Raw genomic sequence first — 72089 nt, 5'->3', positions numbered from 1 at the left:
GATATCCTTTTGCAAAAGATTCGTAAGAGGCCTAGAAATTTTAGAAATGTCTTTAATAAATCTGCTATAGAAACCAGCATGACCTGAGAAACTACGAATACCTTTTATATCTTTAGGATATGGCATTTTCTCAATTGCATCAACCTTAGCTTGGACCACTTCAATACCTCTTTCAGAAATTTTATGACCCAAGACAATGCCTTCATTAACCGTAAAGTGGCACTTCTCCCAATTCAAGTCAAGATTTGTTTGTTCACATCTCTGCAATACTCGATCAAGATTGCTTAAACAATCATCAAAAGACTTCCCATAAATAGAGAAGTCATCCATTAAAACCTCAACAATCTTTTCACAAAAGTCAAAGAATATAGCAGGCATACATCTTTGAAAGGTAGCAGGTGCATTACGTAAACCAAAAGGCATACGTCTATAAGCATAAGTTCCAAAGGAACAAGTAAAAGTGGTCTTTTCTTGATCAGATTGAGAAACAGGTATTTGTGAAAAAATAGAATATCCATCAAGGAAGCAAAAATGTGTGTTTTTAGATAATCTTTCAAGCATTTGATCAACAAAAGGTAGAGGGTAATGATCTTTTCTAGTCGCTTTATTTAATTTTCTTAAACCAATTACCATTCTAAAACCTGTAACAATTCTTTGTGGAATAAGTTCATTCTTATCATTAGGAACAATAGTTATACCTCCTTTCTTAGGGGGACAATGAACAGGACTTACCCATCTACTACCAGCTATGGGATAGATTATACCTGCTTCCAGAAGCTTTAATATTTCCGTTATTACCACTTCTTTCATTTTTGGATTTAACCGACGTTGGTGGTCAACAACGGGTTTAGCATCAGGTTCCATATTAATTTTGTGCTGACATAGAGTGGGACTAATGCCCTTTAAATCATCAAGAGTATATCCAATAGCAGCCCGGTGCTTCCTTAGAACTTTCAATAATATTTCTTATTCATGTTCTGAAAGGTTAGCACTAATAATAACATGATATATTTTATTTTCTTCAAGATAAGCATATTTCAAAGTGTCTGGCAATTGTTTTATTTCAAACACAGGATCACCTTTAGGTGGAGGAGGACCTCCTAGAGTTTCAATAGGCAAATTGTATTTAAGTAGAGGACGTTTTTCAAAGAAGATCTTATCTATTTCATTTCTTTCATGCATATGAAAGTCATTTTCATGGTCTAGCAAATATTGTTCTAAAGGACCAGTAGGTGGTACAGGAATAGAAGCAAGACCAATTAATTCATCCTTACTGGGCAATTCTTTTTCATGAAGCTTTCTACTAAACTTGGAAAAATTAAACTCATGAGACTCATCACCAAAACTAACACCGACAGTTTGTTTCTTGCAATCTATCTTAGCATTAACAGTGTTCAAGAAAGGTCTACCAAAGATAATGGGACAAAATTCATCTTGTGGGGAACCAAGAACAAGAAAATCAGTAGGGCATTTTATTTTCCCACACAAGACTTCAACATCTCTAATAATCCCAATCGGTGATATAGTGTCTCTATTAGCAAGATTAATAGTAACATCTATGTCTTCTCACTACTGTAGGATGGTGCTAACGCGACACTAGGATCAGAGACCCTCCGACAAAACTGTGTGCGATGCAATAATCGCAAATGGTGGTGTAAAAAAACCATCAAAAAGGTGCAAAACGTTTGCAATGGAGGATGCATCAAACACGGTTCAGATTTTAGTTGCGTGTGCGACGTGGGGCATACTGTTAAGTTCAATTAACTGTTTGCGATGAGGAGGAACAAAAGAATCGGGCAGCCAGATGGAGGTGTGTGCGATATACAGCATACGATTCACTCGGATGAACTGTTTGTGATTAGGCAACACAAAAGAAACGGTCAGCCAGATCAAGGTGTGTGCGATATACGGCATGCGGTTCACTCAGATGAACTTTTTGTGTTGAGACAAGAGAACAGAAAGGGTTCAATATAACAAGATGTGTGTGATACGCGGCAAACATGTGTCTTTAATCAGAAATGTGTGCGAAGACCGATAATAACACAGACGGTTGCTGCTAATAAGACGTGGGTGTTGTGCGATGGGATTGCATACAGAACAACAACATATATATATATATATACACACACTTATAAGGACATGGTTGCATAACCAAATTAAACATCCACTTACATAAGTGGCTACTACAACCATGGCATTTGCACACACCAAAGTAAACTATTACATGCATAATTACATAGGTGGCTACTACACACATGACATTTCCACACACCAATAAAGTAAACTATATATTACATGCATGATTAACTAGCATAAACGATCATCTGATCCTCATGTACTTCTTGTGACGCTTGCTCTGCTTGTGGCTCCATCCGGGCTCGTCGATTTGGGTAACGAGGCACTTCCTCATGTCAACGATCCGCCTGTGCATCTCGTAGCATGTGTACACGCTCTTGGCCACGAACCTGACGTGAGGTTCATCCAGTTGCTGCATCCAGACCCTATGCCAGGATAGGGGACTTGTTCTCTGGGCATCCTGCTTCATCTTTTCGTAGTAGGGGTCGATGATGGCCGAGGCGAGTTCGACACGGGAGTCCTTCTTCGTGCTGCCCATGACCCTGTAGTGGTCACGGATTTCGACAAGGTTCTTGCAGGCCAAGCCCATAACACTGAGCGCTTTTACATCGTCGATGGTTTCCACCATGGCGAACTTGTAGTCGGTGCTGTTGACAAACCTGTTGAAACGGTCGCAAGGCTCTATGGCCATGCAGTAGTGGTAGATGAGGACATGATGGCGCACGCACAACTAGCCGACGGCAACCTTCTGATCTATGCCGGGACGATTGGCGGTGTACTGGAGGTCGATGCTGACCACCTAGTACTTGTATCGAGCAAGCAACTGCTCAACGCTGTTGATGTAGTCGTCCACCACGGCCGGGTCGATGGTGTACACCACCGAGAGATCCGTCTCCCTCGCGTGGGTCTCCACTCTATGCTCGCCGAACTCCATTGGAGCGCCGCTAGACATCCCCTCTGTATGTGTCGTCGTGTGTGTGCTTGTTGTGTTGTGGGGCGCGATCGAAAGGTTGAAGAGACTAAGGTTATAATGGCCGCGGGAATTAAAGGGGAAGCCGGACGGCAAGGAATATCGGCAGACCCTTATGGCAGTTCTAATTTGCAGCGCGTAACTCCATCGTGCCGCATGTAACTGCATCGCGTGGCAACGCGCGCGGTGCAACCGCATGCATATGGGCCCCTCGACGTGATCGTGCGCATGCCCAACCGCTGGCAGAGCACGCGCGGAGGGACGTCAGCAGAGCGCTCCGCGATCGCCTCAACGGCGAGCAAGCATATATATACTAGTAGAATGCCTGTGCATTGCCACGGGCCTTTTTTTGTATGAAACTTGGTGAATTTTTGGCCCCTTCCAACGACATCGTCTCAACACCTTTGTCGATGAATTCTTTTTGAACGTCGACATAATCCATTTCAATCTGTGTCCCTAACTCGAACCACCTAATCAGATTTTCCCTTAATCTCGAAGTCTGCTCAAATTTGCCCCTGCGCCGTTAGTGCACCTTATAAAAATGCCCTTCTGTGTCGTTACCGTCTGGTCAAAGGGCTTTGACCGTCTACGACGTGTTTATTGGACATTTTGCCCCTTCCTCCATGTTTCACTTACAGGTGGGACCCACTTAGAAAAATATAAAGGAAAAACTCTTGCTATCACCCCCTCTCCCTCTCACTTATACATGGGCCCCTCGCGGCCTCTCTCTCACCTCCCACCTCTCTCCCTCACGGACTCTGTCTCTCAACTCCGGCGAGCGCCGGCTGCCCAGGGACCACGCATTGTCGCGTCTAGCTCTCCACGCGTCACAGCCCTCCCTCCATCCCGCCTCCCTCTCCCCCTCCCTCAATCACTCACGACCTCTCTCTCTCACCTCCGCGGAGCGCCACCGTCGTCGATCCCTTCGTTTCCGCGCGGCTAACGGCAACCCCAAGCACCTCCACCTCGCCAGGAAGCTCTTATGGGATGCCCTCGTCCTAAAAGCCTACTAATTTGATGAAAGTTGACCGGTACCGAGCGCCACAATGCATCTTCCCCGCCTCCGACCTCAGACCATCGCGTTCGATTCGATGTTGTTGAAGCACGTCAGACGACTCCTTACGCTGCCCAAAGATCCTGATGTACTCGTTAGACGTGAGTGTCCTCCATAGCAAGCCCCGTGACCTCTGGCCGTCTTCCGTACGTCTCACCAATGAATACACACACACACACACACACACACCTTTTATATTATCATGCCGAACAAATATATAAAGAACATTTATTTGTATGTATCTCTTCTGACTGCTAAAACTCGGCGATATTTAAGTCTAGTCCTTCATAAAGCTTTGTCAATTGACATTTTCAAAGCATCAGCGGAAGCCATCAGTATTTATCTCTGGTCAACAAAAAATGACATATAAACAATATTAAAATAGAAATAAGCTCATATATAATATATATTCATTGGTGATATGCTAAATGCGAGCAGATGACCATTTTTAGTTGGAGAGTGGCATCATGCTTTTTAGTAAAGTGAGTTGTATTCCAATTCTAATAAACTACAAGTTCATCTGTAAATCATTTGTTGGTAATTATTCTCAAGAAATGACTTTTTAGGGTATCTGATATTTTCGCCGTATAAAACTATGTGACATTCTCTCATCGCAAACAACCGCTTTCCCTAAGAAGGTATCGCTCATTTTCTTGTTATTAAACGAAGCAATTCACTCTCTCATTCTCTCACCTCACCCCACAATGCTCATACTGACATCTCATTCCCCCGGCCTGTTGGCATTAAATCACAACACAGTGTCTTATTATACAATCACACTTCGTCTTCTTATACAATAACACACTTTATTCTTCTTCTTCGTCGTCTTCTTCTCTTGCTCCCCATAGTGACCATCACTATCATTCCAGCTCGATACAGCTGTGTTGTACTTCTCTCAAGCTGGTTTTGATGCTCTAGCAACCAAGTCGTCGTTGTTGGTGGTGACATGACCACGTGATAATCCCCAAGTGTAGGGAATCATCATAGCAATTCCCAAAGGTGGAAGTGATAAGTATGGAGTGTCGAACCCACAAGGAGCTAAAGGTAAGATCAATATCCTCTCAAGTCCTATCTGCCACTGATACGACTCTACGTACACCGAACGTTTGCTTCCAACTAGAAACGAGAAATAAAACTACGTTGTGGGTATGAAGAGGATAACTTTGCATGAAATCAGAGAGCTAAAACATAAAAGTAGGTGCTGTTATCATAAAGTTAGAATATATTACTAAATATTATAAATAGCGAGTGTGGAATAATGATGGGCAATCGTTAACAAGACCGGTAATCACTATTGCAATTTCATATGAGGGAGAGGCATAAGCTAACATACTTTCTCTTCTTGGATCATATGCACTTATGATTGGAACTCTACCAAGCATCCGCAACTACTAAAGATCATTAAGGTAAAACCCAACCATAGCATTAAAGCATCAAGTCCCCTTTATCCCATACACAACAACCCCCTTACTCGGGTTTATGCTTCTGTCACTCAAGCAACCCACTATAAGCGAATCATAAACGTATTGCAACACCCTACAGCGGGAATACCTCACGCTTGCGCGACACGGAGGGCACAATAGGACAACACCAAAATAAAACATACAACTCGTACCAATCTAGATCATCAATCAACCCAAAGACAAAGGATATCTACTCAAAACATCATAGGATGGGAACACATCATTGGATCATAATATGTGGCATAAAGCACCATGTTCAAGTAGGGATTACAGCGGGGTGCGGGAGAGTGGACCGCGTAAAGGAGATGAGGATGGTGATTATGATGGTGATGTTGATGAGGACGATCATCGCGACGATGATTCCCCTCCCGATGGCACTCCGGCGCCACCAAGAGAGAGGAGGAGAGGTTCTCCCCCCTGTGCTTCCTCCTCCATGGCCTCCCCCTAGATGGGGAGAGGCTCTTCCTCTGGTCATTGGCCTTCATGGCGATGATGGCCCCTCCGGGATCCTCCTCCATGGCCTCCGGTGATGATGGCCCCCTCCGGCAGGGTGCCAGAGAGGGCCTAGATGGATTTATCGTGCCTACAGAGGCTTGCGGCGACGGAACTTCTGATCTAGGTTAATTTCTAGAGATTTGCGTATTTATAGGAGAGGTTGGTGTCGAGAACAAGTCAGGGGGCCCCACGGGTAGTCCACAAGCCACAGGGGCGCACCCAGGGGGTGGGAGCACCCCCACCCTCGTGGGGCCCATGGGACTCCCCTCCGGTAGATTTTTGTTCTAGTATTTTTTATATTTGCCAGAAAAATTCTCCGTTGATTTTCAGCGCATTCCGAGAACTTTTATTTCTTCACAAAAACAACACCACGGTAGTTCTGCTGAAAACAGCGTCAGTCCGGGTTAGTTCTAATGAAATCATACCAAAATCATATAAAACAATAGTAAACATGGCATGAATACTTCATAAATTATCGATACGTTGGAGATGTATCAGCATCCCCAAGCTTAATTCCTGCTCGTCCTCGAGTAGGTAAATGATAAAAGAAATAATTTATGAAGTGTGAATGCTAGCAAGTTCTTAAGTTTGATCAATGATAGTTTCAAACAAGTTTTATCGCATCATTATATGTCATAATAGTAGCTCATCTCATAAAACTTTTCATGATCAAGTAACAAGCTATTCACATGTTAAAGTATAGATCATAAACTTTCTTGAAAACTAACAAACCGTGCTCTTAGTCATCAAACAATTGCAATTCATCTTATTTTCAGGAAGGGTCTATGTCAGAGCTTTGATTTAGCAAACTCCACATACTCAACTATCATTTAATCTTTCACAATTGCTAACACTCACGTGATATTTATGGGTTCAAAGTTTTAATCAGACACAGAGAAAGATAGGGGCTTATAGTTTCGCCTCCCAACCTTTTACCTCAATGGTAATGTCAACAATAATAACTCATGAAAACCTACATCCAAGTGGATATATGTATCCGGATCGCTCCAACACAAAGTGCTTGCCAAAGGAAAAAAGTGTAAAAAGGAAAGGTGATGATCACCATGACTCTTGTATAAGGGTAGGAGATAAAAGTAAAAGATAGGCCCTTCGCAGAGGGAAGCAGAGGTTGACATGCGGTTTTATGGTTGGATGCACAAAATCTTAATGCAAAAGAACGTCACTTTATATTGCCTCTTGTGATAAATACCTTTATTATGCAGTCCGTCACTTTTATTTCTTCCCTATCACAAGTTCGTATAAAGCTTATTTTCTTCGCACTAATAGATCATACATATTTAGAGAGCAATTTTTATTGCATGCACCGATGACAACTTACTTGAAGGATCATACTCAATCCATAGGTAGGTATGGTGGACTCTCATGGCAAAACTGGTTTAAGGGATGTTTGGAAGCACAAGTAGTATTTCTACTTGGTGCAAAGAATTTGGCTAGCATGAGAGGGAAAGGCAATCTCAACGTGTTGGATGATCCAAGACAATATAACGTTTTGGATATAGGAAAACATAACCCATTAAGTTGTCTTCCTTGTCCAACATCAACTTTTTAGCATGTCATATTTTAATGAGTGCTCAAAATTACAAAAGATGTCCAAGATAGTATATTTATATGTGAAATCTCTCTTCCTTCAACATTATTTCATGAATTGTTCAAGTGACCAATTCTCCGATTGCTAACTTTAAATAAGTTTACTACCTATACTTATTCTGTGTGAAGTCATTACTCCCCATGGTATAAGCATATGAAACATATATAAATTCAGATTTATGATATTCAGTTCATTCAACCATTTACTCATAGGATATACGTGAAGCACGTGAGTAAATGACAAACTACTCCAAAAGATATAAGTGAAGAACACTGAGTAGTCAAATAATTAACTAGCCATGGGAGGATTCTTTTTCATTCAAGATTTCAGATCCAATGATTTTATTCAAACAGCAAGTAAAATTGAAAATACGCTCCAAGCAAAACACATATCATGTTACGAATAAAAATATAGCTCCGAGTAAGGTATACCGATAGTTTTGAAGACGAAAGAGGGGATGCCTTCCGGGGCATCCCCAAGCTTAGGCGCTTGAGTCTTCCTTGAATATTACCTTGGGGTGCCTTGGGCATCCCCAAGCTTAGGGTCTTTCCACTCCTTATTTTCCTCATATCGATATCTTACCCAAGGCTTGAAAACTTCAATCACACAAAACTTAACGGAACTTCGTGAGATAGGTTAGTATGATAAAGAGTAAACCATTCACTTTGGTACTGTCAAAGACAAGGTTCATAATTGTTCTCACACAATTCCTACTATACCATATCATTTCTACAATTTATATTGAGAAATATAATCCATAGAAACTAGAAAACAAGCTAACTATGCAATGAAAACAGAATCTGTCAGAAACTGAACAGTCTGTAATGATCTGAACAGCAACCATACTTCTGCTACTCCAAAAATTATGAAATAAATTGGTGGACGTGAGGAATTTGTCTATTAATCTTTTGAAAAAAGAATCAACTCAAAAGCACTCTTCTGTAAAAAAAATGGCAGCTAATCTCGTGAGTGCGAAGTTTCTGTTTTTTACAGCAAGCTCACATTAACTTTCACCCAAGTCTTCCCAAAGGTCTTACTTGGCACTTTATTGAAACAAAGCTATAAAACATGATTACTACAGTAGCTTAATCATGTAAACACACAAAAACATTAAGGGTAAATATTGGGTTGTCTCCCAACAAGCGCTTTTCTTTAATGCCTTTTAGCTAGGAATGATGATTTCAATGATGCTCACATAAAAGAAAAGAATTGAAACATAAAGAGAACATCATGAAGAATATGACTAGCATATTTGAATCTAACCCACTTCCTATGCCTAGGGATTTTGTGAACACATAATTTATAGTAACAAGAATCAACTAGCATAGGAAGGCAAAACAAGTATAACTTCAAAACTTTAAGCACATAGAGAGGAAACTTGGTATTGTTGAAACTCCTACAAGCATATGTTCCTCCCTCGTAATAATTTTCAGTAGCATCATGAATTAATTCAACTATATAACCATCAGATAAAGCATTATTTTCATGATCTACAAGCATAGAAATTTTTCTACTCTCCACATAAGCAAAATTCTTCTCATTCGGAATAGTGGGGTCACTAATTCCTAAAGTTGACCCTCTTCCAAACCCGCTTTACATGATAGTAATATTCATACTCCAAAAGATATAAGAGCGTTCTACAATTAATATAGTCTAACCAATATCCAAGCTCAAAATATATAAGTGAAGCACACGAAGTGTAACATCCCAAATTTTCAATTTGGAATGTTATACATAGATCATCATTGCATATCATGTTTTGTTGCATTTTGACAAATCCTCGATAAATCCTAAGCAACTCAAGGACCCTCGGAGAGAGTTGGGGATTTTCTCGAATTTACAAATTTGATTTTCAAACGAGGATTATGGTTTTAATTATTTTTCTCTCCGGAAAAATATTTCATTTTAAATAAACGAGAGGAGAAAATATGACTTCTCCAAAACAATTGAAATACTGGAGGAAAAATGTTAAAATCATTATTTGGAATTTATTTGGATTTTATTTGCAATTTTTATTGCATTAAAAATATTGCATATTTTCAAAATATTTATTTTTGATTATAAAAATGTTCACCCTATTCTAAATTTTCTAACTAGACGGGGAATATTTATTTCAGATTTTTCTGATTTTTATTTATTTTTCGACGTATTATTTTCCGCGGAACTTATTTTAAAAAAAAACGCCCGCGCGCCGACTGGGCCAAAGGCCCAGCCGACGGCCCACCCCGCGCCTCTCCTCTTCCCGCACGGGATCGCCGCCGTCGCCATGTCCGCCATGGCCACGAGCCGCCCCGCTCGGCTTGCCCCCTCCCCCATGCCGCCGGACCCCCCCCCCCCTCCTTAAATTTCGCCCCCCCCTCTCTTCCTCACATCGCCGCTGCCGCCCGCACTTACCGCCGCCGCCGCCGGAATCGCGCCCGTCGCCGCCCGTTCGTCGCCGGAGTCGCCGCCCCTCGCCGCCCCTCGCGCCCCCCCCGAGCCCCGCACCCCGCGCCCCTCGCCGCCCGAGCCAGAGCCCCGCCGGAGCCCTCGCCGGAGTAGCCCCGACGAGGTATGCCCGCCGCCCGTTGACTTGCCGGTTTTCGTTTTAAAAAAACCCTAGATTGGTTTTTTCGGTTTTATTATTTTACGAGCGTTCACCGAACCGTTCGTTTTAACGAACGCGTTCGTCGGTTTTTCTCTGTTAACGAACGTCCGTTATTTAACCGTTCGTCCGTTTTTCTTTTTCGTCGGATTTTCTCGTTATTTTCTCAGATTCGATTTCTGATCGAATCTTCGATTCTGTTTAACTTCTCGCTCGTTTATCGGAATCAGGCGATTCAAGCGCCTAGAGTTTCGTCTCGAAATTCTCTTTCCGTTTAACCTACTCAAACAAGTTTTTGCTACAGTAAAATTTGACCTAGATCCAGATTAGCAAACGAAGTTTCTTTCTTTCGCCGTTTGACTTTCGTTGCTTCTTTCGAGTTGATTCTTTTTGCAAACCGGAGTTCTTAAGTTGAACTTTCTGGTTGGATCTTTCATTCGAGTTTTACCTGTGCATTAGATGAGTACTGATTGTATGCTTGTTTGTTTGCGATAGAGTACCCGGAGTGTGCCGCTTGTTACTTCGAATCGCTAGGTTTTGCGGATCATCAGCAAGGCAAGTAACACTTTGATCATATCCCGTTCATACCCAGTTTTTATTGCATTAGATCTGTTTTCCTCAAACACTTGCATGATTAGGATCTAATTAAATTGTGGGTATTGGGAAGTAGTTGAGGTAGAACCTATTACCTGTTTTCTATTCAAACCCTTGGGAGTTACTTCTACGTTGCTTTTATTATTGCCATGCTATGCTCGTAGACGTGGATTGGGTTTGAGTGAAATTCATGACAGATGTGAGATTGTTAATTAATGGTTTACTTAAGGTGGCAACTTAAACTCACATCTGGGTGGATTGAGGTACCTGGGTATTCCAGGATTGCCTGTTTTTCTTTTGGACCGCCACCCAGGTTCAAAGGGATCATGAGATTATTCATGCTAGAAACTTCCGTGTGCAGCCGCAAGCTATTATGGGCTCTAGCATAGTTGACTAAGTTGTGTGAACTCTTACAGTGGTAGACTAGCAGATGTAGGGGAAAGTAGGTGTAACTGTCTACCCATACGTAAGGTGCAAACACTTCTGAAAGACTGTGTCTTGGTCATCCGTTACTCAAACACCATGTAGTGCGAGTAATCCAACGGAGGAGATCAAGTCTTGTGGGGAAAAGTGCACAAACCTCTGCAGAGTGTACAAACTAATCATGGTTAGCCGTGTCCCCGGTTATGGACAACTTGAGTATCTAGTACTTGGATTATCATGTGAATCTCATCACTATGTTACTTCTAATTAATTTTGTTGGGTTATTGATGACATTTTAATTGGGATTGAGATGCTGTCAACCATCTCAATGTTTCACAACCACCATGATAGTTAAATAAAATTTATTCCTTTGAAGTAGGATAAAATTGGCTTTTCGCAAAAACTGTAACCATAGAGCTTTCCACCAGCCATATATGCATGTAGTATAGCATTGTTATTATTCATTATTCTCTATGTGTTACATTGCCAGCATATTCTATGTGCTGACCCGTTTTCGGGCTGCAACGTTTCATGTTGCAGACTTTTCAGACGACGAGTAAGGTGCCTTAGGTCGTGGTCTTATACTCAGTGATGCCGCTGGAGTTGATGGACTCACTTATCTTCCAAGTCTTCCGCTGTTATCGTGTTAGATGGCCTTAAGCCATGTTTATCATACTTAATCTCTTTGGAGATATTCGATGTAATAAGTGTGTGATTGCTACTCTGTTATAAATCCTCCATTTGTACTGTGCGTGTCAGCATTACTGATCCAGGGATGACACTGGTGCACAGCAGCACAGGCCATTTGAGGTCTGGTCGCTACAAAGTTGGTATCAGAGCACACGCTGACTGTAGGACACGACCACTAAGCTTAAGCCCTAGAAAGCTTCTCTCTTCTCATTTCTGACCCCTCTCCACTTTCTACTCTTTTAGGAATGGCGAATGCAAGGAGCAAGTTCATGCAACCAGATGAAGACACGCCGTTTGGTCGACATTTGAAGGAAGTCACCAAGTACTTGAACATAGGAATACCAAGCATCACCGGAACCTACAACGCCACATTACCTGAAGAGGAGAGCTGGAAGATTCAAGTTATCATTCCAGGAAGGACGTTTGGCCAGTTGAACCCATGAGATTGGTTTTCGAAGCACCAACTTGGAGTTTAGGGAAGAGCATGGCCGCACACATCGCCATGGGACGCATCGGAGAAGTCTACCACCAGGAGCTTAAGGATACAATTTATCAGATTTGTGGACGTCGAGACGCGCAATGGGAGATGATCAAGACCAAGAAGGATGGATCAATTGCAGCTTTCATCCAGGAGCAGAACCAACATATTCGACGCCAGGAGAATCAAATGTGCACGGACAAGGAAGAACTGAAGAAGGCATTAACGAAGATCAAGGAACTCCAAGAAGAACTCAAGGCTACACGCGAAGATTACTTGGAGGAAATCAACGCACTAGTAGGGAAGATTGACGACCTGGAGAATAAGATTGGAGCATTCGTGGGAAATCCAGTGCCAAAAGCAGAAGTCGACGAATGCACTTGTCCGGATAACTACATCATCATCGACGACACCGACTCGGAACCAAGTGAAGACGAATGGATTGATGAAGCTGGAGCAGACATCATGGAGTCTTCAACGGATCAGAATTTTTAGTAGACCACCATATCAGTAGTAGTTTTCCCCCATTCAATAGTATAGTTCAAGCACTTTGTAACGCTAGTTAGATCGATTGTTTTGCCTTGTTTGAATTGATTGAGTGATATTGATTGAATTTGTCTCATGAGCATATGGGTAGTGTTTTCTCTCTAGACCTCATTCTATTCTTAACTCTCATCTTTTCTAAACCTATCAGATGCCTCCGAGACGCGACACCGGATTTGTTTTCCCGCCAGAGATCACCCAGTTGATTCAGCAACAGAATGCCCTGATGCAAGTGTTAGTTCAGAACCAAGGCAACAACAACAACAACAACCCACCGCCACCACCACCTGTTGATCACTTAGCCCGTTTCTTAAGGCTAAACCCGCCGGTGTTTTCCAGTAGCACCGAGCCGATTGTAGCAGATGATTGGCTCCGCAAAGTTGGAAGGGAGTTGACCACTGCAGGATGCACAGATGCGGAAAGAGTGCGTTTTGCCGCACATCAGCTTGATGGACCCGCAGCATCATGGTGGGAGAATTATACAGCCACGCACCCTATTGACACTGTCACATGGGACCAGTTTCAGCAAGCTTTCCGTACAGCTCATGTTTCAGCAGGAGCTATGGCTATGAAGAAGCGTGAGTTTCGCAACCTACGCCAAGGAGGACGCACCGTAGGCCAGTATGTGGAGGAATTCAGTAAGTTAGCACGTTATGCACCAGATGACGTTGCTACAGATGCTGCCAAGCAGGAGAAGTTTTTGGAAGGACTGAATGATGAACTGAGCATGCAGTTGATGGTAGCAACTTTCAACAACTACCAGGAGCTGGTAGATAGAGCTCTCATGATTGAAGGGAAGCAACAGCAGATTGAAAACCGTAAGAGGAAGTATGGACAAGGGAAGTATAACTCAGGAGCTCAGCAGAAGCCTCGATTTACCCCGAAGCCGGGAGGACAGTTTCAGCATACCCATGGAGGAGGTAGTTCGCACAACCATAATGGCTCCAAGAATGGTAATGGGAATGGAGGAAGCAACGGACAGAACCGCACCAACCCATCTACCCCAGCCAAGAGGGACCTGAGCCAAGTCACTTGTTTTAAGTGCCAGAAGAATGGACATTATGCCAATGAATGTCCTGAAGCCCAAAATGGAAATGGCAATGGAAGCTCTGGGAAGAAGCCGAACCCGTTCAACAAAGGACATGTGAACCACGTGAGCGTGGAGGAGGTTGAAGCTCAGCCTGATGCAGTAATAGGTAAGTTTTTGGTTAAGTCATTTACTGCAACTGTTCTTTTCGATACTGGTGCATCGCATTCATACATATCAAGGGGATTCGTGAATAAGTTTAAGATGTCCACCAAAGTTCTCAGAAACCCTATGTTAGTAACCTCGCCAGGAGCAGAGTATATGGCCACCCAAGGATGTTTTCAGATACCATTGGCCATTGGTAGGCATGTTTTCCCCTCAGACCTCATTGTTTTGGAATCGCAAGGTTTGGATGTGATTTTGGGAATGGATTGGCTATCGTTGTATGGAGGAAACATCGATTGTGCCAGCAAGACGATTTTGCTTACCACCCCGGAAGGAAAAAGGATCAAGTATGTATCCCGGCATATGCCGAAGAGAACTCAAGTGAATTCCTTATCAGGAGTTGTACAGGAGGAAGTACCAGTGGTGAAGGATTATCCGGATGTATTTCCAGAAGAGTTGCCAGGCATGCCACCGGATAGAGACATTGAGTTCTTGATTGAACTTTTGCCAGGCACAGGGCCAATATCTAAGAGACCGTACAGGATGCCCGCAAAGGATTTGGAGGAAATTAAGAAGCAGATCAAGGAGTTACTGGATAAAGGCTATATTCGCCCAAGTTCGTCACCTTGGGGATCACCAGTACTTCTAGTGGAGAAGAAAGATGGATCACTAAGGATGGTTGTTGATTACCGAGGATTGAATGAAGTGACCATCAAAAACAAGTACCCACTGCCGATGATCAACGATTTGTTTGACCGCCTGCAAGGAGCTAAAGTATTTTCCAAGATCGATCTACGATCAGGATACCATCAGTTAAAGATTCGAGAGCAGGATATACCTAAGACGGCATTTACCACCAGATATGGATTGTATGAGTATACCGTTATGTCATTTGGACTGACTAACGCACCGGCCTATTTCATGAACCTGATGAACAAAGTGTTTATGGAGTTTTTGGATAAGTTCGTCGTGGTGTTCATTGATGATATTTTAATCTTTTCCAAGGATGAAGAAGAGCATGAGGAGCATTTGCGATTGGTACTTGAGAAGCTCAGAGAACATCAGTTATATGCCAAGTTCAGCAAATGTGAGTTTTGGTTGAAGGAAGTTGGATTCCTTGGACATGTTATTTCTGGAGAAGGAATAGCAGTAGACCCTGCCAAGGTTGACACAGTGACAAGTTGGGAATCACCCACGACAGTTGGAGAAATCCGGAGTTTTCTTGGACTTGCAGGATACTACCGGAGATTCATCGAGAATTTCTCAAGGATTGCTAAGCCCATGACTGAGCTATTGAAGAAGGACACCAAATTCAATTGGACTGAGGAATGTGAAGCTAGTTTCCAAGAGTTGAAGAAACGATTGGTTACCTCACCAGTGTTGATTCTGCCAGATCAACGCAAGGATTATGAAGTTTATTGCGACGCTTCTCGTCGAGGACTTGGAGCAGTGCTTATGCAGGAAGGAAGAGTTGTGTCATATGCTTCACGACAACTTAAACCCCATGAGAAGAATTATGCTACGCACGATTTGGAATTAGCAGCCGTGGTGCATGCTTTGAAGACATGGAGACATTTTCTCATCGGAAACCATTGTGAGGTGTACACGGATCACAAGAGTTTGAAGTACATTTTCACGCAGAAGGAGTTAAATCTCAGACAGAGGAGATGGTTGGAGCTCATCAAGGATTATGATATGAGATTGCATTATCACCCTGGAAAGGCTAACGTAGTAGCAGACGCGTTGAGCCGCAAGAGTCATATCAACACCCTCATGACCAGAGAGTTACCTCAGGAGTTAGCCGAGGACCTACGCGAGCTATGTTTGGAGATAGTCCCAAGAGGCTATTTAGCGACATTGGAGATTCAGTCTACCTTGATGGAAAGGATCAGAGAAGCTCAGAAGACAGACAAGGAGATTGAAGAGATAAAGGAGAAGATGAGCAAAGGAAAAGCCAAGGGATTTCGTGAGGATGAGCACGATACCTTATGGTTCGAGGACCGCGTATACGTGCCAAATGATCCGGAGATCAGGAAGTTGATTTTGCAAGAAGCTCATGATTCACCGTACTCGATTCACCCAGGGAATACCAAGATGTATTTGAATTTGAAGAATACTTTCTGGTGGACCGGAATGAAGAAGGATATTGCGGAGTATGTAGCAGTTTGTGATGTGTGTCAGAGAGTGAAGGCAGAGCATCAGAAGCCAGCAGGATTGCTACAGCCATTGCCGATACCCGAATGGAAGTGGGATAAAATAGGCATGGATTTTATCACAGGATTACCCAGGACTCGTTCAGGCTATGACTCAATATGGGTTGTAGTCGACCGATTGACGAAAGTGGCTCATTTCATTCCAGTGAAGACCACTTACACCAGTGCTAAGTTGGCAAAGATATACATGACCAGGATCGTATGTTTGCATGGAGTTCCGAGGACCATTGTATCAGACAGAGGAACCCAATTTACCTCGAAGTTTTGGAAGCAGTTACATGAAACGTTGGGAACCAGGCTGGAATTTAGTACAGCATTTCACCCACAGACAGATGGATAGACCGAGAGAGTCAACCAGATTTTGGAGGACATGTTGAGAGCATGTGCACTAGATTATGGATCTAGTTGGGACGACAATTTGCCATATGCGGAGTTTTCGTATAACAACAGTTATCAAACCAGTTTGAAGATGGCCCCTTTCGAAGCCTTGTACGGAAGGAGGTGTAGAACACCGTTGTTATGGGACGAAGTTGGAGACCGTCAGTTGTTTGGACTAGATTTGATTAAGGAGTCCGAACAGAAAGTGAGGATGATTCGCGATAGGCTCAAGGTAGCCCAGTCCAGGCAGAAGAGTTACGCTGATTCTAAACGAAAGGAGACCGTTCACGAAGTCGGAGACAGAGTGTATCTTCGAGTATCACCACTTCGAGGAGTGAAGCGCTTTGGAGTTAAAGGAAAGTTAGCGCCCCGTTTTATCGGACCATACAGAGTGTTGGAACGTATGGGAGAAGTTGCTTACAAGCTGGAATTGCCCGAAGGATTGTCTGGAGTTCATGATGTATTTCACGTTTCGCAGTTGAAGAAGTGCCACGCAGAGATGGCTGAGATACCACTGAGAGATATTGTGCCACTGGAAGCGATTCAGTTGGAAAGTGATTTGACATATGAGGAGAAACCAGTTAAGATTCTCGAGTATGCTAGCTGAGTTACCCGCAGCAAGGTTATCAAGTTTTGCAAAGTTCAGTGGAGTCACCACACGGAGGATGAAGCCACCTGGGAGCGAGAGGAAGATCTACGGAAAAACCACTCCCACCTGTTTTCTAGCCAACCCGAATCTCGAGGGCGAGATTCATCTTAAGGGGGGTAGGTTTGTAACATCCCAAATTTTCAATTTGGAATGTTATACATAGATCATCATTGCATATCATGTTTTGTTGCATTTTGACAAATCCTCGATCAATCCTAAGCAACTCAAGGACCCTCGGAGAGAGTTGGGGATTTTCTCGAATTTACAAATTTGATTTTCAAACGAGGATTGTGGTTTTAATTATTTTTCTCTCCGGAAAAATATTTCATTTTAAATAAACGAGAGGAGAAAATATGACTTCTCCAAAACAATTGAAATACTGGAGGAAAAATGTTAAAATCATTATTTGGAATTTATTTGGATTTTATTTGCAATTTTTATTGCATTAAAAATATTGCATATTTTCAAAATATTTATTTTTGATTATAAAAATGTTCACCCTATTCTAGATTTTCTAACTAGACGGGGAAAATTTATTTCATATTTTTCTGATTTTTATTTATTTTTCGACGTATTATTTTCCGCGGAACTTATTTAAAAAAAAAACGCCCGCACGCCGCCTGGGCCAAAGGCCCAGCCGACGGCCCGCCTCGCGCCTCTCCTCTTCCCGCACGGGATCGCCGCCGTCGCCGTGTCCGCCATGGCCACGAGCCGCCCCGCTCGGCTTGCCCCCTCCCCCAAGCCACCGGACCCCCCCCTCCTTAAATATCGCCCCCCTCTCTTCCTCACATCGCCGCCGCCGCCCGCACTTACCGCCGCCGCCACCGGAGTCGCGCCCGCCGCCGCCCGTTCGTCGCCGGAGTCGCCGCCCCTCACGCCCCCCCCCAGCCCCGCACCACGCGCCCCTCCCCGCCCTCGCCGGAGCCCCGCCGGAGCCCTCGCCGGAGTAGCCCCGACGAGGTATGCCCGCCGCCCGTTGACTTGCCGGTTTTCTTGTTTAAAAAAACCCTTCGTTTAAAAAAAACCTAGATCGGTTTTTTTCGGTTTTATTATTTTACGAGCGTTCACCGAACCGTTCGTTTTAACGAACGCGTTCGTCGGTTTTTCTCTGTTAACGAACGTCCGTTATTTAACCGTTCGTCCGTTTTTCTTTTTCGTCGGAGTTTTCTCGTTATTATCTCAGATTCGATTTCTGATCGAATCTTCGATTCTGTTTAACTTCTCGCTCGTTTATCGGAATCAGGCGATTCAAGCGCCTAGAGTTTCGTCTCGAAATTCTCTTTCCGTTTAATCTACTCAAACAAGTTTTTGCTACAGTAAAATTTGACCTAGATCCAGATTAGCAAACGAAGTTTCTTTCTTTCGCCGTTTGACTTTCGTTGCTTCTTTCGAGTTGATTCTTTTTGCAAACCGGAGTTCTTAAGTTGAACTTTCTGGTTGGATCTTTCATTCGAGTTTTACCTGTGCATTAGATGAGTACTGATTGTATGCTTGTTTGTTTGCGATAGAGTACCCGGAGTGTGCCGCTTGTTACTTCGAATCGCTAGGTTTTGCGGATCATCAGCAAGGCAAGTAACACTTTGATCATATCCCGTTCATACCCAGTTTTTATTGCATTAGATCTGTTTTCCTCAAACACTTGCATGATTAGGATCTAATTAAATTGTGGGTATTGGGAAGTAGTTGAGGTAGAACCTATTACCTGTTTTCTATTCAAACCCTTGGGAGTTACTTCTACGTTGCTTTTATTATTGCCATGCTATGCTCGTAGACGTGGATTGGGTTTGAGTGAAATTCATGACAGATGTGAGATTGTTAATTAATGGTTTACTTAAGGTGGCAACTTAAACTCACATCTGGGTGGATTGAGGTACCTGGGTATTCCAGGATTGCCTGTTTTTCTTTTGGACCGCCACCCAGGTTCAAAGGGATCATGAGATTATTCATGCTAGAAACTTCCGTGTGCAGCCGCAAGCTATTATGGGCTCTAGCATAGTTGACTAAGTTGTGTGAACTCTTACAGTGGTAGACTAGCAGATGTAGGGGAAAGTAGGTGTAACTGTCTACCCATACGTAAGGTGCAAACACTTCTGAAAGACTGTGTCTTGGTCATCCGTTACTCAAACACCATGTAGTGCGAGTAATCCAACGGAGGAGATCAAGTCTTGTGGGGAAAAGTGCACAAACCTCTGCAGAGTGTACAAACTAATCATGGTTAGCCGTGTCCCCGGTTATGGACAACTTGAGTATCTAGTACTTGGATTATCATGTGAATCTCATCACTATGTTACTACTAATTAATTTTGTTGGGTTATTGATGATTTTTAATTGGGATTGAGATGCTGTCAACCATCTCAATGTTTCACAACCACCATGATAGTTAAATAAAATTTATTCCTTTGAAGTAGGATAAAATTGGCTTTTCGCAAAAACTGTAACCATAGAGCTTTCCACCAGCCATATATGCATGTAGTATAGCATTGTTATTATTCATTGTTCTCTATGTGTTACATTGCCAGCATATTCTATGTGCTAACCCGTTTTCGGGCTGCAACGTTTCATGTTGCAGACTTTTCAGACGACGAGTAAGGTGCTTTAGGTCGTGGTCTTATACTCAGTGATGCCGCTGGAGTTGATGGACTCACTTATCTTCCAAGTCTTCCGCTGTTATCGTGTTAGCTGGCCTTAAGCCATGTTTATCATACTTAATCTCTTTGGAGATATTCGATGTAATAAGTGTGTGATTGCTACTCTGTTATAAATCCTCCATTTGTACTATGCGTGTCAGCATTACTGATCCAGGGATGACACTGGTGCACAGCAGCACAGGCCATTTGAGGTCTGGTCGCTACACGAAGCATTCTATAAAACCATACTCACAAGATTTAAGTGAAGCCAAAGAGCATTCTATAAGGTCATACTCAAAAGATATAAGTGAAGCACATGGATCATTCTATAAATTGATGACGGGATATCTCATACTAGCATGGTTCTTAAAGGAAAAACAAAAACACAAAGGACACAAATCATGTGAACAAAACAAAAACCGAGGTATACCGATATTTGCTGAAGAAGAAAGATGGGATGCCAACCGGGGTATCCCCAAGCTTAGATGCTTGAGTATCCTTGAAATATTTACTTTGGGTGCCTTGGGCATCCCCAAGCTTGAACTCTTGCCTCTCTTTATTATTCTCATATTGATAGCTCCTCGATCTTCGAACACTTCATCCACACAAAACTTTAACAAAAACTTTGTGAGATCGGTTAGTATAATAAAGCAAATCACTACCTTTAGGTACAGTTGCAAACTTATTACAATTTCATATTAGAACTATATCTACTGTATTCCAACTTCACCATGGTTCATACCCCCCGATACTACCGATAGATTTAACAAAATAAGTGATCAACACATAGAAAACAGAATCTGTCAAAAACAGGACAGTCTGTAGTAATCTGGAAGTTTAGTAAACTTCTGTAACTCCAAAAAATTCTTGAAAAATATGAAAATTTAACCAATTTGTACATAAGTAATGTGCAAAAAGTTTAAGACCCATTTGACTTTCCAGTAAAAAATGTAAATTCACGCGCTACAGCCAAAGTTTCTGTTTTTGTACAGCACATAGTAAACAAGCAATCTAATCATCCTAAAACCAAAGCTTGGCACATTATTTTTATAATACAATTGATATATACAAGGGTATAATTATTTACAGAGAAACTTCCATGAAAAATTCTACATGGTTTCCATGAGCATGAACACAAGTGCTCAAGGTCGACCCTCACTTCTTCAATCCATAACTTTCCAATCACTTCTCTTTTTGAAAAAACTTTTTAGGCATGAGAGGCAAGTAAATTTTTTTTGTATTTTCATTCTTTAAAAAAAATATGTTTCACCAACAACTAAGCAAAAATAAAAAGGGAAAACAAAAAATATTTTGAGAAGAAAGCAAACAAGCATACACGAAAATACTAACCCCACGCTATTGCTCCCTGGCAACGGCGCCAGAAAAGAGCTTGATAATCCCCAAGTGCAGGGAATCATCGTAGCAATTCCCAAAGGTGGAAGTGATAAGTATGGAGTGTCGAACCCACAAGGAGCTAAAGGTAAGATCAATATTCTCTCAAGTCCTATCTGCCACTGATACGACTCTACGTACACCAAACGTTTGCTTCCAACTAGAAACGAGAAATAAAAGTACGTTGTGGGTATGAAGAGGATAACTTTGCATGAAATCTGAGAGCTAGAACATTAAAGCAGGTGCTTTTATCATAAAGTTAGAATATATTACTAAATATTATAAATAGGGAGTGTGGAATAATGATGGGTCGGTGTGCGGAATTATCCTAGGCAATCGTTAACAAGACCGGTAATCACTATTGCAATTTCATATGAGGGAGAAGCATAAGCTAACATACTTTCTCTTCTTGGATCATATGCACTTATGATTGGAACTCTAGCAAGCATCTAGAACTACTAAAGATCATTAAGGTAAAACCCAACCATAGCATTAAAGCATCAAGTCCCCTTTATCCCATACGCAACAACCCCTTTACTCGGGTTTATGCTTCTGTCACTCAAGCAACCCACTATAAGCGAATCATAAACGTATTGCAACACCCTACAGCAGGAATCCCTCATGCTTGCGCGACACGGAGGGCACAATAGGACAGCACCAAAATAAAACATACAACTAGTACTAATCTAGATCATCAATCAACCCAAACACAAAGGATATCTACTCAAAACATCATAGGATGGCAACACATCATTGGATCATAATATGTGGCATAAAGCACCATGTTCAAGTAGGGATTACAGCGGGGTGCGGGAGAGTGGACCGCGTAAAAGATATGAGGATGGTGATGTTGATGAAGACGATCTCCGCGACGATGATTCCCCTCCCGATGGCACTCCAGTGCCACCAAGAGAGAGGAGGAGAGGTTCTCCCCCTTGTGCTTCCTCCTCCATGGCCTCCCCCCTAGATGGGGAGAGGCTCTCCCTCTGGTCCTTGGCCTTCATGGCGATGATGGCCCCTCCGGGATCCTCCTCCAGTCCTCCGGTGATGATGGCCCCCTTCGGCAGGGTGCCAGAGAGGGCCTAGATTGATTTCTCGTGGCTACAGACGCTTGCGGCGGTGGAACTTCCGATCTAGGTTAATTTCTGGAGGTTTGGGTATTTATAGGAGAGGTTGGCATCGAGAACAAGTCAGGGGGCCCCACGGGTAGTCCACGAGGCACAGGTGGGCGCGCTCCCCATCCTCGTGGGGCCCACGGGACTCCCCTCTGGTAGATTTTTGTTCCAGTATTTTTTATATTTTCCAGAAAAATTCTCCGTTGATTTTTAGCGCATTCCGAGAACTTTTATTTCTGCACAAAAAAAACACGACGGTGTTTCTGCTGAAAACATCATCAGTCCGGGTTAGTTCTAATCAAATCATACCAAAATCAAATAAAACAATAGTAAACATGGCACGAATACTTCATAAATTATCGATACGTTGGAGACGTATCACAACGTCGAGGAGGTCTAAGAGGTCTCTGATTCTCTTATCTGCTTCCCATGATCGGGGTGTCTTTCGTCAACACTACCATCAACCAGGAGTACTTAGGAGGAGTAGATTTATGTACGTAGGAGAAGACAGTGGTCATTGAGACCAACTATATCAGATCATCTTACTAATTTATGTTCTGTCAAAAGAATTTGTCATCAAAATCAAATGAATCGATCTTAGAATTGTTTGGTGACTAGTTTTAAAATCAAATTAAATTGCAAGATCACAGCAAGGTAAATTAAGAAATAAGTGATGAGGTGTTGTCACGCCCAATATGCGATACTATCCTAAAGAGAGACTCGAAGGTCCCACCAAGGATAGAACCGCATATGAAACGCTTTTGCAAGGTGGATATCATTACATCAACATTACATAATAGATGGGGATACATACAAGGCATACAAATGCCGCAAGAATACATCAATACATCATACATAAGATCAACATCCGACTACGGATGAAACACAAACAGGAGCTCAAACGACATCCACCCTGCTAGCCCAGGCTGCCGACCTGGAACCTATCCCCTGATCGAAGAAGAAGCAGAAGAAGAACTCCAAAACAAGTAACATTAATCTCGCGTCATGATCATCGCATAACCTGTACTTGCAACTAGTGTTGTAGTAATCTGTGAGCCACGAGGACTCAGCAATCCCATTACCATGGGTATCAAGACTAGCAAAGCTTAATGGGTAAGGAAGGGGTAAAGTGGTGAGGTTGCAGCAGCGACTAAGCAAGTATGGTGGCTAACTTACGCAAATAAGAGCGAGAAGAGAAGCAAAGGAACGGTCGTGAAACTAGAATGATCAAGAAGTGATCCCGAACTCCTACTTACGTCAAACATAACCCAGAAACCGTGTTCACTTCCCGGACTCCACCGAAAAGAGACCATCACAGTTACACACGCGGTTGATGTGTTTTAATTAAGTCAAGTGTCAAGTTCTCTACAACCGGACATTAACAAATTCGCATCTGCCACATAACCGCGGGCACGGCTCTCGAAAGTTTATACCCTGCAGGGGTGTCCCAACTTAGCACATTATAAGCTCTCACGGTCAACGAAGGATATTCCTTCTCCCGGGAAGACCCGATCAGTCTCGGAAACCCGGTTTACAAGACATTTTGACAATGCTAAAACAAGACTAGCAAAGCCGCCCGAATGTGCCGACAAATCCCAATAGGAGCTGCACATATCTCGTTCTCGGGGCACACCGGATGAGCAGTCCGTACAACTAAAACCAGCCCTCAAGTTTCCCCGAGGTGGCGCTGCAAAGGGCTCTAGTTTGGACCAACACTCGGAGGAGCACTGGCCCGGGGGGGGGTAAATAAAGATGACCCTTGGGAGCGCAACTCCCAAGGGAAAAAGGCTAGGTGAGGCAAATATAAAACCAAGGTTGGGCCTTGCTGGAGGAGTTTTATTCAAAGCAAACTGTCAAGGGGGTCCCATAAATCACCCAACCGCGTAAGGGACGCAAAATCAAGGAACATAACACCGGTATGACGAAAACTAGGGCGGCAAGAGTGGAACAAAACACCAGGCATAAGGCCGAGCCTTCCACCCTTTACCAAGTATATAGATGCATTAATTAAATAAGAGAATATTGTGATATGCCAACAAAATTCATGATATCCATGTTCCAGCATGGAACAAACTTCATCTTCACCTGCAACTAGCAATGCTATAAGAGGGGCTGAGCAAAAGCGATAACATAGCCAAACAACAGTTTGCTAGGAAGGGTGACAAGGGTTAGAGGTTCATGGCAATTTGGGAGGCTTGATAAACAGGTAATAGGTAGCGCAGCATAGCGATAGAACGAAGCGACTAGCATAGCAATGATAGTAATGAGATCCAAGGTGACGGTCATCTTGCCTGAAATCCCACTAGGAAGAAGAACGAGTCAAAGAAGATGAAGCCACAAAGACGAACCCAAGTGTAGACGAACGAATCCTCACGATCGCAACGAACCGGGAACTATCCAGAAGAAGCACACAACATGGTAAACAGACCACACATGAACAAGGCATGATGCTCAATCAAGTATGATGCATGACAAGGCTATATGAAGCTACTCATGGCAAGAGATGATGCATACAAGAACAACACATCAAAGCAAGTTTAAATGAGGCCGGAAACAACATATAACAATTCCGGTAAGTCATCATATGCAAATTTCAAAATTGGTCCAGATCTGAATAAACCATATGTTCAAATTGTTATACTGCAAGTTAAGATGCACCAAGATGATCTACACGAAATTCTAGTCAAGTTACATATAACGTTCATTTAGTTCGGAGCTACAGCCTAGAAGATATGAGCAAAACAAGTTAAACATGGCATTGATGCAAAATGCATTCAAACATCAAGCAAACACCTCAAAACAAGGATGCAACAAGGTAATATGAAACTACATGCAAAACTAAGCAAGTTTCATATAGAGCACACTCAAAACGGAGCCACGGTGCAACACATACACTCCAAACAAGATATAGCAACAATCTGTCCATAATAGCAACTAGGCATCTTGCAAGCATCAAAACAACATGCTACAGCACCCTAACATGATAAAAGAAGGCATGGACATGATGTACAGGTAAAACATAACAAAACATGAACACTGAGCTATCTCCAGAAACCAATAGAACATGCTCAAAAGGACATGGCAATATTGCAAATAATAACAGGTTCACAGACTTAGCAGAATTCCAGGACATGGCAGAAATAACATCAGGTTGCAATGTTTAGAGCTATCAAACAACATGATACAGGAACATATCATGGCAACCAAAGGCATGGCATGAATATACTACTGTCATAGAACTAAAGTCCCTTACTGATCACGAGCCAAAAAGGCACAGAAGATACTACTGTCATAGCAAGTTTCATAAACAGATTTAGACTTAGAAGAAAAACAAAGCACGGCAGAAATAACGACAAGTAGACATGTTGGTGAGCTTGAACCACTCATCACAGAGCATTACATGGCATAGAAAGGTAACCAACAGTAATAAGGCATTATTAGGAAGCCAAGCATGGCAAGATAAAGTTCATAGAGTGCACGGATCTCTAGCAAAACACATGTCAAAACTGAACTTCATGTTAACAGGCTGACATCAACATTATTTAGCAAATTTAGAGCATGATAACAATAAGGTACAGCAGGCTATAAATGCAACCAAGGGCATGGATGGATATATCATAACATCTATAACAAAACATCCTTAGTTAATATCTCCAGATTATGCATCAAACTCATCGTAGCAACAGGTTTACGTAGCACCAAATTATAACAGACTCGGACTTGGCACAAATCAGTCACAGAAATCAGCAGCATCATGGAGGCTACTTTGAACGCTTGTGCTAGTCACCACATAGATCACACAAATACAAGACAAGCACCACTTTAAAGAGGGCATGATGTAGTACAAAACTCATGTAGAGCTCATGCTCATCGGATGCACACACAAAATGCAATGAAAAAGACAAATCACCAAGTTCTGTAAACAGACAGCAGTTAACATCATATAGCACTCTTGCAACAATGATTTAGTCATCAATATGAACTCAAACAGACATCGCACAATGGAACAAAATGAAGAGCATCTCATGATGAACATTTTGATATATTATACATGCAAAACAGAGCTATATGCATGAAGTTATGGCATGGCAAAATTGCACACATGTAACTGATGAAACTGAGGACTTGGGTCATTTTTAGGAAAAAAAACAGAGTGAGCGAGTGATTGCAAAACAACGCCCAGGGCGGGGAATAGGGGCGCTCACCCATTGGGCTTCGGCCCAGGACGGAGGAGGAGCCAGGCTGAGGCTGTGGTGGGCCGGCTTGGGCCTTCCAGGCCTGGGCCGTGGCTTGCGGGGCCCACGCGGTCGACCGAACCGGTCACCGCGCGCGGGTTCGAGCAGGGGCGCGGCGGCGCACCTGACTCCAGCAGGGCGGCGCAAGGGGGGGGTCTCTGGCGACGGCGGCGATCGCGGAGGCCGGGAATGGACGGATCCGGCTGTCCCCGACCGGATCTCGGGCTTGGTGCGCGGCGGCGGGTGAGGGAACTCCGGCGACGAGGTTCCATGGCGGCGGCGGCTCCTGTAGAGAGAGAGAGGAAGCTGGTGAGGGAGAGGAGAGCAGAGGAGAAGGTGGACGGGAGGTGGGGCTCCATCTTGACCTGGGGTGGCGGCGAGGCGCTCCGGTGGCCGGCTTCACGGCGGGACTGCTGCTCTAGCGAAGTGCCAAGGCGGCGACGCGCTTGGGATCGATCCCGATCCCATCGAGCGGGGAAAGCGGGGCGCTGGAGCGGGAGGCGCGGGGCAGAGGGCCCGGTTCGGCCCAGCGGCGGGCCTGCGGCGGCGGGAGGCGCTAGGCGACGTGGCAAAGCCACATGGCGACGCGAGAGTGGGTAACGGGAGTGGGGAGGCGACATGGCGCACCCGGATTGGTCCGGGGCGCAGCGGCGGCGGCGCCAAGTGGCGGGGAGTGGCTGGGCGGCGCCGGCACCGAGGTGGGAGGAGGGTAGGGGTAGGGAAGGCTAGGGTTAGGCCAAAAATGGCATATGGGTGGTGTTTAAATAGGCAGGGGGTTAGGGTTTGAGGGTGTGGGGGTGTTTCGGAGCCCTCCGATCTCGATCGAACGGTTCCGGACGCGAGGGGAGGTAGACTAGGCCTAGGAGGGGTTAGTGGGCTGTGTTTACAAGGCCTTGGGCTTAGAATAGAGAGAAGAGGTGTGGCCCGGCGGCAGTTTCGGAGACCGAAACGTCCGACGAATAAACCGGCAACGATGCCGCTATAAGTTTAATAGTTGGGCTATCAAACAGACTCCGAATGCAATGAAATTTGGCAGGCGGTCTACCTACACTATAACAAGACCGCACGCCAACTTTTATCCCATTCCGAGAGCATTTTTATGCCACTTATAAAATAATATTTTGGAGGTGCCGCGGGCGCGTGCGAATGTGAAAGGGCTCGGAACGGACAACGGAGAGCACTGGGAGGACCCGGACGGATGCAAGTTTTGAAAAACATGCAGATGCAATGTAGATGATGACATGACAAAGTGCAACACGCAAGCAAATGACATGGCAACGACGGCAAATAATTGGATGGCACCTGGCGCATCGGATCCGGGGCGTTACAGGTGTATTCGTGAATCCTTTGTTCAAATAACTTGTATATGTTGTTAAATGATGTAGATACAATTTGTAGTGCACTAATAGTCCTATTGTAAATTATACATGTACTTTAATCATTTTTACTTTGGTGACAAAGATGGATGAATACACTTTTTACAATAAAAACACATGCCATGTCCTTGCTATGCTTTGCCAAAATCATACAGATTCCTTTTTGCCTATTGAATATTTGATATTTTTTCAATATGAAATACACATAATTATTATCAAGCAGAACCCAACACAAATAGTATTTTTTTCAAGTACAATCCAACTATTAAGAAATACTCCCCCTATCTCAAAATGTAATATGTTTTGTGTCTTAGATTGAGACTAAAAAATGTCTTATATATTGAGAGAGGGAGTACATCAGTGCTAGTGCAATCTTCAAATATATTCCCAGAATAAATTATTGTGTAAAATCTCACACAATAGAACAAAGAAAACATCTGCCATGTACAAATAGAAATAGAGGTATTTTGTAACTGCCATGACTTCGCTATTCGATTATCTGAATACACGCGGCAGAACGACACGCTCAGACCACCTCCTTGAAAGCAAACAATTAACTAGAAGAGCCAAAGGCGCTGGGTATTGTCATGCCAGTTTTGATCTTTCCTTGGAACAACCTAATCACAAGGACGCAAGGAATAACAACATTATAAAAGAAAATGCCATTGGTATGTACATCTAATAATCAAGCAGTTCCTGTGAATCAACAGTAGCTCCCCTCAGTGCACGCCAGGACACCCAGCGTCCGGCTTGGACAACCCAGAGGACCTTGAGCATTGCAGCTTCTGCTCGGTTGATATCTTCATTTGTCCACATGCTCATCAAAGTTACCACCTTTTCCACTGACATCACTGGGCTTCGCGCTTGAATTTGTGCCCACCTTCTTCAAATCTTCCACGGCTTTGATTATATCATCCAACACTTTGTTCACTTCATACAAGGTATGGCTTTTTCCAGTGACCCCCTTACTCGAATCATCCAACACTTTGTTCACCTCATCCAAGGTACGGCCTTTTCCAGTGAACCCCTTGTTCAAATCATCCAACACTTTTATAGAAAATTACGATATTCTTCATCCGTGCCTAGCTCATCCGATCTGTTAAGCATAGCATAGAGCACAAGGCCAAGATAAGTTGCAGTGGTCCCCATCACAATCCAAAAAGCTATGTCCAATGGTTTGGACGGGTGGACCGGTTTTGACTTAGCAGTTCCTCCCAGAGAAAACAAGTTGCCAAAAAACTTGCGCGCCGGTTCTCACTTAGCAGTTCCTCCTAGAGAAAACAAGTTGCCAAAAAATTGCACACCGGTTCTGACTTAGCAGATCCTCCTGGAGAAAACAAGTTGCCAAAGAAATTGCATGCCAGTTCTGACTTAGCAATTTCTTCTACAGAAAACAAGTTGTAAAATAAATTGTGCGCTTCTTTTCGCGTGGGAAAATAAGAACATACAGTTAGTGAAAGGAATGCATGAAAAGAAACGGCGGCTCATGGTAGCTGGAACTACGTCGGAATTTCCCCAAAGAGTGACAGATGATGTAGCACAGCGATGGTAGGTATTTCCCTTAGTTATAAAACCAAGGTATCGAACCAGTAGGAGAACCAAGCAACACAACGTAAACAGCACCTGCACACAAACAACAACACCTCTCAAGCCGACGAGTTAAAGGGGTTGTCAATCCCTTCTGGGGTACGGTGCCTCAAGATAGGCAAGTGGACGTGAGATAAATTGTAGTAGATTGATAGATCGAACGCCAAATAAAATAAATAAAGATAAAACGCAGCAAGGTATTTTTGTATTTTTTGGTTTAATAGATCTGAATAAAAATGCAAAGAAAAAGTAGATAGCAAGGAAAATTTATGAGAAAGAAGACCCGGGGGGCATAGGTTTCACTAGTGGCTTCTCTCGAGAAAAATAGCAAACGGTGGGTAAACAAATTACTGTTGGGCAATTGATAGAACTTCAAATAATTATGATGATATCCACGCAATGATCATTACATAGGCATCACGTCCAAGATTAGTAGACCGACTCCTGCCGGCATCTACTACTATTACTCCACACATCGACCGCTATCCAACATGCATCTAGTGTATTGAGTTCATGTAAAAATGGAGTAATGCAATAAGAACGATGACATGATGTAGACAAGATCCATTTATCTATATGGTGGTAGATATAGATCTCGTCTTTTTATCCTTAGTAGCAACGATACATACGCGTCGTTTCCCCTTCTGTCACTGGGATCGACCACCGTAAGATCGAACCCACTACCGGGCACCTCTTCCCATTACAAGATAAATAGATCAAGTTGGCCAAACAAAACGCAAATATCGGAGAAGAAATACGAGGCTATAAGAGATCATGCATATAAGAGATCAAATAAACTCAAATAACTTTCATGGATATAAAAAGATATGACTAATCATAAACTCGAAGTTCATCAGATCCCAACAAACACACCACAAAAGATTTACATCATATGGATCTCCAAGAGACCATTGTATTGAGAATTCAGCGAGAGAGAGAGAGGGAGAAAGACATCTAGCTACTAACTACGGAACCGAAGGTCTATAAAGAACTACTCACGCATCATCCGAGAGGCACGAATGGAGGTGGTGAACCCCATCCGAGATGGTGTCTAGATTGGATCTGGTGGTTCTGGACTCTGCGGCGGCTGGATGAATATTTCGTCGACTCCTCTAGGGTTTCTGGAATATTGTGGTATTTATAGAGAAAAGAGGCGGTCCGGGGGCACCCGAGGTGGGCACAACCCACCAGGGCGCGCCTGGGCCTCTTGGCGCGCCCTGGTGGGTTGTCCCCTCCTCGGGACTCCCCCCAGGTGCAACCAGGGCCCAACAACTTCCATCTGGCAAATAAAAAATAATCGTGGAGTTTCGTGGCATTTGGACTCCGTCTGGTATTGATTTTCTGTGATGTAAAAAACATGGAAAAACAACAATTGGCATTTGGCACTATGTCAATAGGTTAGTAGCAAAAAATGATATAAAATGACTATAAAATGATTATAAAACATCCAAGATTGATAATAGAACAGAATGGAACAATCAAAAATTATAAATACGTTGGAGACGTATCAGCATCCCCAAGATTAACTCCTGCTCGTCCTCGAGTAGGTAAGTGATAAAAACAGAATTTTTGATGTGGAATGCTTCCTAACATGTCATATCATATTTCTTTTCTTTATAGCATGGACATTTGGACTTTTATGTGATTCAAAGAAATAGTCTAGTTTTGACATAATAATTTAGATACTGAAGCATATCAACAAGCAACCATGTCTTTCAAAATATCAATGCTAAAACAAGTTATCCCTAGCCCATCATGCTCAAACATTCATCCATTCATGAAACACACTCGAATATTAACTACACCCAATACTTAAGTACGATCATATTTCCTCCTAGTTGGTGCTTTTTATAAGAGAGGATGGAGACTCAAATTTCAAAATAAAAATTGCATAAAGTAAAAGAAAGGCCCTTCGCAGAGGGAAGTAGGGATTTGTAGAGGTGTCATAGCTCAAAGAGAAAAGATTAGAGATAAAAACATTTTGGGAGGTGTATCCATCCCACCAACGAAAACGACTTAGAGTTCCCAACACTTTCCATGCTAGATATGCCATACGCGGTTCCTAAACAGAAAATAAAGTTTATTCCTTTTTCCACCATACTTTCACTTTCCATGGCTAACCGTATCCACGGGTGCCCTCCATACCAACACTTTCCAAGGAATTTATTATTTGACAACATAAAGTAAATTCATTTTTTCCATTTCGGGACTGGGCATCCCTAAGACCTTTGCCTTACTCTCGTGCAAGTGAATAAACACTCATCGTGAGAATAACACATCCAACATGGAAAATATTAGCCACCCGTTACTGTTCAGCGAGCGAAACGAACACAAAAAAGAGAAGTTTATTTTGGAAATTAGAGATGGCAAATGCAAAATTGCTTAGAACGGCAAAAGAGTACCGCATATAGGTAGATATAGTGGACTCATGTGGCAAAACTGGTTTAAAGGATTTTGGATGCACAAGTAGAGGTCATACTTGGTGCAAAATGAAGGCTAGCAGAAGATTGAGAAGCGACCAATCAAGAAATGAATAATCTCATAAGCAAGCATTAAGCATAATTAACACCGAATAATGCACCACAAGTAGGATATAATTTGCATTGCATGATTATTGACTTTCGTGCATGCATAGGGAATCACAAACCTTAACACCAATATTCTTACTAGAACACAATTACTCATCAACATAACTCACATATCACATCATAATATCTCAAAACTATTACTAAGAATCAAGTTTATTTTGTCCAATGATCTTCATGACATTTTCTTTTACTTTATCCTTCTTGGATATCTATCACTTTGGGACTAATTTTCATGTGTTGCTTTTCACAAGCTCAAACAAATATAAGTGAAGATCATGAGCATAACAAATTTTCTTTCTCTCAAAATAATCTAAGTGAAGCAAGAGAGAATTTCTTCAAAAATAACAAAGCACAGCGTGCTCAAAAAAATATAAGTGAAGCACTAGAGCAAGTCCTAGCTCATAAAAGATTTAAGTGAAGCATAGAGAGCAATTCTAACAAGTCGTGATATATTTTTGGGTCTCTCAAATAGGCGTGTCCAGCAAGGATTGATGACTTAAAACACAAAATAAAACAAGCAAAGACACATATCATACACGACGCTCCAAGCAAAACACATATCATGTGACGAATAAAAATATAGCCTCGAGTAAAATACCGATAGTTGTTGGAAGAAAGCGGGGATGCCACTCGGGGGCATCCCCAAGCTTAGTTGGTTGCTCATTCCTGGATAATAGCTTGGTATGCTGGGGCATCCCCAAGCTTAGGCTCTTACATCCTTCCTTCACCCATCGTAAGATAACCCAAAACTTGAAAACTTCAATCACACAAAACTCAACAAAACCTTCGTGAGATCCGTTAGTGTAAGAAAAATAAACCACTAGTATAAGTGATGTATCAAACCAATTCTTATTTTGTTTTTGTATTATATCTACTGTATTCCAACTTTTCTATGGCAAAAACTAATCAAAGAAAACCATAGAACCATCAAAATAAGCACACAACACAAAGAAAAACAGAATCTGTCAAAACAGAATAGTCTGTAGCAATCTGATTTGTTCGAATACTTCTAGAACTCCAAAAATTCTGAAAAACTAGTACAACCTAGATAATTTGTATATTGATCTTCTGCAAAAAGAATTGGCATTTTATCACGTTCTGGTGAATTTTAACAATTATTTTCGTGAGCACAAAGTTTCTGTCTTTTTCAGCAAGATCAAACAACTATCACCCAAGAAGATCTTATTGGTCCTACTTGGCACAAACACTAATTGAAACATAAAAAACACAATTATAACAGTAGCATAATTGTGTAAACACTCAAGAACAGAAAGCAAAAAGCAACAATAAACTTATTCATTGGGTTGCCTCCCAACAAGCGCTATAGTTTTACGCCCTTAGCTAGGCATAAAGCAAGGATCTAAGTTTTGTCTTCCGAAGTTTTTGCAACTTTTGTAATGGTTTTCTCAAACCCGGGAGGCTCTTTATGCTTCCCTAAATTCTCCGGAAAAGATACCATCTTAAGATCCAAAATATCCAATCGCTTATTGCAAAGAGTAATCAGAGTATTCATGCGATTGATACTACCATTGAGGTGTTTGAGGGGTTCATTATATTTCTGTATTTCAACCATATGTTTATGTAAATCACCAAGTTTGTCTAGCATTTGAGCTCCCTCAGGGGTAAAATGAAACCCCTTGTTTTGAGGCGGAATTCCCAAAATTACCTCTAAGATTTCATAGGCAGCATTGGCATCAAGTTCAATAAAATTTCCTTTAGCGGTAAAATCAAGAAGTTGTCTATGCTGCAAAGCCAATCTTATGTAAAAATTATGAAGCAAAACCTTGGTGTCCCCCTTAAGGTTGGAAATACGATATGATTCCATAAGCCTATACTAGGCATCCTTCAAATTTTCTCCTTGTCTTTGCTTGAAGTACAAGACTTCAAAACCTGGTGACAAAGGAGGGGTAGGGACGCTAGCCATCGAGACCAGAAAGCAAGAGAACGGCGAAAGGAAAAAGAGAGGCGAATAAAACGGCAAATTTTTGTGAAGGAGGGAGAGGCAAATGGCGAATAATGTAAATTGCAAGGAGGTGAGATTTTTTATTAGGAAACTGGTTATGTTGAAGATCCTCCCCGGCAACGGCGCCATAAATTCTCCTTGATGGTAGCTGGAACTACGTCGGTATTTCGCCGGAGAGGGAGGGATGATGTAGCACAGCGATGGTAGGTATTTCCCTCAGTTATGAAACCAAGGTATCGAACCAGTAGGAGAACCAAGCAACACAACGTAAACAACAACTGCACACAAACAACAACACCTCTCAACCCGACGAGTTAAAGGGGGTGATCAATCCCTTCTGGGGTACGACGCCTCAAGATAGGCAAGTGGACGTGAGATAAATTGTAGTAGATTGATAGATCAAACGCCAAATAAAATAAATAAAGATAAAACGCAGCAAGGTATTTTTGTATTTTTTGGTTTAATAGATCTGAATAAAAATGCAAAGGAAAAGTAGATCGCAAGGCAAATATATGAGAAAGAAGACTCAGGGGCCGTAGGTTTCACTAGTGGCTTCTCTCGAGAAAAATAGCAAACGGTGGTTAAACAAATTACTGTTGGGCAATTGATAGAACTTCAAATAATTATGACGATATCCAGGCAATGATCATTACATAGGCATCACGTCCAAGATTAGTAGACCGACTCCTGCCCGCATCTACTACTATTACTCCACACATCGACCGCTATCCAGCATGCATCTAGTGTATTAAGTTCATGGAAAAACGGAGTAATGCAATAAGAACGATGACATGATGTAGACAAGATCCGTTTATCTATATGGTGGTACATATAGACCTCGTCTTTTTATCCTTAGTAGCAACGATACATACGTGTTGTTTGCCTTTCTGTCACTGGGATCGAGCACCGTAAGATCGAACCCAGTACCGGGCACCTCTTCCCATTGCACGATAAATAGATCAAGTTGGCCAAACAAAACCCAAATATCGGAGAAGAAATACAAGGCTATAAGAGATCATGCATATAAGAGATCAAAGAAACTCAAATAACTTTCATGGATATAAAAATATATGACTGATCATAAACTCGAAGTTCATCAGATCCCAACAAACACACCACAAAAGAGTTACATCATATGGATCTCCAAGAGACCATTGTATTGAGAATTCAGCGAGAGAGAGAGAAAGCCATCTAGCTACTAACTACGGACCCAAAGGCCTACAAAGAACTACTCACGCATCATCGGAGAGGCACTAATGGAGGTGGTGAACCCCATCCAAGATGGTGTGTAGATTGGATCTGGTGGTTCTGGACTCTGCGACGACTGGATGAATATTTCATCGACTCCTCTAGGGTTTCTGGAATATTGTGGTATTTATAGAGCAAAGAGGTGGTCTGGGGGGCACCCGAGGTGGGCACAACCCACCAGGGCGCGCCTGGGACTCCTGGCGTGCCCTGGTTGGTTGTCCCCTCCTCGGGACTCCCCCCAGGTGCAACCAGGGCCCGACATCTTCCATCTGGCCCATAAAAATCATCGTGGAGTTTCGTGGCATTTGGATTCCGTCTGGTATTGATTTTTTGCGACGTAAAAAACATGGAAAAAACAACAACTGGCACATGACACTATGTCAATAGGTTAGTACCAAAAAATGATATAAAATGATTATAAAACATCCAAGATTGATAATAAAACAACATGGAACAATCAAAAAGTATAGATACATTGGAGACGTATCAACGGGTACCTCGAGTTTTGAACTCAGCACTGATGCGGGCGTTTATGTACTTGAAGAGAGCTGAGGAACTCAGCACTGATCCAACATAAACTCTCGTATAGCTTTTTGGTCATTAATCACTTTAAGAAGAGAATCGGCTTCAAAGTAGGCCCGTGCCCTCTGTTCAAAATAATTTGACCCGTATCTCCTTTGTAGGCTTCTAAGCACACTGTCGGTGTCAAAACCAGCGGATCTCGGGTAGGGGGTCCCGAACTGTGCGTCTAAGGTTGATGGTTACAGGAGACGGGGGACACGATGTTTACCCAGGTTCAGGCCCTCTCTATGGAGGTAATACCCTAGTTCCTGCTTGATTGATCTTGATGAATATGAGTATTACAAGAGTTGATCTACCACGAGATCGTAATGGCTAAACCCTAGAAGCCTAGCCTGTATGACTATGGTAATGAGTATGTCCTTTCCGGACTACACCCTCCGGTTTATATAGACACCGGGGAAATCTAGGGTTACATAGAGTCGGTTACATAAGAAGGAATCTTCATAGTTGGCGCCAAGTTTGCCTTCCACACTAGGGAGAGTCCAATCCGGACACGGGTATAGTCTTCAGCCTTCATGTATTCACAACCCACCAGTCCGGCCCATTGATAATAGGCCGGACGCCCGAGGACCCCTTAGTCCAGGAGTCCCTCAGTAGCCCCTGAACCTGGCTTCAATGACGAGGAGTCCGGCGCGCAGATTGTCTTCGGCATTGCAAGGCGGGTTCCCTTTTTTCCGAACTCCAAGATAGTCTTCAGACACGATGATAGTATCCGGACCTGTCACACACACCATACACAACCATAGAGACAATATAATTTTACACGAGTCCAATCCACTGAGAAACATTTGCAGCAGGACATCACGCCCGACCGGTCATAATTCCGGACCATTTTGTGCCCGACGCTCCACGTCCTGAGACGCGGTTGCCATTGGCACGTCTTGTCAAAGCAGAGATCGTGTCCCCTTACCGTGGGATTCTCATCAATGCGGGTATGGAAACCCAACCGTTCCGTTTATACAGGCCTTGGGAATAGGCAAGCCTTTAGGGTGAGTGGGGAGGAGCTTGATATTCGCGGCCTTTATAAGGGGATAAGGATTTCTTTCTTCACCCACACCCTTTCTCTTCTTCAGCCCTTCTGTCCGTGAGCTCCAGCGCCCAAGCTTTAGCTTTTCCTCGTTCGAGAAAGTACTCCAAACATGTCCGGATCCGGAGCTGGAGGCAAGTGTATGGCCTCCTCCATTAAGAAGAAGGACATCAAGGAGATCCGGGAGGCCGGATGCCTGGCCAAGGAGATCTCTCACCGACTCTCGGTCAAAGGACAGATCGTCCCTACTCCAGAGCCCCATGAGAGGGTTGTGTTTCTCACACATTTTGTCCGCGGGCTGGGATTCCCTCTCCACCCGTTCGTCCGCGGACTGATGTTTTACTACGGGCTAGACTTCCATGACCTAGCCCCTAACTTCATTCTCAACATCACGGCATTCATTGTCATGTGCGAGGCCTTTCTCCGCATCCCACCTCATTTCGGTCTATGGTTGAAGACCTTCAATGTGAAGCCGAAGGTGGTGAGCGGTCAACAAGCAGAGTGCGAAGGCGCGACGGTGGGCAAGATGCCCAATGTTACCTGGCCCGAAGGCTCCTTCGCGGAGACGGTGAAGGGGTGGCAATCAGGGTGGTTCTACATCACCGAGCCGCGCGACACTGACTGGGCGGCGGCCCCCGAATTCCGATCCAGAATCCCGATGCGGCTCACCTCCTGGCAAGAGAGGGGCCTAACCTGGGGTCCCTCAAACGAGCTGACTGGGCTCCAGACGTGCGTCCAGAACATGATAGACAGGAAAATCAAGCTTGTCAACATGATCTAGATCATGCTCGTTCGTCGGGTCCTTCCGTGCCAATGCCGGACTTGCTGTGTGTGGGAGTACGATCCGGCCAAGCACCAGACGCTAATAGAGCTCTTTGGCACGACGCACGAAGACATCTGGAAAGTGCTCTTCAAGGCCGGCGAGACGCCACCGCCCACGACCGAGGATTGCGGGCTCAGCTTAAAATGCCAGGCTAATTCGGTAAGTTCTTTCATGTTTTCAAGGTATACCCTTTACTGGCATATTTTGAGGAAAAAGCCTAAGCCTTCCTATCCATGTTTTCAGGCCTGGATCGAGGTAGCAGGGGGGATTAACTGTCCGGCTCCGCTGCCCGAAGACCCAGAATTCCCATTACTGACGAAAATGCTATTTCCAGCACCTTATGAGGTGCCCGAGAAGATGGCCAAGAAAGCGGCCAAAGGGGCCCGGAGGGGCCCTCGCCGAAAAGGCGCTTCAGACGTGATGTCCGAAGACGAGACTCACTCTTCGTCTGACGAATACGATGACGAGGAGGAGGAAGAAGAAGATGACTCCCCACCTGAGGCGGGGAGGAAGAAGAGAGCGGCCTCCACGAACCTAGAGGCGAAGGCGCCCAAGAGGGGGAAAGGCTCCCTCACGGATAACTCTGCGTGGGACGTCGATAGCAGTCCGGAGCGACCTCCCCTGACCAAGCCTCGGGCCGCATCGTAAGTATCAAAATATTTATGCACGCCCAAACGTCTGGCCTTTCCGCCTTGTAATATTGATATGTTTGAATCATGTTATTGCAGTCCGGCCCGGGACAGTTCTCCGCGATCTTCATCAGAAGGTTCGCTGGACCCAAAGGAGAGGGCCAGCATGTCGCCGCCGCCTGCTTACTCTCCCTCAGCCGAGGGTGATGATGAGGAGGTGTCCCGAAGGACCTCCTCAGACCGGCGGAAAGTTCTGGAGATCATCAGGGTGGCGCCCCAGGATGACTCCCGGGCCGTCGGACATATGGGGGAAAAGCCAATGTAGAGACGGATGATGCGGGTCGAGTTCTATTCGACCCTCAGCGGGACTCTATTCCGGAGACCTATATGGCTCCGGAATCTGGCAAATGGCCTTCCCTGAAAAGAGGGAGTGTGCCGCCGGTGACCTCTGTCCAACCAGAGGTGCCGGATCATCTACTGGAGCGCTGCAAGGTGCCTCCATTGTGGATGAGCACCGTGCCCATATGGGTATGGTGATCAAAAAGGTTCAGTCTGCCAAAAAAGGACTGACCGAAGCCCGTGCTAGCCTTCTAACAGGTTTTGAGGTGAGTAATGTAATTGTAAGAAGAATATCACAGTGTAGACAGTAGCCCCTGATACTCTGTTCGGTGTCCGGAAAGAAAAAGCCGAACAGAGGATCAAAAATAATTTTCGCAGGAGTCTAACATAAGGTGTCTATGTGAATAAGCAGGCCTCGTTGCGGGCTGCTACCGCTCAAACCGCGGAGGTCTCCGGACTGAAGCAGAAACTGGAGCGGGCCAAGGAAGAGCTCGGCCTCGTGAACAAGCAGCTGGAGGATAACCAAGGTATGCAGTAACCTGTGTGTATATTGAAGAATAAATGGTTCAAGCTGACTAAAGTGTCATGAACTTTACTAGGGGCCATGACCGAGGTGGCGGCCCTCAAAAAGGCGTTAGCCAAGGCCGAAGAAAAAGCGGCCAAGGAACGTGCCGCACGCGAGAAGCACGAGGCCAGGGTCAGCAAGATTCAGCAAGAGATCCAGGACACCGTCAAGAAGTACGAGTCCTTGGAGCGTGATTCTAGGACACAAGAATCCGAACTTGCTAAGGCCCGCAAGAGCGCGCAAGATGTCCGAGCCGAAGCCCAGAGCGCCCTCCAAGGAAATCCAGGCGGCCAAGAAGATTGCGGCGGGTAAGGCTTTCACTATGCAAGGCAAGTATGCAAAGGAAGCGGTCCTTGTACTTACCCTAACTTGTGTTTTCCAGGGGTGTTTACCGATCTGCCGCGTAGCGTATCAGATGCTGCCGAGTTCTATCAGGACGAAGAAGGGATGTCTACGGAGAAGCTGTTCTGGTCCCAATATCTTGGACCAGAACATCCGGTGCCCTTTAGCGACCAGTTGAAACAGCTGGTCGAGCTGCACAAGTTGGCCGAGTTAGCCATGAAGGACCTGATAGTCCGGCTCTGGCCTGCCGAGCCCGTGCCTGGCAGCTACTTTGGACTTGTGAATCGCCTTGTGAGTGCCTGCCCATGGCTTGAAGTCGTGAAGCGGTCGGTCTGCATTGAGGGTGCACGGATGGCATTCGCGCGCGTCAAGACGCACTAGGCGAAGATGGATGCCAAGAAGTTGATGACCGAGGGGCCACCTGAGGGCAAGGAGCATCGTCGACCCGAGCTGTATTTCGACGGTGTCCTGGAGGGATCCCGCCTTGTGGTGGAGCAATGTGCGAAGGACGTGATATTCCCATGAAAACATTCGGGTTGTCCTGTAATATGAAACAAGATCGGTATGTAATATGATGCTTGTGATTAAATTTTACCTCCTGTGCGGCCGTTTATTAAAATCTGAGGGTTGACCAGTAGTCGGCTTCTGCCCCCACGTAGATAGTATGGGGGTGTTCGGGATAAATCTAAACAGACTTTACTCCACATTCTGGTCCTTAAAGGAGGTGTTTAGCGCAATGAACAAGGCAATCGGACTATACCGCCTTTATTACCCTCACTTAGCCATAGGAGTATGACCATGAGAATTTTGGCGAAGCCCCGGGTGTTCGGAAGGCCGAACTAGGGACGTATACACGCCTAATCGGAGAAAACTGATTCCTCGCATAAAGCGGAAAAAATCTAGGGATTTGAGACCTCTCGAACAGCTGACCAGCTCTCGCCACATCATGACAGTCAATTTTCGGCTTTCTCTACTGAGGTGCTCATCCGGAAGAACCGGGACACAATCGCAGTAGTCCTCCCTTTACTACCCTAGCCGATATAGTGGAACGTAAGGTAGCAAACACAGGAGCCGGGCAACCCAACTATTGACCAAAGACATGATTCGGAGCCGATGCATATAATGCTATAAGTTCGGGGTGCCGAACTGTACTGTAAAAGTGTTCGGACTTTTGTTGCCGTAATGCGGAGCATGATGAAGCCCCTGGCGCAGTAATACGTACCAGAATGTACGCGTGCAACGAGTAATAAATACAAAGGAAAAAGGGGAAGATTAAGTAATAAACTGACGCTGCCCTTTATTTTTGTAATGTGATTAATACGTCGAGGCGTATTTGTACATGTAATGTGATAAGCAAAAAAGGCTATTTAACATGCCAAGACCAAGTGCGAGCTGCGAGCGGGTATGTAAAACAGGTATAGCAATCGTTAACGGAGGCCACCTGGGGGTTCCCTTGTGCGCCAAAGCTCCTTGCCTCCTTGGTGTGTCCGACAAACGGGTTGTCGGAAGAAACCGCGAAAAGAGAGAAGGGACCTGAAATGGAAAAGAAAAGGTACGTGAATCCTGGGGTCGGTCGAGCCGCACTGTGGATCGCGAGCTAGCTATGCCTCCGTCCATATCCATGGGTTTTTGGGCGCGTAGTTATGTACGCATGGTACGAGTGCCACTCCCTTATCGTGGCTGGGACGGAGGCCGAATTGCTAATCAAGCTCTTGACGAGCCGAGTTGTCCTGTTGCAGTGTAGTCCGGACCATCTTAACGATGTCCAGGGGCTCGGCAGCAGGATTATAGTTCTGCTTGAGAAGGCCGTTCTGTACCTTTGCTGCTAGGGCGGCTGTGTGCTCCTCAGTACGGAGGGAGCGTTCCATGTTTCCATTGACTGTTATGACGCCACGTGGACCGGGCATCTTGAGCTTGGGATAAGCATAGTGCGGCACCGCGTTGAATCTGGCAAATGCGGTTCGTCCGAGCAGTGCGTGGTAGCCGCTGCGGAAGGGGACGATATCGAAGATTAGCTCTTTGCTTCGGAAGTTGTCCGGGGAACCGAAGGCCACCTCCAGCGTGATTGAGCCCGTACAACGGGCCTCTACGCCTGGTATGACTCCTTTAAAGGTAGTCTTTGTGGGCTTGATTCGTGAGGGATTAATGCCCATTTTGCGCACTGTATCCTGTTAGAGCAGGTTGAGGCTGCTACCACTGTCCATTAGGACTCGTGTTAGGTGAAATCCGTCAATGATTGGGTCGAGGACCAGTGCGGCCGAACCGCCATGAAGGATACTAGTTGGGTGATCTCGACGATCAAAGGTGATCGGGAATGACGACCACAGATTGAATTTTGGGGCGGCTGGCTCTACCGCATAGGCGTCCCTTAGTGCGCGCTTGCTCTCCCTTTTGGGGATGTGTGTAGCATATATCATGTTCACCGTTTTGACTTGAGGGGGAAATTTCTTCTTCCCCCCGGTGTTCGGCTGCCGGGGCTCTTCGTCGTCGTCCTCGCTTTGCGATCCCATTTCCTTGCTCTCGGTATTTGACTTGCTGGCTTGCTTGAAAACCCGGCAATCTCTGTTGGTATGATTGGCTTGTTTGTCTGGGGTGCCGTGTATCTGGCACGGATGATCGAGTATGCGGTCCAAGCTCGATGGTCCCTCGCTGTTCCTTTTATAAGGTTTCTTTCGCTGGCCGGACTTGGAGCCGCTGAATCCGGCGTGAACTGCAATGTCATCGGTGTTATCGCCATTACTTTGGCGTTTGTGTGTATTGCGCCGGGTCTTGCCGGTGTTGTTTTTGGCCTCTTAGGTGCCTGCCTCGTTGGCTGTGTTTTTACTACGAGCCAACCAACTATCTTCACCCGCGCAAAAGCGGGTCATGAGTGCCGTGAGGGCTGCCATAGACTTCGGCTTTTCTTGGCCGAGGTGCGGGCGAGCCATTCGTCACGGATGCTATGTTTAAAGGACGCTAGGGCCTCGGCATCCGGACAGTCCACTATTTTGTTCTTCTTGGTTAGGAACCTAGTCCAGAATTTTCAGGCTGATTCTCCAGGCTGTTGGACTATGTGACTTAGGTCATCGGCGTCTGGTGGCCGGACATAGGTTCCTTGGAAATTGTCAAGAAAAGCTTCTTCCAAGTCCTCCCAGTCGCCGATGGAATTTTCAGGCAGGGTGTTTAACCAGTGTCTAGCTGGCCCTTTGAGCTTTAGTGGGAGGTATTTGACGGCGTGGAGATCGTCTCCTCGGGCCATATGGATGTGGAGAATAAAATCCTCGATCCATACTGCGGGATCGGTTGTTCCGTCGTATGATTCAATATTGACGGGCTTGAACCCCTCGGGGAATTCATGATCCAGTACTTCATCTGTGAAGCAGAGAGGGTGTGCGGCACCTCTATATTGGGCTGTGTCGTGGCGCACCTCCGATGAAGTCCGCCTGCAGTTATCGGCTTGGGCGTGACTAGGTTTGTCACGTCCGAATAGGTAGCCGTCGTCGCGAGTCGAAAGGCGTCCACGTGATCCGTAGATTGATCTGGTGTGTCCTGCTCTACTGTCCAGGTCCTGCCGAAGGTCGTATGTATAGTCCCGAGCTGTTTTGTCTCTGTTTTTACGAGGCGGTGGGGCGGGCTGCTGTTCGGCCTGAGTTGCCATTTTATCCTAACCGCGGGGTGGTCGGTCCGCCGCACTATCCCGACCACGTGGTGGTCGTTCCGCATTGCGCGAGGGAGGTATGGGCTCCGGCGCCTCCTCATCGAACTGAGGTAGCAGTCTGCGTTTCGGGTAACTCTTGGCCGGACGCTTGAGGCCGTATTCTTCGGCTGCCAGGACATCAGTCCATCTGTCAATGAGTAGGTCTTGATCAGCTTGAAGCTGCAGCTGCTTTTTCTTCAGGCTTCTTGCAGTAGCTATTAGCTGGCGCTTGAAGTGCTCCTGCTCGAGGGGTGCCTCAGGCATGATGAAATCCTCGTTGCGGAGGCTCTCCTCATCCTCAGAGGGTGGACGGTAACTATCGTCATCCGGGTCATTGGGCATGGAATGTTTATCAGGGTTAACTTGCCCGTTGTCTTGTTCCTCCTGTTTGGATGTTGCTCCAACAGGGTCTTCATTGTTTTCGGCGTCGTCCGGAGTACTATTTTCTCCGGTGCCAGTGTTGATGTCCTTTGAGCGACGTGACTTAGAACTGCGTTGAGGGCGCCGGCGCTTGGACTGTGTCTCAAAAGGTTTATTCGCAACTGGGTCTTCTTTGTCATCGTCGCTAGCTTTTTTAGGTGTGTCAACCATGTACACATCGTACAAAGAGGTTGTCGCCCAACATCCAGTGAATGGCGGGTCTTGGCCTTGCTCCTTGTCGGCATCGTCGTCCATACCGCCGATGTCCTTGGAGCCATAATCAAGCACGTCGGTTAAGTCCTCGACAGTGGCTATGAAGTGGGTGGCGGATGGGAAGCGAAATTCTCCATCATCAGCCTCTAGTTCGAACCGAACATAGTTCGGCTGTGAGTCCCCCGCCAAGGACAGGTTTTTTAATGAATGTAGAACATCACCCAAGGGCGAGTGTTGGAAGACATCTGCCGCGCTGAACTCGAAGATCGATGACTGATCCAGCTCGGTGTCCGCAGGCGTACGCGGTTCGGAACTTATAGCCGGAAACGAGTCCGGAATTCTGTTGATGCATATATTCCCAGGTGTTGAGTCTGTGGGCGGCTCCCACGCCGCGGACTCCGTGGCTTCGGATGGCGCGACCTGCTCCGAATCTAAGGCCGTAGCAGTTATAGGAACCATCTCCTGAATATGGTCTGATGAAAGATTTAAGTCATGTTCATCGGAGCGAGGGGGAGCGATCGCCATGGTCTCAAATCCGTTGAAGATCAAGTCTCCACGGATATCCGCGACATAGTTCAAGCTTTCAAATCTGACCTGGTGGCCAAGGGCGTAGCTATCGATCTGCTCCAGATGGCCAAGCGAGTTGACCCGTAGTACGAAGCCGCCGAATACGAAAATCTCTCCGGGGAGGAAGGTTTGTCCTTGGACAGTGTCACTATCGATGATTGAAGGGGCCATCGAACCTTTCATTGACGGCATAGTGGAACTCTCAATGAAAACTCCAATGTCGGTGTCAAAACCGGCGGATCTCGGGTAGGGGGTCCCGAACTGTGCGGCTAAGGTCGATGGTTACAGGAGACGGGGGACACGATGTTTACCCAGGTTCGGGCCCTCTCTATGGAGGTAATACCCTACTTCCTGCTTGATTGATCTTGATGAATATGAGTATTACAAGAGTTGATCTACCACAAGATCGTAATGGCTAAACCCTAAAAGCCTAGCCTGTATGACTATGGTAATGAGTATGTCCTTTCCGTACTACACCCTCCGGTTTATATAGACACTGGGGGAATCTAGGGTTACATAGAGTCAGTTAGATAAGAAGGAATCTTCATAATTGGTCGCCAAGCTTGCTTTCCACGCCAGGGAGAGTCCAATCCGGACACGGGTACAGTCTTCGGCCTTCATGTCTTCACAGCCCACCAGTCCGGCCCATTGATAATAGGCCGGATGCCCGAGGACCCCTTTGTCCAGGACTCCCTCAGACGTCGCCTACATTATTAAGCATTATCAGAGTTAAAAAAACTAATTATTCATCTTTTCAACCCAACAAATCAAAGTAGATCGCAGAATATAATGTGATATCTATATGACCGAAAGGAGGATATTGAGCTACATAATTAAGTCTTCTTTTCTCTGCGTGTGTCATATTTTTTCGGAGGGGAAAATTTCATCAGGAAGTAGTAGTTTATGTTGGCAGTTGCCAGATAAGTAGATGGATTAAAGAAATGATGAATGCATACCCGCACCAGTGGTTGATTTTCCGGCCACCGCTACCTCGCCGCGAATCACTTTTCCCAATCCATGGCTTGCAAGATGCGTCCCAGCCTGTGACACAAGCACGCAGAGAAATTAAGATGACCTGAACATATGATGATGGTAGTATTCAACAATTAACCCCCTAAACTGGCAAGCCCTAGATCCAAAGGGCACCACTCTGAAAGACTGAAAAGCAGAAAGGTTGTTGTGTCGCGGTTTCAGCATCAATGAGCTAGCTAGCATAATCCATGGCTGGTTTGACATCTCAGTGTCCTTACGAGCTTGACGAAGCAGGTGCATTATGAACCCGGAAGATGTCCCTCACAGTCACAAGCTGTCGATCAGAAAGGGACCAATACAGAGCAATTGTGTTCTGCAAAGGGGTTCTGATGGGGCTGCGATGTGAGGAGTATAACACCAGGTGTATACAGGAGAGCACATCAACCGCCTCCTGGTAGGTATCTGAGGCATGAGCAAAGCTACCGGCGCCAAACATTTATCCCCATTCACCATACCATGGATGCCCAGTTGTGATGGCATGCAGAAGCCTGTAGTCCATTCCGTGCGTCTTGGATATGTCCATGACAGTGACCTTCCTACACGGGGACAAATGGAATTCTCAGTGCTATTGCTGGATGGATGGTGTTTGAATAATGGTCATGTCATGTCACCCTAACTACACCATCAACAACAGTAAAAGCCGTTTACCTGACATGCAGCACTTTGCACAGGCGATCCTAGAAGCTCATTACATCACGGCCAGTAAGGTGCCTCGACCCGCCCTCACGGCCATTTACCCTGAGAAGATGCCCATAGTCGTTCGCATGCACAACGGCGTGCAACAAGTGAGAGGAACCATCAAGATGTAGGTACTCGCACTCTTCCAGCTCATCTACTATTTATCACAGATCTAGCCAAGAGGAAGAAACCTAGCGGGGAGCAGCCTTTAGGGGTTAGAGCGATTCCATGGCCGGATCCGCTGGCAGGCCGCCTTCGAGCTCAACGGTGTGCATGTACTCGGGAGGAGCACGACCCTGGCTGGAGGAGATGCACATCTGGGAGAGAGGTGATCGTGGCCCCGACGGTGAGCTGCTAGAGGATCTCGGGCACCCACCTTCTGTCGAGCTGCTGCCACTGCTCCGCCGACATGAAGGCTCTAAGACGCCCCCCCCCCCCCCCCCCCCGACGGATCTGGCCGTAGCGACCACTGGAGCAGCAATGTCAGATCGGGGACCTCCAGGCACATGGTCGCCGCCCTGCTGGAAGGAGGGACGGAGGAGCAAGACGGCGGAGGATTCTGTGGTAGCGGCGGAGGAGGAAGATTTTGCAACGGTGGCGACGGTGGTGGCGGCGACGTTCCTCTGATTTCCTTTTGTGGGACGGGGCTCAGTCCCTGCTTTTTTTCTACTTGCGATAGGCGGTGTGGTGGGAAGGGAGACGCAAAAACCAGACAAAAGTGGTGCTATAAAAATAAACTGTGGATACTATTCAACCAACTCATCCATTAGGAGTAGAGATGCACATAGCAGTTGAACACGCAAGGAAAAAGCTGTCCACAAGCCAAGCGCGCCGACGGACGCGAGCAGAGTGCGCCGCAGCGCCTAACGGAGAGCACAGCGTGCTGCGGTGCCTAACGGCGATCAGAGCTTGCCGAGGGACGCGAGCAGAGGCCGGCACAGTGATACGTGGCAAATAAGACGAACTATGCAAGCGATGTCGGAGACATCAAGCACGAACCATATTAGAGTTGCGTGTGCGATATGTGGCATACAGGTGATCCATCCGAGCTGTTTGTGATGGAATAAGCCATGTGTGTTGCGGGAAAATGCTTGCTGGTATATAACCTTAAATTTAACCAAAAAAGTGTTAATGCATGTTACAAAAATTGTATAGCTGGAAACTATGTTCAAATACGACTCCAACGATATAATCTTTGGCGACATGCATTCGTATTTTATTAGTTAAATCCTACTTATAAACCAGGACGGGGGTATAGTAGGTAATTAAATCACAAACGTTTTTTTGTATTAACCGTATGTGTACATGTCCTTTCGTCCTCCTCTCGCACGTCTTGTCACCCCGCTGCCGCAGACGGCTTACAGCGCAAGCTTGCGCAGCGTGCGGGGGCGTTCTTTTGGCCAAACGGTGGCTCGAAGTGGAGCCAATGAATCATCGGTGAGCCTGTTCCCGTGCAACTTCGCAGGTTTCTGCGCAAGCTTCCCGCCCAACTCGGCGAACTCCCCCAAAATCCCAATGCTTACCGGCCTGCTATAAAAACCCTCACGGCTGGCGAGTCCTGCGTCGCATTTTCCCCTCCCTCCTTGTAGCTTATCTCGTTTGCTTCTCCCACAATCGCCAATGGCACGGTCCGTCCTTGTCGCTCAGCCACTCTGCCGTCATCAGAGGACACCTCCAGCTGGGAGGCTACACTGTGGCGGCGGCGCAGTCCCCGGTGTAGTGTAGTGCGCGTGGCGTCCCTGTTGGGTGTGCGCGGAACACCAACCACACACTCCGCCACAGCTGCCCGTTGACAGTTGTTGCCGGCCGCCGTTGCCACCACACCACCGTCGAAAGCCAAGGCCATCTCTTGCTCCACCGCCGCGGCTCGAAGGCAGGACGTGTCCATCGTGACCGCCACCCCACTGCCGGCCACCGTGGACATCACCCGCTCCGCCATCGTGGCCCGAAGGGGGGAGGTGGTGGTTGCAGCCGCCACCCCATCGTCGGCCGCCGTGGCCGCCGGCCCACCGTCAACCGCCGGGATCATCACCCGCTCCACCACCGCCGCCCGAACGAGGGAGGAGGAAATGGAGGCATGCACGTGTGTCAGCGACCTTGCGTGCTACATCGAGTTCCTGCGGGAGGAGGAGGAGGAGCGCCTCGTCAAGCATGCAAAGAGTCTTACTGCAGCCGTGGCCGCAGCACACGCCGACGCAGAGACGAGGAATCAGGAGATCTACGAGCAGTCCGGCTGCTTCGAGAGGGATCGTCTGGAGCGGTAGTGGGCGTTCGAGCTGGCGAGCGTCGCTGAACGTGCAGCAGCGACATGCATCGTATTGCATTTGTCCAGCTCATTGGTAGGCTCCTCCTCCTCCTCTGCCTCTTACTGAGCGCGCTCGGTAGAGGAGAGGCTGCCGGAAGTAGACAAAGCCCCTCCGTAGTAGTGGTATTTAGGGGCTATTTTGTTCAGTTCATCTGACTATAGATGTGTGGTCGAACTTTACAACATACTTAAAATTAGCTAGTATATATAGTTGAACTAGCTATTTTAGTACATGGTTGGCAACAATTGGCGAAAACTTTGGTCGGTTCACCTATCGAGTTGAACTGTTTGTATAAATTAAGAACGACTGCTTAATCTATGAATGAAATCTATGCTTAATTACTGAATTTTCCCTCGACTTAAGGGGGAAGACCATAGCTCTCACTTTGCATATGGGTGTTCTATCTAAAACGTTTGCGATCAAGAGCTGCAGAAATCTTGCTCGGCACATTTTCTCTTGGCTTCCTTGGGAAGCTGTCGGTTTGCATACGGGTGTTCTAACTAAAACATTTGCGATCAAGAGCTGCACAAATCCTGCTAGAAATTTTTTCCCTTGGCTTCCTCGGGAAATTGTTGATTTTGGATACGGGTGTTCTAACTAAAACGTTTGCGATGCGTGTTTTATATTTAAAAACCGCATTAAACTGCGGCTTGGGTGCCATTAATGTAGAGGATGCGAGCAAGGCGGGCGGCCATGGAAGTCAAAGGGCTCGCTTCCAGGTGAGCCTGCACGACGTACAGCTCGCACGCTTCCTGGTGAGCCTCCGCATTGGAGTACAGCTCGCACGCCTTCTGTTTAGTCAAGCACTCAGGCACCTGTCTGCACGGCACCTCCTAGCCATTAAAAGAGTGAGGCGTGGCGTCACATGAATGGTTAACAGAACGCACACAATTTAGATTATACAAAACTTTTGAGATGTTACAGTGGCAGCTATTTATTTCAAAATGCCTTTGTTGGCTGTTATTCGAGTGCGCCTTCTCTCAAAATGGACACGAAAAATACCACAGTATGTCGGGTGCCATTCCATTATAGCATGCCAAGTTTCATGAAATTCAGACGAGTTTTGGATTTACTAGAATTTAAAAACAAAGTATCTCAACGTTTTGCCAGCAATCAAGAGTGCCCTGGTGTTTGAAATTCATTCCCATTTCTTGCATGGGACCTAAGCATGCCCCGAAGGACAAAGATTTGATTTTTCAACCAATTTATATGCACTGGAGCTTGTGCATGTAGTTCAAATTTGAATTATGCACATAAAATGCCTGGAAATCTTAGTTAATGTATAAAAATGTCCAAACGAACCCAAAAAATTCCAAAATTAAACACAACACTCCTGTTGTTCTATTTTGACACTAGAAAATTTTTGAAAGCAATAAGAGGCAACGGATATCGTTTCATCCCCAAAGGTGGCACGTTCCCTACCGAAACCATCACGCTTGTTGTGAGAAGCTCTGGTTTGTGAGAAGCTTAAACCCAAACCTGCCCCAAATGGGGAAAAAATTACCACGGCATGTTGATGTCGCTCCATGATAGCATGCCAACTTTCATCAATTTCAGATGAGTTTTTGATTTACTAGAATTAAAAAACCAGGTATCTCAATGTTTGCGGCCGAGTGACGGTGGCAGGGTGTTTGAAATTCACTCCCATTTCTTGCATGGGACCTAAGCATGCAACCAAGTACACATATTTGATTTTTCAACCAGTTTATATGCACTGGAGAATGTGCATGTAGTTCAAATTTGAATTATGCACATAAAATGCCTGGAAATCTCAGTTAATGCATAAAAATGTCCAAACGAACCCCGAAAAATTCCAAAATTAAACACAACACTCATGTTGTTCTATGTTGACACTCGAAATTTTTTGAAAGCAATAAGAGGCAACGGATATCGTTTCATCCCCAAAGGTAGCACGTTCCCTACCGAAACCATCACGCTTGTTGTGAGAAGCTCTTGTTTGCGAGAAGCTTATACCCAAACCTGCCCCAAATGGGACAATTTTTTTACCACGGCATGTTGATGCCGCTCCATGATAGCATGCCAAGTTTCATGAATTTCAGACGAGTTTTTGATTACTAGAATTTAAAAACCAGGTATCTCAATGTTTGCGGCCGAGTGACGTTGGCAGGGTGTTTGAAATTCATTCCCATTTCTTGCATAGGACCTAAGCATGCAATCAAGGACACATATTTGATTTTTAACCAGTTTATATGCACTAGAGAATGTGCATGTAGTTCAAATTTGAATTATGCACATAAAATGACTCGGAAACCCAGTTAATGTATAAAAATGTCCAAACGAACCCTGAAATTTCCAAAAATAAACTCAACACCCCTGTTGTTCTATGTTGACACTCGAAATATTTTGAAAGCAATAAGAGGCAATGGATATCGTTTCATCCCCAAAGGTGGCACGTTCCCTACCGATACTATCACGCTTGTTGTGAGAAGCTCTGGTTTGTGAGAAGCTTATACCCAAACCTGCCCCAAATGGGACAAAAAATTTACCACGGCATGGTGATGCCGCTACATGATAGCATGCCAAGTTTCATGAATTTCAGATGAGTTTTGGATTTACTAGAATTTAAAACCAGGTATCTCAATGTTTGTTGTCGAGTGACGGTGGCAGGGTGTGTGACATTCATTCCCATTTCTTGCATGGGACCTAAGCATGCAACCAAGGACACAGATTTGATTTTTCGACCAGTTTATATGCACTGGAGCATGTGCATGTAGTTCAAATTTGAATTATGCACATAAAATGCCTGGAAATCTCAGTTAATGTATAAAAATGTCCAAACGAACCCCGAAAAATTCCAAAATTAAACACAACACTCATGTTGTTCTATGTTGACACTAGAAATTTTTTGAAGCTATAAGAGGAAACGGATATCGTTTCGTCCCCAAAGGTGGCACGTTCCCTACCGAAACCATCACGCTTGTTGTGAGAAGCTCTGGTTTGTGAGAAGCTTATACCCGAACCTACCCCAAATGGGATAAAAAATTTACCACGGCATGTTGATGCCGCTCCATGATAGCATGCCAAGTTTCATGAATTCAGAGGATTTTTGGATTTACTAGAATTTAAAAACCAGGTATGTCAATGTTTGCGGCCGAGTGACGGTGGCAGGGTGTTTGAAATTCATTCCCTTTTCTTGCATGGGACCTAAGTATGCAACCGAGGACACAAATTTGATTTTTCAACCAGTTTATATGCACTGGAGAATGTGCATGTAGTTCAAATTTGAATTATGCACATAAAATGACTTGGAAACCCAGTTAATGTATAAAAATGTCCAAACGAACCCCAAAAATTCCAAAAATAAACACAACACTCCCGTTGTTCTATGTTGACACTCGAATTTTTTTGAAAGCAATAAGAGGCAACATATCGTTTCGTCCCCAAAGGTGGCACGTTCCCTACCGAAACCATCACGCTTGTTGTGAGAAGCTTATACCCAAACCTGCCCCAAATGGGACAAAAAAATTACCACGACATGTTGATGCCGCTACATGATAGCATGCCAAGTTTCATGAATTTCAAACGAGTTTTGGATTTACTAGAATTTCAAAACCAGGTATCTCAATGTTTGCGGCCGAGTGACGGTGGCAGGGTGTGTGACATTCATTCACATTTCTTGCATGGGACCTAAGCATGCAACCAAGGACACATATTTGATTTTCCAACCCGTTTATATGCACTGGAGCATGTGCATGTAGTTCAAATTTGAACTATGCACCTGAAATGCCTACAAAACCAAGTTAATGTATAAAATCGTCCAAACGAACCCTGAATAATTCCAATTTTTTTGACGACACACCTATAGTTGCATGTTCACTGCAGATAAAAGTTCTAGCAATTCAAACACCATCCTTTTGCAGCTGTGACCCCATTACGTAATTCAAATCAAGACGATAAATCAAGTAGATCGCACAGTTTATTATCACCAACCATGTGAGATGCAACACAAAATATCTTGGAGCACCATCAGTGTATAGTACGCCTATGGCTTACGCGAGAAGGTGTGTCGGCTTGAGTCCACAGCCGGCGTGTCAAGCACACTAGCTCACTCCCCAAATATCATTTCACTGTTCATTCATCGCCGGTGAAAGATGGGGACGTGGACCCACATCGTGAGGGCAACTTCGGCGGCCCACTCCGACGAGAGCGCGGCCGCAGCCGCCAGGCGCGTGCTAACAAGCTTCGTGAGGGCGACCGCAATCTGTGTCCGGGCGGCCAAGGCAGCCCAAACGGCCGTTGTTGCTTCTTAGGCGGCGGCAACAGAATCTGCCTCGGGGATAGCAACTGGCGAGAGCGGCACAATGCTACCTCTTGAGCACTGCGTTGGTTTTCCCTTGAAGAGGAAAGGGTGATGCAGCAAAGTAGCGTAAGTATTTCCCTCAGTTTTTGAGAACCAAGGTATCAATCCAGTAGTAGGCCACGCACGAGTCCCTCGCACCTAGACAAACAAATAAATCCTTGCAACCAACGTGATAAGGGGTTGTCAATCCCTACACGGTCACTTACGAGAGTGAGATCTGATAGATATGATAAGATAATGTTTTTGGTGTTCTTTTATGATAAAGATGCAAAGTAAAATAAAAGGCAATAAAAATAACTAAGTGTTGGAGGATTAATATGATGGAAAATAGACCCAGGGGCCATAGGTTTGACTAGTGGCTTCTCTCAAGAGCATAAGTTTTTACGGTGGGTGAACAAATTACTGTTGAGCAATTGATAGAATTGAGCATAGTTATGAGAATATCTAGGTATGATCAAGTATATAGGCATCACGTCCGAGACAAGTAGATCGACTCCTGCCTGCATCTACTACTATTACTCCACACATCGACCGCTATCTAGCATGCATCTAGAGTATTAATTTCATAAGAACAGAGTAACGCTTTAAGCAAGATGACATGATGTAGAGGGATAAACTCATGCAATATGATGTAAACCCCATCTTGTTATCCTCGATGGCAACAATACAATACGTGCCTTGCTGCCCCTACTGTCACTAGGAAAGGACACTGCAAGATTGAACCCAAAGCTAAGCACTTCTCCCATTGCAAGAAAGACCAATCTAGTAGGCCAAACCAAACTGATAATTCGAAGAGACTTGCAAAGATAACCAATCATACATAAAAGAATTCAGAGAAGATTCAAATATCGTTCATAGATAATCTTGATCATAAACCCACAATTCATCGGTCTCAACAAACACACCACAAAACAAGATTACATCGAATAGATCTCCACGAGAGAGGGGGAGAACATTGTATTGAGATCCAAAAATAGAGAAGAAGCCGTCTAGCTAATAACTATGGACCCGAAGGTCTGAAGTAAACTACTCACATATCATCGGAGAGGCTATGGTGTTGATGTAGAAGCCCTCCGTGATGGATGCCCCCTCCGGCGGAGCTCTGGAACAGGCCCCAAGATGGGATCTCACAAGTACAGAAGGTTGCAGCGGTGGAATTAGGTTTTTGGCTCCATATCTGGTAGTTTGAGGGTACGTAGGTATATATAGGAGGAAGGAGTACGTCGCTGGAGCAACAGGAGGCCCACGAGGGTGGAGGGCGCGCCCCCCTACCTCGTGCCCTCCTGGTTGATGTCTTGACGTAGGGTCCAATTCCTATGGATCACGTTCGTTCCGAAAATCACGTTCCCGTAGGTTTCATTCCGTTTGGACTCCGTTTGATATTCTTTTTCTGCAAAACTCTGAAATAGGCAAAAAACAGCAATTCTGGGCTGGGCCTCCGGTTAATAGGTTAGTCCCAAAAATAATATAAAAGTGTATAATAAAGCCCAATAATGTCCAAAACAGAATATAATATAGCATGGAACAATCAAAAATTATAGATACGTTGGAGACGTATCAAGCATCCCAAGCTTAATTCCTGCTTGTCCTCGAGTAGGTAAATGATAAAAATAGAATTTTTGATGTGGAATGCTACTTGGCATAATTTCAATGTAATTCTTCTTAATTGTGGTATGAATATTCAGATCCGAAAGATTGAAGATAAAAGTTCAATATTGACATGGAAATAATAATACTTCAAGCATACTAACTAAGCAATTATGTCCTCTCAAAATAACATGGCCAAAGAAAGTTCATCCCTACAAAATCATATAGTTTGGTCATGCTCCATTTTCGTCACACAAGAATGCTCTCATCATGCACAACCCCGATGACAAGCCAAGCAATTGTTTCATACTTTAGTAATCTCAAACTTTTTCAACCTTCACGCAATACATGAGCGTGAGCCATGCATATAGCACTATGGGTGGAATAGAATATAATGACGGGGGTTATGTGGAGAAGACAAAAAAGGAGAAAGTCTCACATCAACGAGGCTAATCAATGAGCTATGGAGATGCCTATCAATTGATGTTAATGCAAGGAGTAGGGATTGCCATGCAACGGATGCACTAGAGCTATAAATATATGAAAGCTCAACAAAAGAAACTAAGTGGGTGTGCATCCAAGTTGCTTGCTCACGAAGACCTAGGGCATTTGAGGAAGCCCATTGTTGGAATTTACAAGCCAAGTTCTATAATGAAAAGTTCCCACAAGTATATGAAAGTGACAAAACAAAGGACTCTCTATCATGAAGATTATGGTGCTACTTTGAAGCACAAGTGTGGTAAAAGGATAGTAACATTTTCCCTTCTCTCTTTTTCTCTCTTTTTTATTTTTTTTTATTTTTCCTCACTTGGGACAATGCTCTAGAAAATGATGATCATCACACTTCTATTTATTTACAACTCAATGATTACAACTCGATACTAGAACAAAGTATGACTCTATGTGAATGCCTCCGGTGGTGTACCGGGATATGCAATGAACCAAGAGTGACATGTATGAAAGAATTATGAATGGTGGCTTTGCCACAAATACTATGTCAACTACATGATCATGCAAAGCAATATGACAATGATGAACATGTCATGATAAACGGAATGGTGGAAAGTTGCATGGCAATATATCTCGGAATGGCTATGGAAATGCCATAATAGGTAGGTATGGTGGCTGTTTTGAGGAAGATGTAAGGAGGTTTATGTGTGAAAGAGCGTATCATATCACGGGGTTTGGATGCACCGGCAAAGTTTGCACCAACTCTCAATGTGAGAAAGGGCAATGCACGGTACTGAAGAGGCTAGCAATGATGGAAAGGTGAGAGTGCGTATAATCCATGGACTCAACATTAGTCATAAAGAACTGACATACTTATTGCAAAAATATACAAGTCATCAAAAACCAAGCACTACGTGCATGCCCCTAGGGGGATAGATTGGTAGGAAAATACCATCGCTCGTCCCCGACCGCCACTCATAAGGAGGACAATCAAAGAACACCTCATGTTTCAAATTTGTTACATAACGTTTACCATACGTGCATGCTACGGGACTTGCAAACTTCAACACAAGTATTTATCAAATTCACAACTACTCAACTAGCACAACTTTGATATCACTACCTCCATATCTCAAAACAATCATCAAGCATCAAACTTCTCTTAGTATTCACCACACTCATAAAAAGTTTTTACTAGTCTTGAATACCTAGCATATTAGGATTATTTAAGTAAATTACCATGCTATTTAAGACTCTCAAAATAATATAAGTGAAGCATGAGAGAATAATAGTTTCTATAAAACAAAACCACCACCGTGCTCTAAAAAATATAAGTGAATTACTAGAGCAAGAACTATATAACTCAAAAGATATAAGTGAAGCACATAGAGTATTCTAATAATTTCCGAATCATGTGTGTCTCTCTCAAAAGGTGTGTACAGCGAGGATGATTGTGGTAAACTAAAAAGCAAAGACTCAAATCATACAAGACGCTCTAAGCAAAACACATATCATGTGGTGAATAAAAATATAGCTCCAAGTAAAGTTACCGATGGAAGTAGACGAAAGAGGGGATGCCTTCCGGGACATCCCCAAGCTTTGGCTTTTAGGCGTCCTTATATTATCTTGGGGGTTCCATGGGCATCCCCAAGCTTAGGCTCTTTCCACTCCTTGTTCCATAATCCATCAAATCTTTCACCCAAAACTTGAAAACTTCACAACACAAAACTTAACAGAAAATCTCGTGAGCTCCGTTAGCGAAAGAAAACAAAACACCACTTCAAGGTACTGTAATGAACTCATTCTTTATTTATATTGGTGTTAAACCTACTGTATTCCAACTTCTCTATGGTTTATAAACTATTTTACTAGCCATAGATTCATCAAAATAAGCAAACAACACGCGAAAAACAGAATCTGTCAAAAACAGAACAGTCTGTAGTAATCTGTAACTAACGCAAACTTATGGAACTCCAAAAATTCAGCCAAAATAGGAAGACCTATAAAATTCGTTTATTGATAAGCAGCAATTGGAATCAATATTTTATCACGTTCTGGTGATTTTTAACAATTATTTTCGTGAACAAAAAGTTTCTGGAATTTTCAGCAAGATCAAATAACTATCATTCAAGAAAATCCTATAGGTTTAACTTGGCACAAACACTAATTAAAACAAAAAAGACATCTAACCAGAGGCTAGATCAAATATTTATTCCTAAACAAAAGCCAAAAAAACCAAAAATAAAATTGGGTTGCCTCCCAACAAGCACTATCGTTTAACGCCCCTAGCTAGGCATAAAAAGCAAGGATAGATCTAGGTATTGCCATCTTTGGTAGGCAATCCATAAGTGGCTCTCATGATAGATTCATATGGTAATTTTATTTTCTTTCTAGGGAAATGTTCCATGCCTTTCCTTAACTGAAATTGGAATATAATATTCCCTTCCTTCATATCAATAATTGCACCAATCGTTCTAAGGAAAGGTCTACCAAGAATAATAGGACATGAAGGATTGCAATCTATATCAAGAACAATAAAATCTACGGGCACATAGTTCTTATTTGCAACAATAAGAACATCATTAATTCTTCCCATAGGTTTTTTAATAGTGCAATCCGCAAGGTGCAAGTTTAGAGAGCAATCATCAAAATCACGGAAACCTAGCAAATTGCACAAAGTCTTTGGAATCATAGAAACACTAGCACCCAAATCACACAAAGCATAGCATTCATGATCTTTAATTTTAATCCATTCATCATAAAGTTTTCTAGGGATAGAAACTTCCAACTCAAGTTTTTCTTCATAAGATTGCATCAAAGCATCAACGATATGTTTGGTAAAGGCTTTCTTTTGACTATAAGCATGAGGAGAATTTATTACGGATTGCAACAAGGAAATACAATCTATCAAAGAGAAATTATCATAATTAAATTCCTTGAAATCCAAGATAGTGGGTTCATTAATATCTAGAGTTTTGATCTCTTCAATCCCACTTTTATCAATTTTAGCATCAAGATCTAAAAACTCCGAATTTTTGGAACGCCTTCTTGGTAAAGGTGGATCATATTCAGTCCCATCACTATCAAGATTCATATTGCAAAACAAAGATTTAATAGGGGACACATCAATAACTTTTAGATCTTCATCTTTATTTTCATAGAAACTAGAAGAACACGCTTTTACAAAGCAATCTTTCTTAGCACACATCCTAGCGGTTCTTTCTTTGCACTCATCAATGGAAATTCTCATCGCTTTGAGAGACTCATTGAAATCATGCTTAGGTGGAATAGATCTAAGTTTCAAAGAATCAACATCAAGAGAAATTCTATCAACGTTCCTAGCCAATTCATCAACTTTAAGCAATTTTTCTTCAAGCAAAGCATTGAAATTCTTTTGTGAATTCATAAATACTTTAACACTAGTCTCAAATTAGAAGGCATATTATTAAAATTTCCATAAGAATTGTTGTAGGAATTACCATAATTATTAGAGGAATTACTAGGATACGACCTAGGATTAAAGTTTCCTCTATACGCGTTATTACCAAAAGTATTCCTACCAACAAAATTCACATCCATAGATTCATTATTATTATCAATCAAAGTAGACAAAGGCATATCATTAGGATCGGAAGAAACACTTAGTAGCAAATAACATTAGTTCATCCATCTTTCCACTCAAAACATTAATTTCTTCTATTGCATGCACCTTTTTATTTGTAGATCTTTCAGTGTGCCATTGAGAATAATTACCATAATATTATCTAGGAGTTTAGTAGCTTTTCCTAAAGTGATTTCCATAAAAGTGCCTCCCGCGGCCGAATCTAAAAGATTTCTAGAAGCAAAATTCAATCCGGCATAAAAAATTTGTACAATCATCCACAAATTCAAACCATGTGTAGGGCAATTACGTGTCATTAATTTCATCCTCTCCCAAGCTTGTGCAACATGTTCATGATCAAGTTGCTTAAAATTCATAATATCGTTTCTAAGAGAGATGATTTTAGCGGGAGGAAAATACTTAGAGATAAAAGCATCTTTGCACTTATTCCAAGAATCAATACTATTTTTAGGCAAAGATGAAAACCAAGCTTTATCACGATCTCTAAGCGAAAACGGAAATAGCTTCAATTTAACAATATAATTATCCACATCTTTCTTCTTTTGCATATCACACAAATCAACGAAGCTATTTAGATGGGTAGCAGCATCTTCAGTAGGAAGGCCGGCGAATTGATCTTTCATGACAAGATTCAACAAAGCAGCATTGATTTCACAAGATTCAGTATCGGTAAGAGGAGCAATCGGAGTGCTAAGGAAATCATTGTTGTTGGTATTGGTGAAGTCACATAATTTAGTATTATCTTGAGCCATCGTGACAAGCAAACGAGAGACGGGCAAAAAGAGCCAAACGGAAAAGAGAGGGCGAATAAAACGGCAAGGGTGAAGTGGGGGAGAGGAAGACGAGAGGCAAATGGCAAAAAATGTAATGCGGGACATAAGGGTTTGTGATGGGTACTCGGTATGTTGACTTTTGCGAAGACCTCCCCGGCAACGGCGCCAGAAATCCTTCTTGCTACCTCTTGAGCACTGCGTTGGTTTTCCCTTGAAGAGGAAAGGGTGATGCAGCAAAGTAGCGTAAGTATTTCCCTCAGTTTTTGAGAACCAAGGTATCAATCCAGTAGGAGGCCACGCACGAGTCCCTCGCACCTACACAAACAAATAAATCCTCGCAACCAACGCGATAAGGGGTTGCCAATCCCTACACGGTCACTTACGAGAGTGAGATCTAATAGATATGATAAGATAATGTTTTTGGTGTTTTTTATGATAAAGATGCAAAGTAAAATAAAAGGAAATAAAAATAACTAAGTGTTGGAAGATTAATATGATGGAAAATAGACCCGGGGGCCATAGGTTTCACTAGTGGCTTCTCTCAAGAGCATAAGTTTTTACGGTGGGTGAACAAATTACTATTGAGCAATTGACAGAATTGAGCATAGTTATGAGAATATCTAGGTATGATCATGTATATAGGCATCACGTCCGAGACAAGTAGATCGACTCCTGCCTGCATCTACTACTATTACTCCACACATCGACCGCTATCCAGCATGCATCTAGAGTATTAAGTTCATAAGAACAGAGTAACGCTTTAAGCAAGATGACATGATGTAGAGGGATAAACTCATGCAATATGATGTAAACCCCATCTTGTTATCCTCGATGGCAACAATACAATACGTGCCTTGCTGCCCCTACTGTCACTGGGAAAGGACACCGCAAGATTGAACCCAAAGCTAAGCACTTCTCCCATTGCAAGAAAGACCAATCTAGTAGGCCAAACCAAACTGATAATTCGAAGAGAGTTGCAAAGATAACCAATCATACATAAAAGAATTCACAGAAGATTCAAATATTGTTCATAGATAATCTTGATCATAAACCCACAATTCATCGGTCTCAACAAACACACCACAAAAGAAGATTACATCGAATAGATCTCCACTAGAGAGGGGGAGAACATTGTATTGAGATCCAAAAAGAGAGAAGAAGCCATCTAGCTAATAACTATGGACCCGAAGGTCTGAAGTAAGCTACTCACACATCATCGGAGAGGCTATGGTGTTGATGTAGAAGCCCTCCATGATCGATCCCCCTCTGGCGGAGCTCCGGAACAGGCCCCAAGATGGGATCTCACAAGTATAGAAGGTTGCAGCGGTGGAGTTAGGTTTTTGGCTCCGTATCTGGTAGTTTGGGGGTACGTAGGTATATATAGGAGGAAGGAGTACGTCGGTGGAGCAACAGGGGGCCCACGAGGGTGGAGGGCACACCCAGGGGGGTAGGCATGCCCCCCTACCTCGTGCCCTCCTGGTTAATGTCTTGACGTAGGGTCCAAGTCCTATGGATCACGTTCGTTCCGAAAATCACGTTCCCGAATGTTTCATTCCGTTTGGACTCCGTTTGATATTCTTTTTCTGCGAAACTCTGAAATAGGCAAAAAACAACAATTCTGGGTTGGGCCTCCGGTTAATAGGTTAGTCCCAAAAATAATATAAAAGTGTATAATAAAGTCCAATAATTTCCAAAACAGAATATAATATAGCATGGAACAATAAAAATTATAGATACGTTGGAGACGTATCACACAACAGTTGTCCCTTCCGCAGCGGCGGCCTTAGCCCTGATGGAGGCCACCCACTACCATGTCGAAGCCGTCCACGCCCAGCTCGTGGCGGTCACTGCACAAATCGAATGAAGCTTCTCCGACAATGGTCGGCAATCCACGGCCGAAGAGTTGGCAATCGTCGAGAGAGTTCGAGCAGCCGTCTGTTCCTGCGCGGCATACCTTGCCACGACGGAGCCCGCCAGATCCCATATCGCGGCCGCCCATGCCCAGCTCGTGGCGGCCTATTCCAAAGATATGGCAGGGTTTGAGATGAGATGGTGCTGTTGAAGATGTTGATGGAGATTGCCCTCCCCAATATGGGAGAGTTGTTGGTGATGATGATGACGATGATTTCCCCCTCCGGGAGGGAAGTTCCCCCGGCAGAATCGCTCCGCCGAAGGGCAAAAGTGCTCCTGCCCAAGTTCCGCCTCGAGACGGCGGCGCTCCATCCTGAAAGTCCTCCCCTATTTTTTTCTAGGTCAAAATGACCTATATACCAGAAGATGGGCACTGGAGGTGGGCCTGGGTGAGCACAAGCCACCTGGGCGTGCCTGGGCTCCCTGGCGCGCCCAAGTGGGTTGTGCCCACCTGGTGGGCCCCCTCTAGTAGTTATTTTCTCCAATAATTCTTAAATATTCCATAAAAATCCTTGTGAAATTTCAGCTCATTTGGAGTTGTGCACAATAGGTAGCCTGACGTAGCTTTTTCAGGTCCAGATTTTGAGCTGCCGGAATTCTCCCTCTTTGTGTATACCTTGCATATTATGAGAGAAAAGGCATTATAATTACTCCAAAAAGCATTATTATGGATAAAAACATTATAAATAATAGTAAGAAAACATGATGCAAAATGGACGTATCAACTCCCCCAAGCTTAGACCTCGCTTGTCCTCAAGCGAAAACCGAAATCGGAAAACATGTCCACATGCTTTGAGAGAGAGGTGTCGATAAAAACAAAATACACACATAGAAGCATCATGTTGATTATTATAACAGCGACAAAATTGAACATAAGACTTTTATCATAGAACTTTTATCATATACTTCTCATGAATAAGTAACAATTCATCACACAATCGAAGTATGAAGCAAAAACTCTATTAAAAACCAACAAACTATGTTCTCAGTCAACTTTGCAACTACAATTCATCATCTTTTGAGGAAGGGTCACATATCGGAGCCTTGAGGCAAGTCCACATACGCAACCATCATATAGTCTTCTATAATTGCTAACACTCACCGCGTACACATGAGCAAAACGTTCCAACCGGACACATAGAAAGATAGGGGCTTATAGTTTCGCCTCCCAACGTGTTGACCTCAAGGGTGATGTCAACAATAATAACTCATGCTATCTATATTCAACTGGACATATGTGCCTAGATCTTTCTTCACCACATGATGCTTGCCAAAGGAGAAAAATAAAAAGGAATAGAACGAAAACTTTGACTCTTTGCATAAAAGTAAATACATAAAAGTAAAAGATAGGCCCTTTGCAGAGGGAAGCAGAGGTTGCCATGCGCTTATTTGTTTGTATGCTCAACCCCTTAGTGCAAAAGAACGTCGTTGCATTGCCCCTTGTGATAGCGACCTTTATTATGCAGTCTGTCACTTTTATTCTTCACCATCACAAGTTCGTGCAACGCTCAATTTTCTCTCACACTTTTAGAAGCAATTTTTATTGCCTTTTTGCACCGATGACAACTTACTTGAGGGATCTGGCTCAATCCCTAGGTAGGTATGGTGGACACTTGAAAATAAGATTTGGGTTTAAGGGTTTTTGGATGCACAAGTAGTATCTCTACTTAGTGCGGAATTTTTGGCTAGCAATGATAGGGGGCAAGCACCACATGTTGAAGGATCTATGACAATATGACTTCTATGTGAAAATAAACAAACATAAACCATTAAGTTGTCTTCCTTGTCCAACGTCAACAATTTTGGCATACAATATTTTGATGAGGGCTCACAATCACAAAAGATTTCTCGGATAGTATATTTATATGTGAATCTTCTCTTCCCTTATTAATACTTTCATGAGTTGCATCATTGACTAATGCTATGTTTGTCAATCTCTAATAATATTTTCTACTTATACTTTTCCTTATGTGGTGTCATCACCTACCATAGGATTAGTGTATGATCTTTTCTTTATTTTTTTCCTTTCTTTTGTTTGTTTCCTTTCTCTTTCTCTTTCTTTATTTCTTTTCTTTTATTTGCAACATGAAAGTGAAGAAAGCAAAAACACAAACTAAACTTTATTAAATAGCTTGCACACGATTAAAAGGATAGATCACTAAGCAAACTCTCAAAGAAGAAAGGATCGAACTAAACTTTTATTCATCTAAAGCAAAAGATTGAACTAAAATAAGTAAAAGCAAAAAGATAGTGGGATGATACGATACCGAGGCACCTCTTCTCAAAACTCTTCGGGTCCACGCCCAAATCTCTTCTCAAATCTCTGTCTTGGTCACCGTGCCCAAAAAAATGCACCATACATAAAGGAACGGAGGGAGTACTTCTTTTCGTCGGTAAAAAATTATATTATAATATCCCAAAGATTTTAACCACCGTATCACGGCAGTTGATACGCCTCCAATGTATCTATAATTTTTAATTGTTCCATGCTGTTATATTATCATTCTTGAATGTTTTACAATCATTTTATATCATTTTTTGGTACTAACCTATTGACATAGGGCCAAGTGCCACTTGTTGTTTTTTTCATGTTTTTTACATTGCAGGTAATCAATATCAAATGGAGTCCAAATGCAGCGAAACTTTTTGTGGATTTTTTTGGACCAAAAGACATCCGATGGGCCGGAGAAGCGCCTCGGGGTTGCTTCGAGGGGAGCACAACCCACCAGGGCACGCCTGGGCCCACATCGGGTGCCCCCCGGACCGCCTCTTTACTCTATAAATACCCCAATATTCCAGAAACCCTAGGGGAGTTGACGAAAATCAATTCCAGTCGCCGCAAGTTCCAAAAACACCAGATCCAATCTAGACACCATCACGGAGGGGTTCATCATGTCCATTGGTGCCTCTCCGATGATGCGCGAGTAGTCTTTTGTAGACCTTCGGGTCCGTAGTTAGTAGCTAGATGGCTTCCTCTCTCTCGTTTGATTCTCAATACAATGGTCTCTTGGAGATCCATATGATGTAATTCTTTTGCGGTGTGTTTGTTGGGATCCGATGAACTTTGAGTTTATGATCAGATCTATCTCTTGTTATCCATGAAATTATTTGAGTCTTCTTTGATCTCTTATATGCATGATTAATAATAGCCTCGTATTTATTCTCCGATATTTGGGTTTTGTTTGGCCAACTTGATCTATTTATCTTGCAATGGGAAGAGGTGCTTTGTGATGGGTTCAATCTTACGGTGCTTCGTCCCAGTGACAGAAGGGGAACCGACACATATGGATCATTGCTATTAAGGATAAAAAGATGGGGTCTATTTCTACATACATAGATCTTGTCTACATCATGTCATCGTTCTTATTGCATTACTCCGTTTCTCCATGAACTTAATACACTAGATGCATGCTGGATAGCGGTCGATGTGTGGAGTAATAGTAGTAGATGCAGGCAGGAGTCGGTCTACTAATCTTGGACGTGATGCCTATATAATGATCATTGCCTGGATATCTTCATGATTATTTGAAGTTCTATCAATTTCCCAATAGTAATTTGTTCACCCACCGTTTGCTATTTTTCTCGAGAGAAGCCACTAGTGAAAACTACGGCCCCCGGGTCTCTTCCTTAATATATTTGCCTTTGCGATCTATTTTCCTTTGCTTTTATTTTCAGATCTATTAAACCAAAAATACAAAAATACCTTGCTGCAATTTATTTTATTCGAGATCTATTTATCCAATCTATCATATTTTTATCACATCTGTTTGCCAATTTGTTGCACCGTTACCCGAAAGGGATTGACAACCCCTGTTACACGTCGGGTTGCGAGTATTTTTTATTTGTGTGCAGGTGCTATTTACATAGTGTTTCTTGGTTCTCCTACTGTTTCGATAACCTTGGTCTCATCACTGAGGGAAGTACCTACCGTCGTTGTGCTACATCATCCCTTCCTCTTTAGGCAAATACTGACGTAGTTCTAGCAGACATCAAAAGGAATTTCTGGCGCCGTTGCCGGGGAGACATCATCAACATCTACCAGGTTCCTAATCATAAATCTCATCTCCTCGCAATATACATTATTTTCCATTTGCCTCTCATTTTCATCTCCCCCACTTCACAAAAATTTGACGTTTTCTTCGCCCTCTTTTTCATTCGCCGTTTTCTCGTCAGATCAAGCCTTTGCTTGAAATCATGAGTGATTTTGGTATGGCAACGACAGATGATGAACGCACTCCTAATATTGGACATACGGGCAATCTATGTGCTAAAACTTTTATCTTGGGGCAAGGGAATGTTATGGGAAAAGAACGTATCCAAGAATTTTTCAATTGTGTTGGAAATGTAAATCTTGATGATGCTCCTATACTTAGAAATACTAGATCTTATGCGGATGCTATTTCAGCACTAGTTCTGAAACTTGAAAGTAAATTAATCTGTACTCATCCTACTTTAGAAAGATTGTTTTTTGAGCTTCCCATTATAAAGAATCTTAAGGCTAAAAAGTTGGCCACTCTCGTTCTTATGAATGAATTTTACTACATAATACGGGAAGCTAGGGAAATCTTTTATTTTTATGATACGAATCGTGAAAAGCCCGTGATAGATTAATTCTTTACAATGGTGACTATGTGTTCAGACATTTGCTTGGGGATAATCAAATCTTTGATGAGAATCTTAAAAAGGAAGTCCCCATTTTAGATGTAATCCAACAAGTTTTCAATAACGTTAATCAACAATACTCTGGGAGTGTTGCCGAAAATCAAGGGGGTTATGATGATAAACAACTTAGTAGTGCTAAAGTTTCTCTGGATAATATGTTTTATGTTGTTTTTGCAAAACCTCATGACAAAAATACCTCTAAGGAAATTAAGAACAAGGGTGACAAAACTTAGATCATTGCTTTATGCCTAGCTAGGGGCGTGAAACAATAGCGCTTGTTGGGAGGCAACCCAATGAATAAAATTTATTTTTGCCTTTTGCTTTCTGTTCTTGAGTGTCAGCACAATTATTCTACTGTTATGATTGTGTTTTTTGTGTTTTAATTAGTATTTTTGCCAAGTAAAGCCTTTAGGATCTTCTTGGGTGATAGTTGACTTGATCTTGCTGAAAAACAGAAACTTTCGCGTTCACGAAAATAATTTTCATTTTTAACCAGAGCGTGATAAAATACCAATTATTTTTGCAGAATATTAATATACAAAATTCGCAGGTCGTCCTAATTTTTCAGAATTTTTGGAGTTACAGAAGTACTGGAAATACCGAGATTGCTACATATTGTTCTGTTTTTGACAGATTCCTGTTTTCTTTGCGTTGTGTGCTTGTTTTGATAATTCTATGGTTTTCTTTGAAGAGTTTATGCCATAGAAAAGTTGGAATACAGTAGATATAATGCAAGAATAAAATATGAATTGGTTTGCAACAGCACTTATAGTAGTGATTTGTTTTCTTATACTAACGGATCTCACGAAGGTTTTGTTGAGTTTTGTGTGATTGAAGTTTTCAAGTTTTCGGTGATGTTACGATGGTTGAAGGAATAAGGATTAAGAAGAGCCTATGCTTGGGGATTCCCATGGCATCACAAGCTATTATCTAAAGAGAAGCAAGCAACTAAGCTTGGGGTTGCCCCGAGTGGCATCCCCTCTTTCTTCTAACGACCATCGGTATTTTACTCGAAACTATATTTTTATTCGTCACAAATTATGAGTTTTGCCTAGAGCGTCTTGTATGATATGAGTCATTGCTTGTTTTGCTTTGTGATTTAAGTCTTGAATCCTTTCTGGACACACCTATTTGAGAGAGCCAAAATTATGCCATGACTTGTTAGAATTGCTCTCTATGCTTCACTTAAATCTTTATGAGCTATGGAATTGCTCTAGTGCTTCACTTATATCTTTTTTAGCATGGTATGCTTTAGAATTTTTGAATAAATGCTCTCTTGCTTCACTTAGATTTATTTGAGAGTTAGTAAATTTTTTAAGAAATTCTCTCTTGCTTCACTTAAATTAATTCGAGAGAAAGAAATATTATGCTCATGATCTTCACTTATATTTGTTTGAGCTTATCAAAAGAAACACATCAAAAATTAGTTCCAAAGTGATAGATATCCAAGAAGGGTATAATAAAAACTTTCATGAAGATCATTGGACAAAATAAACTTGGTTCCTTATAATAGTTTTGAGATATGATGATGTGATATGTGAGTCATGTTGATGAGTAATTATGCTTTAGTAAGAATATTGGTGTTAAGGTTTGTGATTTCCTGTGCAAGCACGAAAGTCAATAGTTGTGCAATGAAAATACATCCTACTTGTGGTGCATTATTCGGTGTTAATTATGCTTAATGCTCGCTTATGAGATTATTCGTTTCATGGTTGGTCGCTTCTTTATCTTTTGCTAGCCTTCATTTTTGTACTAAGTATGATCACTACTTGTGCATCCAAAATCCTTTAAACCAGTTTTGCCATATGAGTACACTATACCTACCTATATGCGGCATGCTTTTGTCGTTCTAAGCAAATTTGTATGTGCCATCTCTAATTTTCAAAATAAATTTCTCTTTTGGGGTGCTCGTGCTGCTCGCGAGGTGGTGAGGGGTGGACGGTATTTTCCATGCTAGATGTCTTATTCTCACGAAGAGTGTTTATTCACCTGTCATTGCACGAGAGTAAGGCAAAGGTATTAGGTATGCCCAGTCCCAAAATGAAAAAATAAGTTTACTTTATGTTGTCAAATAATAAATTCCTTGGGAAGTGTTGGTATGGAAGGCACCCATGGATACGGCTAGCCATGGAAAGTGAAAGTATGGTGGAAAAAGGAATAAACTTTAATTTCTGTTTGGGAACCGCCTATGATATATCTGGCATGGAAAGTGTGGGGAACTCTAAGTCGTTTTCGTTGGTGGGAAAAGTATGCCTCTCAAAATGTTTTTATCTCTGAATTTTCGCTTTGGGCTCTGGCACCTCTACAAATCCCTACTTCCCTCCGCGAAGGGCCTTTCTTTTACTTTATGCAATTTTTGTTTTTATTTGAGTCTCCATCTTCTCTTATAAAGCACCAACTAGGGGGCACTACTATCGTACTTGAGCATTGGGAGTAGCTAATATGTGAGTGTGTTTCTTGAATGGATCAATGATTGAGCATGATGGGCTAGGGATAACATATTTTAGCGTTGATATTTTGAAAGACATGGTTGCTTGTTGATATGCTTGAGTATTTAAGTCTCATGTCAAAACTAGAATATTGCTTTGAATCATATAAAAATCCAAATGTCCATGCTATAAAGAAAATGAGATGACATGTTAGGTAGCATTCCACATCAAATTTTTTGTTTTTATCATTTACCTACTCAGGGACGAGCAGGAATTAAGCTTGGGGATGCTGATACGTCTCCAGCGTATCTATAATTTTTTATTGTCCCATGTTGTTATATTATCACTCTTGAATGTTTTATAATCATTTTATATAATTTTTTGGTACTAACCTATTGACATAGTGCCAAGTGCCAGTTGCTATTTTTTGCATGTGTTTTACATCGCAGGTAATCAATATCAAACGGAGTCCAAACATAGCAAAACTTTTTGTGGATTTTTTTGGACCAGAAGACATCCAATGGGCCGGTGAAACGCCTAGGGGGTGCTCCGAGGGGAGCACAACCCACCAAGGTGCGCCTAGAGGCCCAGGCGCGCCCCGATGGGTCGTGCCCACCTCGGGTGCCCCCCGGACCGCCTCTTTACTCTATAAATATCCCAATATTCCAGAAACCCTAGGGTAGTTGACGAAAATCAATTCCAGCAGCCGCAAGTTCCAGAAACACCAAATCCAATCTAAACACCATCACGGAGGGGTTCATCATGTCCATTGGTGCCTCTCCGATGATGCGTGAGTAGTCTTTTGTAGACCTTCGAGTCCGTAGTTAGTAGCTAGATGGCATGCTCTCTCTCGTTTGATTCTCAATACAATGGTCTCTTGGAGATCCACATGATGTAATTCTTTTGCGGTGTTTTTGTTGGGATCCAATGAACTTTGAGTTTATGATCAGATCTATCTCTTTTTATCCATGAAAGTTATTTGAGTCTTCTTTGATCTCTTATATGCATGATTTATTACATCCTCGTATTTCTTCTCCGATATTTGGGTTTTGTTTGGCCAACTTGATCTATTTATCTTGCAATGGGAAGAGGTGCTTTGTGATGGGTTCGATCTTACGGTGCTTGATCCCAGTGATATAAGGGGAACCGACACATATGTATCGTTGCTATTAAGGATAACAAGATGGGGTCTATTTCTACACCAATAGATCTTGTCTACATCATGTCATCGTTCTTATTGCATTACTCCGTTTCTCCATGAACTTAATACACTAGATGCATGCTGGATAGCGGTCGATGTGTGGAGTAATAGTAGTAGATGCAGGGAGGAGTCGGTCTGCTAATCTTGGACATGATGCATATATAATGATCATTGCCTAGATATCGTCATGATTATTTGAAGTTCTATCAATTTCCCAACAGTAATTTGTTCACCCACCATTTGTTATGTTTCTCGAGAGAAGCCACTAGTGAAAACTACGGCCCCCGGGTCTCTTACTTAAAATATTTGCCTTTGCGATCTATTTTCCTTTGCTTTTATTTTCAGATCTATTAAACCAAAAATACAAAAATACCTTGCTGCAATTTATTTATTCGAGATCTATTTATCCCATCTATCATATTTTTATCACGTCCGTTTGCCAATTTGTGGCACCGTTACCCGAAAGGGATTGACAACCCCTTTTACACGTCGGGTTGCGAGTATTTGTTATATGTGTGCAGAACCTGTTTACGTAGTGTTGCTTGGTTCTCCTACTGGTTCGATAACCTTGGTCTCATCACTGAGGGAAATACCTATCGTTGTTTTGCTGCATCATCCCTTCCTATTTGGGGAAAGACCGATGTAGTTCTAGCAGACAACAGTAGTATTCGTTGTTCTTGTTTCGAGTTGTTTTCTGCCAGAGATTTCATCATGTCTTCTTCCTCCTCCAATAATGTGGGAGATGATGCTTGGTTGATATGTATGGAATTCGGGATGGAGGGTGCCGAAGGAGTCACGATGGAGGAGGATGCAGGAGATTCGCTTGAGGTTCAGCCTCCGGCTTCGGAAAGAGGCACTCTAGCTAGCATCTCTACTGCTCCAAATCAGCATCAAGCCATAGGGACTACAAGCATCCATGAAGGCCAAGAGACACGAGAATGGCTTCCTCCTAGGAGGTCCTTACACAGGTTACATTGAAACAACTTTCGTAATTTGGTTCATAATTATGGAGTGGATAATACTCCTCGTGCACATATACCCTCCAATTGGGATATATCCCGTCCAAGTGAAAGTGATGTAGGGAAAAGCTCTTAGTGACCTGAAAATAAGCATCTTTTAGAGGAAATTGAGAAGAATGCAAATATGCTACGATGTGTACTCCAAGAACTGAAGGACTTGAAGGGTAGCTTGATGAAGATGACAAAAACCTCATCACCACCACCTCCAAAGAAGAAAACTTGAGTACATGGGCATGGGCACTCCCCTTGGCTTGTGCCAAGCTTGGGGGAGGTGCCCCGGTATCGTATCACCATCACATCTTTACCTTTATCATTTTTCTTAGTTCGATCCTTTTAGTTATATCTTGGTTTAGTAGAATAAAGTTTTTAGTATGATCTAGCTTTGAGTTTTGCTTTGTGTTCCCTTTATGTAATCGAGTCTGAGAGTTATATAATAAAGATTAGTTTTGAGTTGAGGGCTTTGCTTTCTTGCTTTGATCTTGAGCAAAAATAGAGATAAAATAAATAAAAAGATTATATAATAATCTTATGGGAAGTGATGACTTAACATATAAGAAGTATGGCGCATGAAATTTGTTGGGGGTTGACAAACATAGTTTTGGTCATTGTTGCAATTAAGAGGAAGTAATACAGAAAGAGAGGTCTCACATATAAATACACTATCTTGGACATCTTTTGTGATTGTGAGCACTCATTAAAATATTATATGCTAAAAGGTTGATGTTGGATAAGGAAGACAACATAATAGGTTATGTTTCTTTATATCCTAATACAACTTATATTGTCGTGGATCCTCCAACATGTTGAGCTTGCTTCTCATCCTATGCTAGCCAAATCTTGTGCACCAAGTAGAGATACTACTTGTGCATCCAAAATCCCTTAACCCAGTTTTGCCATGAGACTCCACCATATCTACCTATGGATTGAGTAAGACCCTTCAAGTAAGTTATCAACGGTGCAAACAATAAAAATTGCTCTCTAAATATGTATAATATTTTAGTGTGAGGAAAATAAGCTTTATACGAACTTGTGATATGGAAAAATAAAAGCGACGGACACTACAGGAATCAGCTATTTTGCCGTCTGCCACGGCGGACGGCAAAGGCATGAACGGCGGACGGCAAAGGCCTTTGCCGTCAGCCGCGGACGGCAAAAGGCTCCCGCAAAGTAGGCTACGGTAAACAGCTACTTTGCCGTCTGCCTCCTGGCGGCTGACGGCAAAGAGAGCGGACGGCAATAATTGCGTTGTCAGTCCGTTAAGTGGCTAACGGCAGGCCTTTGCCGTCCGCCGCGGACGGCAAACTTTCTAGTGCCTTTGCCGTCTGCCAGCGGACGGCAAACTTTCTTACTGTCTTTGCCGTCCGCCGTATGAT

The sequence above is a fragment of the Triticum aestivum genome, chromosome 3D (genome assembly GCF_018294505.1).
Source record: "Triticum aestivum cultivar Chinese Spring chromosome 3D, IWGSC CS RefSeq v2.1, whole genome shotgun sequence".
In the NCBI taxonomy this organism is placed as follows: Eukaryota; Viridiplantae; Streptophyta; class Magnoliopsida; order Poales; family Poaceae; genus Triticum; species Triticum aestivum.
The sequence above is the reverse complement of the archived record's forward strand: the minus strand, read 5'-3'. Positions refer to the sequence as shown.